Here is a 72,089-nt window from a genome sequence, read left to right as displayed (position 1 = left end):
TTGACAATAGTATCGGGTAGAATTCCACGGTGTCCCAAACTTTTAGCATATATAAAGTTGAGAAAGCCTCATTTGAAGGTTTTTCCACTCTCTACTTTCTTTCTCTACTCTCTCTCTAAAATCCAATTTTTAAGCCAAAAACACCCAAATCAAGCTTCAAAACATCAAGGTAATTATCCTAGCTTCTAGTTTAGCATCTTTGGCCTTCAAATTCGAGATTTTTATGAGGATTAGGACCATTAGCATGAGTTTACGGTCCTAGAACATCCCTAGGCCGTGAACTCATGAAAATGGGGGTTTTGTGCCATAAAACCCTTCCAAAACACTTCTAGGGCTTAGATTCGACTTAGAAACTTGCATGCATGAACCAAGGACCCCAAAATCTTGACATTTGATGTATGAACATGATTTTACGGCCCAAGAACCTTCTTGGACTGTAAACCCCCATGCATGAACCATAAACTCCTTTTAAGGTGTTAAAAATGCCCTTAAACACCACCACAAGCTTCCAGACGTGTCTAGGACCCTCTACTCCATCACTTGAAGCACCAAATCATAAAAGAAGGGACCAAACATGATTTTACGCTCCAAGAACATGCTTGGACCGTAAACTCTCATTCTTAGACCTTAAACACCTTTGAGGATGTTAGTTTGCCCCTAAACACCTTCAATGAACTTCCATGAGTGCTTATAACCTTATAACCCTTCTAGAAATGCACCAAAACATTCATAAATGGGACAAACTAGAGTTTATGGTCCAAGAACATTATTAGACCGTAAAATCATCTTCTTAGACCATAAACTCTTCGAATGGGTATTTAAGTGCCCTTATCACCTTGAATGACTTGTATGTTGGACTAGAATCACATGTGATTAACCTACAAACACCAACACCCATGGATCTTGGACAAACATGAGTTTACGGTTGTAAAATCATATGTTTAAGGTAGTAAAATCCCCAAGAACACCTTCATAGACCATAAACTCCAATCCCAAGGCCATTTCAAGTCCCGATCACTTCCTAAGCCATGAAATGAACTCTAGAACTTTCCCGTGTGCATTGTAAGACTTTGTGGCATCCAAGAACACACCACCCATGAGTTTACGGCTGTAAACTCATGGGGAATGAGTCATTAGAATCGTAAACCATCTTATGAGTTTACTCATGAGGAGTAAACTCCATATCCGAGCCTTATACGTCCCTAGATGTCACCCGGGTCACTCCAAACACTTGATTTGAAGTGTTTTCGCGTCTTGAAGTGTATAATCATATCTAATTAGTGAGTTAAAGTCTAATTAGATGCATTTGTATATCATTTCATATTACATAGGAACCTCACGCGTTATCAAGCCCCAAACCGACACTTAGCATCCAATCCGACACTCTTCTCGATCGGTGAGTTCATACCCCTACCCATTTTCACTGTTTTCACTATTCTCACAGGGGAATACAAGCGAAAGTACAAGGAAATATTGTAATCAAAACTTATTGTTTTCAGTTAAAATGTTTATATTCTGTATGTTTTTAATATCAAGAACTTGTTAATCAAATAGTTCTAATTACGAAATTAGCTTTCAAACTAATCATAGATTTCTTAATAGCGTGTTACGAATCGAAATTATATTTCATATTCTACGAATCATTCATACTAATCATCAATTAGAACTATTACAAATATGAATACAAAAGTACAACTAGAAACAGAACGAATAAAAAAAGTACAATTAGGAATAAAACGAATACGAAAGTACAACTAGGAATAGAATGAATACAAAAGTATAACTAGGAATACGAATACGAATGCGAATACAAATGTGAATACGAATATGAATATGAATACGAATAGAATTAGGAATAGGACTAGGAATATGAATATGAATACGAATACGAATGCGAATACGAATACGAATACGAATAGAATTAGGAATAGGACTAGGAATACGAATACGAATGCAAATACGAATGTGAATAAGAATACGAATACGAATACGAATAGAATTAGGAATAGGACTAGGAATAAGAATACAAATGCGAATACGAATACGACTACGAATAGGATTAGGAATAGCAACAAGAATACGAATACGAATGCAAATATGAAAACGAATAGGAATACAAATATGAATACGAATACAAATATAAAATACGAATATGAATATGATTAAGAATAGAAATACGAATACGAAGGAATGAATCTAGGTACATTCAAGTATAACACAATTAGGATATCAGAATACCTAGCTAATATGACAAGTATGATAGATAATCGAACATTACATTGGGATTCAACAACTAAACTTACTTTTAGGAGAATATAGGATTTTCCTGGGACCACAGTCGAACATAACCAAAACTGTGTAACCTAACAGTTAACCAAACATTACATTTAAGAAAATATGTTATTTTCTTGGATAATAAACTTTTTCGGAAAACCAAAGGGATCTTGTACATTTTCATAAAAACAAACATCTTATGAACTCACCAACTTTATGTTGTTTTTTAAAAATCCTTGTATTCTCAGGTCCATATTAGACAGGTACGCGGCGATCCTTTTGGAGAAGACGGAGCGTACAGAAGACTCGTCTCTACTTTGTTCATATGATATATGTATAACACTTGTAACACTTTACTTTTGAACAAATATAAATTCTAATATGTAATGTAATGGTTGTTTACTTTGCTTGCTATGTACACTGGATTTGATACTCAACGTGGAGTCCGCCCCAGAAATGTTTCCACCTTGGTTTTTGGGGTGTGACAGATTGGTATCAGAGCCCTTGTTTATAGTGAACTAGTATACCAAACCTTACATGGTATAAGACTATAAACACAAAGGGGTCTAAGTGCTCTGAACTAAAAGTATACCTCAAAATATAAGTATTTTCAAAAGTATACAAGTATACCCAACCATCGAAATCCGTAACTACAAGTAGAACAAAACATAAGTAAACGGGTGTTGTATGTTGTGGTTAAACCTGGCAGTTATGTAGTCGTCTCTAGGATCAACATAGCCTGGCCAACTATATTCATTCGAGAAACGGCCAACATGTGCTTGGGAGTGACTGTGGTGTGCGGCATGCCTAAAACATACCTAATATACAAACAATGAGCCGTCGTTGCAGCGAGACAAGAAATAGTATAGGAGTATTTCTCAAGCCAAATCCGTTATAGAAATCCTCATTTCAACATTGCTCCTCAATCATTCCTTTAGTGATAATTTATATGCTTTGATAACTCTTACCCGCTATATCGCTTAGTAGAATTCTATGTTTGTCATAAAGAGATATCCCTTGTATCATATCTCTTGATTCAATTCAGAGGACTTACGATCCTCTCTTTCCTGATCTTTATAGATCAAGATGCCTCCAAGAAAAAGACCCAGTTCAAAGAATAACAACAGAAACCCTCCACCACCACCTTCTCCTCAAATCGATCTGGTAACACTTCAGGCAGCCATTACTGCCGCAGTGATAGCCACCATGTCACAAACGAACCCCGGTAGTTCAGGAGGTGGTCCCCAGCCTCAAAACCAGGAAGGTAGCCAGGGAAACTGAAAGGAGTGTTCCTATAAAGACTTTATGAACGCAAAATCCACATTCTTCGATGGCACAGGAGGTGTCATTGCTCTAACTCGGTGGTTAGAGAAGATCGAATCTATCTTCGAGATCTGTGCTTGTTCAGAATCCGACAAGGTGAAATTTGACGCCTGCACTCTCACAATAAAGCTTTGACTTGGTGGAACGGCCGAGTCAAATCCCTAACTCTAATTATAGCCAATTCTATGGGTTGGGAAGTTATGAAGGAACTTCTGCACGTAGTGTATTGCCCTCAGAGTGAAATTCAAAAGCTGGAGCATGAACTCTGGAACCTGAAGATGAAGGGTTCTGATATCGCTGCTTACACTTCAAGGTTTGACGACTTGGCACTTCTTTCTCTAGGAATGGTTACCCCGGAAAGCAAAAAGGTAGAGAGGTTCATCTGGGGGTTGACCCAGCCAACCAAAGGGAACATTTTAGCTGCGAGGCCGGATACATACGACAGCGCCAAATGCCTAGAGCAAATCTTGATCGACCATAGTGAGGATGTAGAGGAAGCAACCACCACTCCTGAACTGACAGATAGAAATGGTGAGAGAAGAAAGTTTTGGGAGGCGAGAGAGAAATGTCAGCCTTCACAGGAGTTCACGAAGAAACAACAAATACTGGCAGTCCACGCTGCCACTGTTTCTGTAATCGGTTCTTCAGCTCAAGCACTTGTCACCGTATATGTTGGTGTTCTTCTGTGGTGTAACAAGTGCAGTTACCACTACCGCATCCCCCGTCCCGATCGTGTGAAATTTTGCAAAAATTATGGCCAAGAGGGTCACCTTGCGCGAAGTTGCAGAATACCAAGAAATCAAGCCTCCGGAGTGAGCATCAGTCATGCCTGTTTTGGTTGCGGTAAATTCAGGCATTATAAGAGAAACTGCCCCAATACAGCAATAACTGGCAACACTGGAAGAGTCCTAGCTATAGGACAAGGTGAGACAGCCACCGATCCCACCGTTGCCTCAGGTATATTCCTCTTCGACAACCGTTCTGCTTGCAATCCTTTTCAATTCTAGTACTGAAAGATTAACTGTTAGCTATTCATTCGAACGTCTTCATAAACATAGTCCTCAACTAGTAACTGAAACGTTTACCATCGAGATAGTTAACGGTGAGAAAGAAGGCATGTCACATATTGAAACGCGCATCCCGAGGTACATAGAACATTTCGAAATCCCCATTAGGATTGATCCCATAACCTACGAACTCCAACTACCCTCAAGACTTAGTAGCATCCACCTAGTATTCCCCGTCTCTATCCTTAAGAAGTTCATACCTGATGAAACCATAGTACTCCCTTTGATGAGACTGAAATCAACAAAAGTCTAAGCCTCATAGATAGAGCCAATCGAAATCATAGAGCAAGAGATTAAATGTATGAAGCAATCCGTCTCCCGATAAGTGAAAGGTTCCACGAAATGCCATGCGAGAATCCGAATTCACTTAGAAGCGTGATGATCCGATAGAACAAAAGTATCCGTATCCTCTTTCCAATTCCGCGAGTCGCATCTAAAGTTTGAATTTCGGGACGAAATTCCCACTAACGGGGGGATAATGTGACAACCCGAAGTTTGTTCCGTCGTAACCCGATACGTCAATAAAAAATTCGTCGTCTTAAATCGTTTCCGTTCGTTTCTAAATTAATTCATTTATTTTAAGTTTGTTATTATGACTTAATAATTGTCCAAATACATTAGAAATCCTTGGAAACGCCTCAATTTATTATTTAAAAGAATAATAATTTTATTCCATCAAGTTATAAAAAAAGATTAAATCGGGTACGACCAAAAGCCTCACTTGACCACAGTATTGGGTAGAATTCCACCGTGTCCCAAACTTTTAGCATATATAAATTTGAGAGATCCTCATTTGAAGCTTTTTCCACTCTCTCTCTACTTTCTCTCTCTAAAATCCGATTTTTGAGCCAAAAATACCCAAATCAAGCTTCAAAACATCAAGGTAATTATCCTAGCTTCTAGTTTAGAATCTTTGGCCTTCAATTTCGAGATTTTTATGAAGATTAGGACCATTAGCATGATTTTACGGTCCTAGAACATCCCTAGGTCGTGAACTCATGAAAATGGGGTTTTTGTGCCATAAAACCCTTCCAAAACACTTCTAGGGCTTAGATTCGACTTAGAAACTTGCATGCATGAACCAAGGACCCCAAAATCTTGACATTTGATGTATGAAAATGAGTTTATGGCCCAAGAACCTTCTTGGACCATAAACCCCCATGCATGAACCATAAACTCATTTTAAGTTGTTAAAAATGCCCTTAAACACCACCAAAAGCTTCCAAACGTGTCTAGGACCCTCTACTCCATCACTTGAAGCACCAAATCATAAAAGAAGGGACCAAACATGATTTTACGGTCCAAGAACATGCTTGGACTGTAAACCCTCATTCTTAGAACTTAAACACCTTTTAGGATGTTAGTTTGCCCCTAAACACCTTCAATGAACTTCTATGAGTGTTTATAACCTTATAACCCTTCTAGAAATGAACCAAAACATTCATAAATGGGACAAGCTAGAGTTTATGGTCCAAGAACATTCTTAGACCGTAAACTCATCTTCTTAGACCATAAACTCTTCAAATGGGTGTTTAAGTGACCTTATCACCTTGAATGACTTGTATGTGGGACTAGAATCACATGTAATTAACCTACAGACACCAACACCCATGGATCTTGGACAAACATGAGTTTACGGTTGTAAACTCATATGTTTAAGGTAGTAAACTCCCCACGGACACCTTCATAGATCGTAAACTCCAATCCCAAGGCCATTTCAAGTCCCGATCACTTCCTAAGCCATGAAATGAACCCTAGAACTTTCCCGTGTGCATTGTAAGACTTTGTGGCATCCAAGAACACACCACCCATGATTTTATGGCTGTAAACTCATGGGGAATGAGTCATCAGAACTGTAAACCCTCTTATGAGTTTACTCTTGAGGAGTAAACTCCATATCTGAGCCTTATACGTCCCTAGATGTCACCCGGGTCACTCCAAACACTTGATTTGAAGTGTTTTCGCATCTTGAAGTGTATAATCATATCTAATTAGTGATTTGAAGTCTAATTTGAGACATTTGTATATCATCTCCTATTACATAGGAACCTCACGTGTTATCAAACCCCGAACCGACACTTAGCATCCAATCCGACACGCTTCGATTGGTGAGTTCATACCCCTACCCATTTTCACTGTTTTCACTGTTTTCAGGGGGAATACAATCAAAAGTACAAGGAAATATTGTACTTAAACTTATTGTTTTTAGTTCAAATGTCAATATTCTGTATGTTTTTAATATCAAAAACTGTGTTAGTCAAATAGTTCGAATTACAAAATTAGCTTTCAAACTGATTATAGATTTCTTTATAGAGTGTTACGAATCTAAATTATATTTCATATTCTATGAATAATTCATACTAATCATCAATTAGAACTATTATAAATACGAATACAAAAGTACAACTAGAAACAGAACGAATACAAAAGTACAACTAGGAACAGAACGAATATGAAAGTACCACTAGGAATAGAACTAATACGAAAGTATAACTAGGAATATGAATACGAATGCGAATACGAATGTGAATATGAATGCAAATATGAATATGAATACGAACACGAATAGAAATAGGAATTACAATAGGAATATGAATACAAATGCGAATACGAATGCGAATACGAATACGAATACGAATACGAATAGAATTAGGAATACGAATACGAATGTGAATAGGAATGCGAATGCGAATACAAGTACGAATTCGAATAGAATTAGGAAGAGGACTAGGAATACGAATATGAATGCGAATACGAATACGACTACGAATATGATTAGGAATAGGAACAAGAATACGAATACGAATGCGAATACGAATACGAATACGAATACAAATATGAATACGAATACAAATATAAAATATGAATATGAATATGATTAAGAATAGAAATACGAATACGAAGGCATGCATCTAGGTACATTCAAGTATAACACAATTAGGATATCAGAATACCTAGCAAATATGACAAGTATGATAGATAATCGAACATTACATTGGGATTCAATAACTAAACTTACTTTTAGGAAAATATAGGATTTTCCTGGGACCACAGTCGAACATAACCAGAACCGTGTAACCTAACAGTTAACCAAACATTACATTTAAGAAAATATGGGATTTTCTTGGGTAATAAACTTTTTCAGAAAACCAAAGGAATCTTGTACATTTTTAGAAAAACAAACATCTTATGAACTCACCAGCTTTATGCTGATTTTTAAAAATGCTTGTATTCTCAGATCCATATTAGACAGGTACCCAGCGATCCTTTTGGAGAAGACGGAGCGTACAGAAGACTCGTCTCTACTTTTGTTCATATGATATATGTATACCACTTGTAACACTTTACTGTTGAAGAAATGTAAATTCTAATATGTAATGTAATGGTTGTTTACTTTGCTTACTATGTACACTGGATTTGATACTCAACGTGGAATCCGCCCCGGAAATGTTTCTGCCTGGTTTTTGGGGTGTGACACACATGAACTTACATTGGATATTGGTAGTTACTTACAATGTTTCTAATGATAATAGCAAATTCAAAGTTGAGGCTAGGAGAGTAAAACATTGTTACTTACAAAATATTTTTTATCTACTCATCACACTTATCATTAAGCAACAGACATTCATATCAGAATGAACCATAAATTCTTAATACAAGAAATTTTTAAAAAAACATACCTTGATGGCTTCCAAGATTCTGTTGAACTCCATCTTATCTTCATTCTTAACTGTATTCAAGCATAGAGTTGTTGCATTTTCTAATGAACAATCTACCATAAATAGCAAATAACATAACAATAAAATTTTTAACTCGAGCAAAACAATCAATGGGGTCTATATCATGAGTGATGATCACCAATTTAAAAACATCCTACCAAATTCTATCAAAATCCCAGAAACATTGAAGGTTTTGATAGAGGAAACATTCAATGCTTTGGTGATTTGATTATTTATCACTAAAACTAAACCCTCGACAAGTATAGAGCTCGACGATGGAGAAGAGAAGAAATCAAAAATAAAACCGGATAATCATACATTGGATACTAAATCAACAAGAAAATTGATTTCACAGAGGTCGAAGTCAATCACAATTTTGGGGGAGGAAGTCATTGTAGTGGAGGCGATGGGTGTACGCGATGGAAAAGAAGAGGACTGAAAAAAAAAAGGAAAAGGGCAAGGGTGAGAATGTGATGATTCGTATTGGTTAGTTGTATTCTACTAATAGACCGAGTAAGGAGGTGCATGAGTAAGAACTGGTCGGGTATGACAAAAATCATATATATCAAACATGCTAACCGAACCAAGTTATCCAAAAGTATTGACCCTCACCCAGTCAGAAAGATATCAAACACCCCTAAGATGAATGTGGTGAGGTGTTTATTGGCTAGTTTTAATAGAGAAAAGTTTTGTTTCGGCCGATGTGTAACATCCCAAAGATCCAAGTTGAACTTTTCATATTTAAACTAATATAACATCCTTTTTAATAAAGTTAAATTTAGGATAAATCATGTGTTCATAGACCATTATTTAGAAATCAGAGTTATAATGAAGACAATGCAAAATCTCAAATCATAAAATTGTTTATGTGTGTACATTCACGCCCTCACCGCCCAATAAGTACATGCAAAATAGTTAATCCACAAATGTAAGCACAAAGCTTAGTAAGTTCATCAAAATATCTCATATAGCCCAATATAATAATCAACTATGGGTTAACAAAAACCCTGGGGACTATCTGCAGTCTTAGTGGGCTAACAGCACGCCTTGTGGATTAACAACACACCTTCTAGGTTATCAGCGACCCTGGGGACTATCAATAATCCCATGGACTTACAATGGTCCTAGAGTTATCAGCAACTCATTTCACACATAGCAATAATAAATAGATAAGACCCAGCTGGTCAACATATACTACCACACACGAAAGTATAATGAGAAGACTCACCCCGCAAGTAGCAGCTAAACACCATAACACTCACCAGCTAAGACTGATCCTACATGGCACCTAACAACAATAAAGAGTACCCACTGAGTCTACAATTCAAAACTATTAATTTGACCAAAAGTCAAGAGAAAACGAAAGTCAATGGTCAAAGTCAAAGTTAGCTCTCGCATTGACCAACCCCCATGTCGTGACTAGTCCTTGGTCACGTCATGAGAAAGTGAGTCCGACCCGATCAATAACTCATTCTCAATTCAACTCGATCAACCTCAAATCAACAGTCACGCCGTGATAGAGATTTTGTCATGTCATGAGAATCCTCAAAGAAAACAGTCTAGACACCCAGCCTACCCTCACGTTGTGAAGTTCAACCCTTCATATCGTGAGAACTGATCTAACTTCCATATTGAATTAAGTTTTTAATTGTTCTAGTCATTCATTCATACTTTCCCAGTGGCTTTCCTACTCCAAATACAACATAAAATCGGTGCTTTATGGATATGTATATCCAATGCATGTCCCTTTCACTCTAAGTCGTAATCATGGAAGAAATGGACCCAAACTTGCACTAGGGATCCAAAATCATCAAAAGGACATAGATCTAGAACATACAACCTAAAAGTGACAATGATCCAGAGAATTGTCAACTTTATGGAAACTTTTTACTCAGAACTTCACCAACATGGAGTAAAAGGGCAAAGGAACCAAGATCTAACAACTTATAAGCATAAAGGTAGAAACTTGAATCATACCCAAGATGCAAAAGACAGTTGGAAACTAAGATCTTCTTATACAAGGCTCCAAAACTCCATCTTGAAAAAGCTTCATACCAAAGTCCACCAAGAACTCCAAAAAATGGATGAGAGAGGAGAGAGAAGACTTAAAGTGGTGAAAAGGAGAATATTGTTTCTCTCAAAGGCTTTAGGTGTAAATGAAGGTGGAAATATGCCACAACATGTAACCACCCTTTAAATACATAGAAAACCCTAAAATTTGTGGGCTTTGGCAGCCCAGTTCTCACCTCGTGACATTCTGAATGTCATGTCATAAGAATATTTCCCTTACATCATGAGGATATGTTTCTTGCCTCGTGACAACGAGTTTTCACCCAATTACATTCCAACTTCAAACAGTCATAAGTTCTTCGTTTCAACTCCATTTTCGAAGATCTTTATATGCACGGAAAGGTATTGACAAACCCCACAACCCTATCTATTTGCTTTTGACTTAATACATGTCTAAATAAATCCATAATCAACGTAGAAGAGCAAAATATTCCTTTTCCCATTTTACCAATTTTCTTCAAAGCACAAATCAAAGGATATAATCACTTAACGAATAATTTCAACATTCGATAGCGTCTAAACTCTATTCCCTTGAAGCCCAAAACCTTTTCTTGATCCATTTCCTACCTGCTATCCCGATAATAAAAACATCTGAAAACTAGATGTTACACGATGGATGGATCTTGGACATGGGACCAACATTTCACCCTAAAAAGGTTTGATACAACTTAACTTTTCTAGTGAAGTGAACTAGTAAATTATTATGCCAAAAATGAAACCTTAATTAAACATAGATATAATAGGTGATGCCCATGCTAAAACAAGGACAGTTTGCATTATGGATAATGAGTTGCTTGCATAATTAAACGAAAGATATAAAAATTCATCAAGGATCATATTTCTATCATCCTTAATCAATAATATAAGAAACATGGATGAAAATAAGACAGATCTTGTAACATTTCGGCTTCTATTACATTATGAGACTCACCGAAACATGCCTTTTTTCACCGAAACATGCCTTTTTTCAGTATCCTAGTAGCCTTTCACACACACACTATGAGACATTGACTAAGCCAAATGAAACTATTTAATTGAATTTTTATCACATCTAAAAGGGTAGAATATGTAGAACACACAACTTAATTAGACAAAAATGACTTCTTACTTTTCATCTTATTCAAATGTTCCTCTCCTATTTAAAATAAACAATAACGATTGTTTTACTCGACATCACGTTATATTATTTTGCATTCTTTACGATGAAACAATATTTTTTTATTCATGATTTTCTACTTTACAATATGGTATTTTACATTCCATCGTTAATGTCATCATATATCTCTATAATTTATTATGGAAGAAGATTTCGTTAAATTAAAGGTAAAGTAGAGGAAAGAGGCTAGGTTTTCTTGGTTTGATTATATCAACGTTGTAAAAACGTTTTGCGGACGACTAGGTTTAAGGGATTAATCGATCTAGGTGGGGTTTAATCGGGGACCATAAACTAATAATAAAACGGTTTAGAGAGGATTCTTTACAATGCCACATTACACGATTTTAGCTTGTTTAAAAGGTTTATCATACAAAATGAGCTAGATAAGATAAATCCATGGTGTATGTCATGATATGCACAAGACCAGATGTATATTAATGCTTTGATCATGAGAACAAGATACCAACATGATACATGGAAAGGTCACTGGATGACTATAAATAACAATTTAAATGTACTTACAAAGAAATGAAGAATGTTCCTAAGTTACTCAGTTTAAAAGAAGATCTTTATGTAAGTTGTACACAACTTGTTACCTTTGAAACTGTTAGATGTGACTCGAGCATTTAGAGTATTCTCATGGAGAAATTGAGTTCAATGGAGCACTTGAGGTTCATGGAGCAGGTGACAAAGAAATGGATCATTTGAGAAAGGAATGGATCATCAGAAAAAGGAACATATCAAGTGATAAAGGAACAGATCTTCCAAATGGGGTTTAGAGCAACTTGGAGTGGCTTAGGGAAACTTGGAGTGGTTTGGAGCAACATGGAGCATCATTTTGTGCCATGTAGACGAAAGTAGTTCCATCCTATGACATCCCCAAATTTTACAGTTTGGAAAAGACATTTTTATTTATGCTTCTTTGAAAATAAAGTATTTATTGAGTTGCGGAATTTGTCCCATAAAAATACTTCCAAAGAAATGTTTTATTAATAAAATCTTGGGATGTCATAACCGATACAAAACAAACGCATAAACTTTACAGACCTTACAAAAAATATACTAATGGCCTAAAACTCCTTGAATCTCTCAGCATAATGTACCTTCAAACCATTACGTGCGATATAGATAAACGAGTGGGTCGGGTTGGGGAACATGGTGACCACATAGGGTTTCAACCAACAATAATATAGTTGTATATCTTAGTTTACATAATTTACCCAATTACCCATTCACATTATCTCTCATTCCCTGATCTTATGGTGATTATCATGTTGCACCTATCCTAAAGGATCTCTTTGAGTAGATAATATTACTATGGGGGTTCCGTAGCAATGTATATCAATAAGGAAACCCTGAGGGGGATAGAGTAACTAGATGAACATCTTTTCTTTTTCCTGAAAAGTATGATCACTAACACCCCCAACTGGTGTTCCACTGGACTACCTAGAATAGTTAGCTATTGTCATATATACTCTATTAGATGACTGGTCTTGGTAATACAATGTGTGACCTATCACCATTACTTCATTTTCCAAAAAACCCTTTACTACCCAACATAAATATAATAATGTAATTTAAATAAGAAAAATCATATTATATAACAAATATCAAATACACAATTAGCAAGCACATGTATCATTTAATAGATACTTCATACCCATGTGTAAGTTAAAAGTAACTATGCACTCACCTGACTTCAGTGGGTGATTGGTGATCTCGAAAGAGTTTCGCCTAACACCTTAGATATCTCGTAATGTGACCTAAGTATGATTCATATAGAGTTTTAGTCTATCGATCCATGTGACTAGTAGTAGTCTAGATTCATCACTAGTTCTAATGTCTAAATCAAGATATATCAAGTAAGGATCAGCTTTGCATGATAACTGGGCGGCAAGGTCATTTCGACATAATAACTTTTTTGAAATCCCACAACCAAGCTAACATGACCATTCTTGACACCTATCCCATAAGTAGATCAACCAGTATATTGACATGGAATTATTGATAAATCTTATTTATATGTTCATGATAATGACTTATGACCATAAATATAAGTTACACTGAAAAGACTAGAGTGTAGCTTAACTTATAGAGATTTCCTAGGAAAAAATATGGAAATTAAACTGGCAAAGCTTTTACTTACTAACTACTACTACTTCAAATATTGCAGGGCTTTGTCTCGGACCACAAACTAAGGGAAAATCGGGGAAAAGTTGATATAACTCGAGAGAGGAAAGTTGGAGTGTGGGGATCAAATGGATCTTGTTGATCTACTTATTGGGCGAACAACGGACGTGTGTGCCATACACAGACCAAGTGCACACTGTGCACTGGTCTGGTCGGCCCTCCTAGATTCTGAAACATGTTCGATTTTGGTTGGAGCAACCTGGAGGCTTCTAGAAGGTGCATGTCGCGCCTCTATTGCCTGAGGTTAACTCAGAAATCTTCAAAAATTCATAACTTCTTATGACAGACTCTGTTTTTGACTTTCTTTATACCCAAACATAGCTTTCGATAAGATATATAACTTTCATTTAGACTCCATCGGGTAATTTTGAATTTGTTTTTAAAGTTATATTTTTAACAGGCTTACATTGTTAAAGTCTGTTAAAAATTCATAACTCTCTCATACGTATCTGTTCTCGACTGTCTATATATCGACAGAATCATATGGATGAGATCTTCAACTCTCGTTTAGATTGTTTTTACTAATAATCAACTGATCTTTACTTGTGCTTTTGAGTTGTATATTGATGCGCTAAAACTTCAAAAATCATAACTTTCCTTTACGAACTCAGATTTGAACGTTATCTATATGTATGCTCTTAGTTTAATGACTACTACAACTTTCATTTAGTTCTCTTAGGCTAAAAAATAATTTATAAAAAATTCACATTTTACGATACATAGAGCTGTGTCGGTTTAATTGCAAAACTTTGATGAAGCATAACTTCTTCATATGAAGTCGAATTTTAGCATTCTTTATATGCATGGAATACTTGACATATATACTATGACTTTGGTTAAGATTATTTATCCTAACTAATTTTCTATTAAAAGTCATTTTAATGCTTATTATATCTAAATTGACTAAGCCCGAATATACGAGTTTTACAATTACCCCCCCCTTAGGATGATAACATTCTGGAATCATCAACAAAATCAGGCTCGTATGATGACTCCACACGTTACCTTTCCATCCTAGATATTAATTGTACCTCTTATGTCTGTCTTTTCTATTGAGTTTCTAACTCTTAAACTTTTTTTACTGTTGACGATGCTAAGTCTTGCACATTCTCTTCCATATAAATTGGATCTTTATTGGATACTACTGCTCTTCCTAGACTATACTTAACCTAAATTTAAGGTCCTTTCTTTGACTAATGTAACAGACTGATGGATCATCACATCGTATGATGCAAAGGTTACACTATGGTCTCTTTGAGTCAGACTCTAGCACAAAAGATACCTTCCTTCATGTTCTGATGTGAAATATTTGTTAGGTTTGACCATTCTAACACTCCTATGGTGTACATGCAACCATATAAACCTTGGATCTATGTTTTCTCTATTATACATGCAAATATGAACTTTCCAAGGTATTAACTATAACTAGCATACAATTATCATATATAACACAAGAATCTAGTTAGGATAACATACCTTATTGCAGAGCTTAAAGTCTTGATGTATCTAGCCTTAACAGCTTAGCCCCAATAGTGTGGAAGCCTTAAGTGGAATCTCAACACATCATGATAAAAGGATGAACTTGAGAGAGAATCTCCATGTACCCAAAAGCCACCATGAACTCCAAGAATCACTAGTAGCGATTTTGGACAATGAAGTATGTATTTATATGTGGGATTTCTAGGGTCATGGATATAGCCCAAATCCATATCCATGGGTTTAATGATCCATGGTTCATGTGGCCCAACTCTTTATGTATCCATACATAAGCTTGGTCCAACATGGATCATAAGCCCAATACATATAAATATAACTAATTAACATAATTAGTCCCCATAGATTTAATTAGTCTCTTTTGATCACTAAATTAATTCCAAAATAATTCTTGTTTAATACTAATTAAAACATATGATTTCAAATTAATATATTATAACTTATAATATATTAATAAATCATATACAACATCTTCTCTCAACAGTCCATCTTAACAAATTGCCGTGATGATATGCAACCCAAATGGACCATGGTACTCTCGGGTCAAGTACATACCAATAATAGTTATGGGCTTAGACATCTAATCCAACAGTCTTCCACTTGGATAAGTCTAAAACTATTATTGCAAGTACGAATTGATAACCCGACTAGCAATCATAGCTCTTAAAGCCGCTGTCGAACTCTGAACAAATCAAATGACACGTCCATTAGATAAGTGATCATATATTCCTCCATTCTAGATATCATATGGATTGAGACATGGACTATATATCATTCTCTCTATCCTTTTGTTGTTTCCCGATTTCCGATTTATAACGACTGACTGATTGAACATATCAAATCAGTCCTGGCTTGGACAAGCACTCACATGTGTCATCATTAAATCATCGAGGGGCCCACATATATCGCATTTATCCCGAAGGTAAAAGGAATGTATAAACTTCGACTCATATGGATTGTTATACTACTTGCTGAATCATACACAAATGTACGTTTTATAACATCGAGTAACCAAATGCATTTTCATGCAATCAATGTATACACAACTCATAGTAACAACCCATATCTCTAGGTTTGAAGAATATAAGATATTATCATCGCATGATTCACTTGTGATAAAATCCATGAAGTGATTCAAATGAGCGTGGATTCAATCCAATACTCGAATCTTATTCCAGGAGCACTCATGAATGTTGCAGCAACTATTGCAATGTCTAATGCACCTTAGATAAATCGTACAAGCCAAATTCATGACAGTATTGATTCATACCTACTTCCAATATATGACTAATTGTGGATGGTTTGAATAACTCAGTCATTCGGGAAGAATGATCCAATTATTTTCGAAGTTAAAACATGCAAAGTGAAACACAAGAATAATACTAATCTTATATGGCCCCAACACTTTGAGTGTAAAGAAAAACACCTTTTATCTAAGCACCATATGGATTACTCATTATTTATGTTTCGATTTATCAACTTTATACTTGAATTGAAAACAATAGTCATGTCATGCTCCAAGCATGCCCACTAAGTTTGTCCAAACAATAGTCATGCCATACACCAAGTATTCTTACTATTTTTGTCTATGATCTTCACTTTGTGAAATAGATCAATTGAACATAATTCTAATGATTCTATTTCACAATCCCAAATCCTTATAGTAAATGTAAGAATGCTAAACTCTTGCCATTTACTATAATCTGTAAGATTCTAAACTTATATGTCATGATCCCATTGCAATGACTATGCACAAAAGTCACAAAGACTTGGAATAGACATTTAAAAAGTATTCCAATGGAGAGCAATTCCATGGAAATGAAGTTTTAAATTCAAAGTACATTCCTTTGAACATCATTCTTTGCATTAAGTACTCTAATCTTACACAGATTCAAAGAATAATTTCCACCTATGGAAACATTTCCATATTCCCATTTAGATTATCACTTCTGAACAAGAGTTGCCTCTTTTCAGAATATGTCAACATGGTCCTAGCTCTATACTTCCAGTTGTCCCTTAGCAATCAATCTTTGGTAAACCGTAGATTGTCCTCGACAATTTCTTAATCATTTTAGTCATATCCAATACTAGACCTTTTCCCCTCTCAATGCCCCAGGCATTTGGAAAATTTAGAATGGATAAATATTATAACGTATGTAATCGATCCTATACCCGAAGCATATGGGATACGATTCATGCTATAAAATTTTAATTTGCCATGTTCTGAAAATTAGAACTATGAAGAGGGATGTCGTAGTCATAAACGAATTCTGAGAACGCAACATATATAGATTTTCCTCATGTTGAACCATTCCAACAGAACATTCATATATAACCTTGATGAAAATTTCAATCTAAACTTGTAGAATTGGAATGAAGTATAAAATCCACTCCCTTAATTATAGTAAAACAACGTTTCAAAGTGAATTGAACCTTTTGTTTTCTATATTAACATTGCTAACTTGAAATTCTTAACATAATAATCATGCTCCCACTAGCATAATGATTATTATCTTACTAGCATAACACTTATGCTCCCACTAGCTTTGACATGTACCCAGAAATCAACTGGACTTCTAGAAATCAATACTTTATTTACTTTCTTACCAAAGTTCAGATTTCTGATACAAGATGGTTTGATAAGACTTTATCAAAAACATACACCTTTCCTCAGATAGCTCACATGTGTGTCTAAACAATTATGAATAGAGATTCCGTAATCATAATGTTTAGACCTTTTTGGATTCTCACAATTGCTATCTACTCAAAATCTACTTAGTGAATGAGTTTATTACCATCATTTTCATAAATCAAAGAGAAACTTTATGACACTTAGATTTTATGGTGTAAGTGTTACTATCCATGTGAATTTGTCATAACCTTAATCACAAGACAAGACTAGTGATAAATCTAAACTGATATGGATTGAACTTATTCAATCTTAATTTCTTGCCATCTGGCAGCACAAGGGCCTACCATAGCTTCCAGGTTGTTATGCAAATAACTAAGAACTCTTAGAACTCACATGCATGGACAACTTTAACTGGAATGGTCACAGAAACAAGAATGTGTCAACACGATAGGTTACAGACCCCAAGTCGTGGGCTGGTGATTAACAATACTCTTGATTAGTTCTTGAAACTATCTCAAGTTCTTTTAAGACTCCCACTGTCCTCTTGACATATAAGATTATCTTTTTCAAGAACCATTCCTTGACAAACAAATATTCAAGAGTTGGTGAGAATTCTTATCAAGATTAACACTTCACACAATTGATCTTAGTTGGTCTTTGTCTTATGCAAAACATCACAACCTACCAATCCCAAATGTACTAGAGTAAGAAACATGTTATTCTATATTTGATAAGTGTTAGAAACCTTTCTTAAAATTATATCACTCAAGTGACAATCTTAGAATATGACTCTAAGACTTGATTTTGGAACGAAGTATGATTTATCTTTGGATTTAACTATTTCAACAATTCACGATTCCTCTCCTTAGCCAAACAAATGCACTAAGGTGTCCTTAGAGGATCAATTGTGATATGGTTGTTCTACCACTATTGGGTTTTGAGCATTCTAACACTCCTATGGTGTACATGCAACACTATAAACCTTGGATCTATGTTTTCTCTATTATACATGCAAATATGAACTTTCCAAGGATTACCTATAACTAGCATACAATTATCATATATAACACAAGAATCTAGTTAGGATAACATACCTTATTGCAGAGCTTGAAGTCTTGATGTATCTAGCCTTAAGAGCTTAGCCCTAATAGTGTGGAATCCTCAAGTGGAATCACAAGATATCATGAACAAAGGATGAACTTGAGAGAGAATCTCCATGTTCCCAAAAGCCACCATGAACTCCAAGAATCACTAGTAGTGGTTTTAGGCAATGAAGTATGTATTCATATGTGGGATTTATAGGGTCATGGATATAAACCAAATCCATACCCATGGGTTTAATAATCCATGGTGCATGTGGCCCAACTCTTTATGTATCCATACATAAACTTTGTCCAACATGGATCATAAGCCCAACACATATAAATTTAACTAATTAACATAATTAGTCTCCATAGATTTAATTAGTCTCTTTTGATCACTAAATTAATTCCAAATTAATTCTTGATCAATACTAATTAAAACATATGATTTCATATTAATATATTATAACTTATAATATATTAATAAATCATATACAACATCTTCTCTCAAAAGTCCATCCTAACAAATTTCCCTGATGATATGCAACCCAAATAGACCATGCTACTCTTGGGTAAAGTACATACCAATAATAGTTATGAGCTTAGGCATATAATCCAACAACAATCACATTCTGGCATGTAGCACTTCTAGCTACATGATGCTTAATTTTAGTGGGGATCACAATACTTTTATTGATCCATTCGATTATATTTTCGTTTGATATTTTAACTAAATTCAATTTACGCTGAACTTACTTTGTAGATTAGTCGGACTCGATTTGATATGACCAGTTGACCACTAAGGTTGGGATGATATTTATCTTCATAGTCATTACTGAAACAAAGGTAATGATGGAAATGAATAAAATAGCTAAACTACTTAGAGACTTGGTAACCTTGTGACTTTCCCTAATTGTGTAAGTCTTGTGCTTCTAGTAGTATAGGCTTCTACTACCTTTCACACCTACTCATACTCGTCCCAAGTATTGCCTCGCAGTCTACTAAGTTACTATTTCCTAAAATCACAAAAACAATTTAACACATACAAATGTGTCCAAAAAGTTTCGTAAACTCCACTAGGATTTCTTCCATGCGCATCTTCGACCACAATTCTATTTCCTAACATTTTGTAGAAATTTATTCTCATGTAGTGTCATGCCTGCAATATGGCAAACCTGAGGGGGATAAAGTACCATTTTGTAGAAATTTCTTCCATGAATATCTTTTCTTTTCCTTGAAAAATATAATCATTCACACCCTAACTGGTGTTCCACCGGACTACCTAGTATAGTAAGTGGTTGTCATCTATACTTTATTAGGTGACTGCTCCCGATAATTCAACGTGTGACCTCTCACCATTACTTCATTTTCTCTAAAACCCTTTACTACCTAATACAAATATAAAAATGTAATTCAAATAAGTATAATCATATTATAGGACAAATATCAAATACACAATTTGTGACAACCGTCAAATTTCGATCAAGTCAAAGTCAACTAAAGTCAGCAAGTCAAACCGTTTGACTCAATTTGCCCATGAGTACTAAAATTCACACTATGAAACTTCTACATAACTTCTATTCTAATGAGAAATCATAAAACAAAAAGTGCGAACATCTAGATCTCCTTAACCAAAAACTGTAGTACGTGGCGAGCCAAACCGATAAAACAATGATGCATACTCATCGGGAGTGTGTAAGATCCTTAAACAAGGCTTAACAGGGTTTACGAACCATGCATTGCGATGCCGGACACTCACAATTGTCACACATGGATCCTCTCTCAATCGTTTTCACTCTATCTCTCTCTCTCTATGTCAAATCTCTCCCAAATCTCTCCAAGTGTGTGAAATCTCTCTTAAATATCTCTCTGTATTAGAAATCTCTCCAAGAATGTCGAATCTCTCCCAAATCCCTCTAAGTATGTGAAATCTCTCTCAAATATCTCTCTGTATTAGAAATCTCTCCAAGAATGTCGAATCTCTCCCAAATCCCTCTAAGTATGTGAAATCTCTCTCAAATATCTCTTTGTATGAGAAATCTCTCCAAGAATGTCAAATCTCTCCCAAATCTCTCCAAGTATGTGAAATCTCCCTCAAATATCTCTCTGTATGAGAAATCTCTCCAAGAATGTCAAATCTCTCCTAAATCTCTCCAAGTATGTGAAAACTCTCGCAAATATCTCTGTGTATGAGAAATCTCTCCAAGAATGTCAAATCTCTCCAAGTGTGAGAAATCTCTCCCAAATCTCTCTCAAAAGTTTCCCGTAACTTTTTGGAATCATTCGGGTCATTCCGACCCTTAACCGGGTCAAAAACGGCTTAAAACGGGGTAAAAACGAGAAAACGGGACCTTAAGAACCGAAACCCTTCTTAAGGAGCCGAAGCTCCTTAAGGCCGAGATTAAACACCGAAGACCGAGCCTCTGTTGGCTAAGAAACCAGAAACCGAGCCTCTGTTGGCTAAGACACCGAACACCGAGCCTCTGTTGGCTAAGATGCGAGGACCGAGCCTCTGTTGGCTAAGACGTGCGAGGACCGAGCCTCTGTTGGCTGTGGCACGCGAGGACCGAGCCTCTGCCTCTGTCGCTTCTCGTTCTGTTTCTTTTCTCGCTCTGTCTCTACCCGCCTCTCTGTCTCTTCCCTACTCTCGGTCTCTGCCCGCCTCTCTGTCTCTTCTCTCCTCTCTGTCTCTACTTCGCGCCCCTCTGTTCTCCTCCCTCCTCTCGGTTCCTTCGCTTCTCTCTTCTTCCCTCTCGGTTCTGCCTCCCTCTCTCTCTCGGTTCAGCACCAGAAGGCCGAACCTCGGCCAGACTTCGGGAAATTGTCACTTTTAGCCCATTTTTGATATTTTTAACATTTTAAGCCCGTTTTTCATGATTTTAAAGCGGGATTTCCTCCAGAAATTATATTTTAACATAATAAACTCTAAATATTCATAATTTAAACATATTTTGATGAAAATCATTATTTAAATAATAAAAATCAAGTGGGTGAATTATTAAAGGTGGAGTGTTGACTTTGCCTTATCCAATGTCTCAAGCAACCACCCCACACCCACTCTTTGACTAACCACACCTCCCCACCTTATCTAAGTCACTTCAATGTCCCTCACACCCAATTTACACTTATTCCCACGTTTTTGAGCTGGAACAAACATCCTCTCTCCTCATTTCTCTCATTTTCTCCCATTTCACTAAGTATCAAACACCACTTTTCTCTCAAACTTTTTCTCCACCAAACTCGAGATTCAAGGCTGATTATCAAGTGTTCTTCCACTCTTAGTAAGTATAATTCATCCTCCTTATGATTATCTCACTTATTTCCACTCAAATCATGGATATCTTACACAAACTCCATCATATTAGCGTTAGAGCTTCGAATCTTCAAGTGATTCTTCAAGTGTTCTTGGGTTGAACACTTCTCTTCTTCAACACTTATCTACTAAAATCACTCAACGTGAGTTCATACCCCTACATTTTCATGTTTTCTCAAGTTTTCAGGAGGGGAATACAAGTTAAAACACTAAGAACATAACTAAAATTTTCTAACAGTCTTCATCAGAAAAGTTCAACTCCATTCACGGACTGTTTTGGGCATCTTAAACATTTTTGTTTTCAAAACTGTACAAGGTGAACATAGTTCAAGTTTTTAGCTTTAAAATGACTACTTGCACATCTCCATACGATTTTTCTACAATTTATGGTGATTTTTACAAAACTGCCTATCATTTCAAACAACAATCCGGACCAGTCTGTGATTGTGGACTTTTTCAGCCAAGTTGGAGGTCATTAAAAATCGTGATAAAAAGTATGAGTACACTAGACACATTTTGTGAACTCTCAGAATTTACAGATCTAGTTTTCGACTTCGTATGATTTTTCTATGATTTTTCCAAAACAGGGCAGAATTGCTAAATTTAGCCAACAGCATGTAAATATCATAACACTTTGTAATATGTTGAGCAAAGTGTATAATCATAAGCTCTAATTATTGAATGTGTTTCTTTGTTAGTTTATCATCATGAACTGAAACTAAGTCATTCATAATAAATATATTTTATTCATTTTAGAACACGTATATTAAACTATAAAAAGTATAGTTTGATAAATTCATAACACTAATACATTTTTATAAAAGAATTCATACATATTACATACATTTTAGATAAATTATAATAGGTATAGTTTATGATACATCACTCAACACACTCGTACAAAAAGGGTACATTCATACAAGAAAGATTTATATTCACACATATTTCACGTAAAGTTGTTTACCTATAGTTTGATAAATTCACAACACTAATACATTTCCATAAAAGAATTCATACATATTACATACATTTTAGATAAACTATAATAGGTATAGTTTATGATACATCACTCAACACACTCGTACAAAAAGGGTACATTCATACAAGAAAGATTTATATTCACACACATTTCACGTAAACTTGTTAACCTATATTGTGAGACTCTCTCTCTCTCTCTCTCTCCCCGTACGTCCGAGTGCGGGATATAATTCCTGGTAGTTATAATCAGAATCTCCTTGAGGGAGAACATGATACTTGTATATAGATCTATATTGGGTTTGACACCCCACACCTTGCTGCTAGCTACAGTTGGACCTGCAGGTCTACGGGTGACAAATGTCATTTTATTTTTCGCGACACTGAGAACGTCGTGGCAGGTTCACATAGTCATAGTATGATTATAGCGACTCACATAGGGATATAACAATCCATAAGTTTACGGGATTTTATTTTTAAAACCTAAATGAGTTTTATGTCGATTTAAAAATCACTTTTTATCTCTATGAGTACAGATATTACTGTACACTTTTGGTTTTGGTAGTTACGACTACACATCATTTGAAACCACATTTATACTTTTAAGTATGGTCAATACTTGTTATTTCTCGGTCCTCTAATTTAGGACTGCATATATATAAAGTATTAACGAACATGAGAACATACAGAAATTTCATTTAATTCAAACGCGTCCATGTCCATTTAAGTACATAACATTTTCTAATTAATAAGAAAGGTTACTTATACATTTTGGTTTTCAGTCATAAGACTACATTACGCAGATTTCAAAGAAAATATCGGATTTTCTGGATGCATATTGTAACGCTTTTACAAGGAAAACAATTTACTTTTCCAACGAAATTTCTTATGAACTCACCAACCTTTGTGTTGACACTTTTCAAAACTACTTGTATTCTCAGGAATTCAGTGAAAACAGGAAATCAACAACGTTTTGAGGATGGGACGATAAATCGTCAAACAGTTCATTTTGTATTATAATGTAATTGATGGGAATCATGTAAACATGTGCTTTGATGTAACGTTTTCAATTATATTTGTGTTGGTTGTATTTACTTTGAGCACTATTATACTCTTTGTTGTGATACTCTACATGAAGTCCTCCACCCCCGGACGTTTCCGCCATCCTTGGTTTGGGGGTGTGACAGATTGGTATCAGAGCATTGTTTATAGTGAACTCAGTATATCAAACCACATAAGATATACAAACTATAAATGCATTGGGACTAAGTCTCTGATTTAAAGTTTCAAAACAACTATACTTTTAGAAATAAATAGTTTCTTATTAAAGGTATACATGCATACATACATATTAAGGTCAGCACCACTCTAGAATAAAAGAAAACTAATGATTGTTGAATATCACCGGTAAGCTCGGGGATGTATGGTCAGTCTTGGGAGTGGCATAGCCTGATCAACTATGCTGGTCCGAGGAGTGATTAGCACATGCCCAAGAATAGTTGTGATATGGCAACAAGTCTAAAACTTACCAACACTACCACAATGAGAACATTAGAATAGAACATGAGTTTAAAATACTATAGGAGTATTTTGTAATATCATAACTTATATGAAAACTAATCAGATCCTTATTAATAGGTCTATAGTCCCTAAGTGGGTACTTAAGGTTATATATAACTTAGAAATTATAGACTTAGAATTGTGGTCATTACTTTACTTCCTTTTCCTTGTTTGGATGTGGACTTAGAGTGGGATCACTTATTCAAAGGTCTATCGTATCTTGTTATATGTAATTAGTATGCACTACGTCATTATAGAAGTAACTAATAAGGATCACCCTCTATAAGTAATTGATAATAGAGTTAGACGCATAGTACTTATCTCCTACCCTTCTATTCTCGCAAATACGGCATAGCAAAATCCTACTTACCGGACGACCCTTACTTTCCTAATCCGAACTCGAGGAATGGTGAACGATTATGAGAAGAATCATAAGCGGGACCGGAGGTAATCAATCCTCCATGCATAGCAAGGGTTCCGTGAACCGTTTCGACTATAACGAACCCATGAACCGTTGGGCAATCGTGATCGAGGGTTGAATGTCGACAACAATGAAAACAACCACCATGTGGAGACCAACGAGGGTGCTATGACCTCAACCACGGGGGACCGACGGACAGAGCCCTCCCGACAAAGACCCGGCGGATCGCGATCATCGGGGATTAAAACAAGAAGACTACAATCTGAGTTCAGAAAACTACGCACTACTATAGACCCCACCATCTCATGTACCGGTGACTCAGAATTATACTACTATTCCCGAGACCAACTCTCTTTTAGGACCTTATCACCACTCGTGAAGTGGAAAGAGAGTAACAGGGTAGGACACACATCATTCAAAGAAAGGATGATTGTAGCCAAGCGTTGATTGGCAAAGCTACAAAATTGCATCGACCTTGCCTCAGGCATCACAAGGGATGGATCATCGTAAGTAGAGTTCATGCCGCTCACCAGGCCTGGTAAATTAGCTTCATAAGTATGCGTTGGTGCTACTCTATTGTAAGTAAAAATCACGACACTACGAACTAAATGGTCATACTAATCGAGAAAGCTATCTACTATCAAAACCCGCCCATGCACAAATGTGAAGTAGACCTGCATCGAGATCAAAATTTTCACTAAAATCATGATTACTAAAGTCATATTAACAAGATGGGCTTAGGATGTACCTAACAGACTCGAAGGACTATCTAGCCTTAATTATATAACTAAACATACATCAACAGGTCGTGATGAGGACTTAGCTTGGGTCAAGCATAAGGTTTCACTTGAATATAGAGCTACTAAAATATATGAGTTTATTATACAAAGAATCTCGTTATAAATTGTTTTCAAAACACCCTAAACAACCGAACTTTGATACAAATCGATATGAGATAAACTTAGTTAGAAAACTCGCGACATATAGCCATCCTAGAAACTCATTATCGTCTCACCTTTAAGCATTTGTTGAGAAGTTTCTTCTTCATAGACCCATGGGTGCGATCATACCAGCACTAATGCACCGGATCCCCTCAAGATTCCTCAGCCAAGATTATTCGGACAAACATGATTCTAAGAGGAGTAAAACTTAACGTCCGTATGAAACCCACTCCTACCTACTGCCATAACTCCATCTCGGGAGCGTTAGTAGAAACACTAAGGATAGTACAGTAATGTGCAAAAATTTATATGCGTAAAATATAAATTGTAAGGATGCACTTAAGACAATCATTTCCACTAACGAAGTCATTTTTCGTCATGAAACAGAGCTATGTCTTCACCAAGAGGCAACAAACCAACTAGCAAGGCGCCAACACTTCGGATAGACGCTGCTACTTTTCAAGCTGCAGTCACGACAGCCGTGGCAGCCGTCATGGTGCATTTCAATACTAACAACATCAACAACGGTGGAAGCGATACTAACAATACAAATTATGGTAACAATCAGGGACACCAATGGGTACCTACCAACAAAAATACCTCAGGCCACGAACCTACAAACAAGAAGAGAAAGTTTTGGGACATGAAAGAGCGCCACCAATCTAAGGGATACACTAAAAGACAACAACCTAGGGTCGCCCCTACCATTACAACAGCAGTCATGACAAATGCCTCGACACTAGCCTCGGGGTCTGCCACCCAAATGTCTGCCAGACCATATGAGGGATCACTCCCAAAGTGCAACAAATGTGGCTTCACCATGGGGCTTGCCGGGAGATGCACTGTAAAAACTGCAACAGGAAAGGGCATACCGTTCGTTTCTGTAGGGCCTCGGCCCATCACCTCCCTTCAATCACCTGCACCAAGGTAGGCCCAGTATGCTACCTATGCGGTGAAACGGGACACTTCAAGAGAGAATGTCCAACTGAGAAGAACGACGAAGGAACAGGAGGAATGTAACGAACACACCAACAGGAGCAACAAGGGAACCATGTTAGGACTTTTGTAATGTTCCCAACGACAATACGTTTAAGTACTATACGTTTGTAATGAATTTGGTACGCTTACTAAAGTAAACTTCCTTCTAAAAAGTAGCTAAAATATTTTCTCTCTCATACAAATCAAACCAAAGACATTCATATGTGACCTTAGGAGCATTACCTGTAAGTTGTAATGACTTTGTCCATACATCGAGGATAATTTAAAATCAAAATACTTAAGTCTTGAAATAGATTATTCCATCCTGACTCCGATTCCATGTCTAGTATTAGGGGTTGAGTGGGGTCACCCACTCGACAAATTTCACGATGTCAATTTACATACGACAATCATATACCGCTCGATCGTAAGGAGACCTTTCAGGAGTCATGATATCAAGTATCATTACTGGCTATCGAAAACACACCCACTACCAGTGCTAGACACTGTGGTAGGAATCATCTACAATAATCATAACATCAAACAAAATGGAACACACAGAAAAGAAATACAGGACACTCTATCACTCTATTGATCTCTTCCTTTGTATACAACTTATCTCATGTTATCTAAAAAGATAGTGTTGTCGTATTCCAATTTTGATTGATATTGCCCTCGTCTTCCTGATTAAACAACTACAAAAGGGCTTTTCGCCTAACCCCTGAATATCAAAACTATCGTCTCTCATAAACACCCAGCACAGACCTTTGGGTAATCTCTTGCTGTGGAACTCCAAAACACGAACCAGAGGAGTGTCATACTTCCCGAAGCCTTATCACATGTATATACGGGAGACCTTCGGGATTGTCGTGCATGTAGCAGACAAGATTCAAGCATAGAAGCTTGGGACAGATAGAGTACGAGTCCTGCCATGAGCTTCGGGCTAAGGTTGCCCAGAAGGACGAGTGAATGTCCTACCATTCAAAAAGGCCTAGTCGCGTAAACCAAACCCACATACTTCCTACCGAGCTACAAGAGCTGTCAGGTCAAACCTATCGAACTACTCAACAATGAAATTGAAGAACCAAGTTTCTCACCCTGAAAACCTCTCATCTTATTCTTCAAATTAGAAAGACAAATTGCTCACAATTCCATCGATTTCAGAGGCCCCGAGAACATCTCTAATAGAAACCTTTACTATCTGCCTCGCATTGACGAATAGGTCGACCAACCTCAAGAAACGAGGTACCCTTCAGGAATTGTCACGAGTATGGAAGAAGGATATCCGAGAACAATCCTCCAATTTTGATGAAGATGTTGAAAGTTCGTTGTGATAACCCTCGGATAGGACCAGACCCACTCGTTGGATTCATGAACGTAATAAATAGGATATACCCTTCTTGCTAGGATCAGTTCATCATCGTCATTACAAATGACTTACTTATCTACCCTCGTAGTAAGAAGGAAACCAACGAGAGCAGCTACAACAAACCATGGAAGAAATACGATCAGAGAAGTATTACCCGAAGTTCTCTAGATACGAGTTTTGGAATTGAGGAGTTCAATTCTCAAGACACATCGTTACCAAGGTGGAAATTCATAAGGACCCTTTCAATTGATCAAAACCGTTGAGAAACAGTCAGCACCGAAGGTGTTAGCAGAAATATGCCAAGATTCTGGGTCTCGCTGACCTACCGTCTTAACTCCTTCGGAACCTCTCGAAAAATACGATCCCCCTCCCAACTTTGACCCTAAAGGGAGCAACCCTTGACAGGAAGAGAAACAAGAAGAAGAAACCTCTAGAACTCCGGTATGACCGACCGAATTCCTCTAGAAACACTCACTCTGGGAAGGCTTAGTACGCTTCGGAAAGCATGGAAAGCCAATACCCCAAATAATTGTGTCTTTCGAGATTCTTGTCAGAATCAGCCCTGTAACTCGCTACTTCAATCTACTCCCGCGAGCTTGGTAAAGTACACCCTACCCAACACGTCCCAAATTTACAAGAAGAATCTATCCGATGAGACTCTTCTAATTCCCCTCGACGAGATCGAGTTCCACAAGAGCCTCACCTTCTTAGAAAAACCATGGTGACTTGATCGAAGTCAAGCGGATGAAACAACGCCACTTCCCATTAGTGAAAGTTCGTTGGAATACTAACCAAGGACCTAGAGTCACATGGGAGCGTGTGAGTCAGTCGATTAGGAAGTATCCTCACTTCTCGGCTTGATTATTCATGCCTACTCCTCGCCTAAATTCAAATTTCGGGACGAAATTCCCTCTAACGGGGGGATGATGTGACAACCGTCAAATTTCGATCAAGTCAAAGTCAACTAAAGTCAGCAAGTCAAACCGTTTGACTCAATTTGCCCATGAGTACTAAAATTCACACTATGAAACTTCTACATAACTTCTATTCTAATGAGAAATCATAAAACAAAAAGTGCGAACAACTAGATCTCCTTAACCAAAAAACTGTAGTACGTGGCGAGCCAAACCGATAAAACAATGATGCATACTCATCGGGAGTGTGTAAGATCCTTAAACAAGGCTTAACAGGGTTTACGAACCATGCATTGCGATGCCGGACACTCACAATTGTCACACATGGATCCTCTCTCAATCGTTTTCACTCTATCTCTCTCTCTATGTCAAATCTCTCCCAAATCTCTCCAAGTGTGTGAAATCTCTCTCAAATATCTCTCTGTATTAGAAATCTCTCCAAGAATGTCGAATCTCTCCCAAATCCCTCTAAGTATGTGAAATCTCTCTCAAATATCTCTCTGTATTAGAAATCTCTCCAAGAACGTCGAATCTCTCCCAAATCCCTCTAAGTTTGTGAAATCTCTCTCAAATATCTCTCTGTATGAGAAATCTCTCCAAGAATGTCAAATCTCTCCCAAATCTCTCCAAGTATGTGAAATCTCTCTCAAATATCTCTCTATATGAGAAATCTCTCCAAGAATGTCAAATCTCTCCCAAATCTCTCCAAGTATGTGAAAACTCTCGCAAATATCTCTGTGTATGAGAAATCTCTCCAAGAATGTCAAATCTCTCCTAAATCTCTCCAAGTGTGTGAAATCTCTCTCAAATATCTCTCTGTATTAGAAATCTCTCTAAGAATGTCGAATCTCTCCCAAATCCCTCTAAGTATGTGAAATCTCTCTCAAATATCTCTCTGTATTAGAAATCTCTCCAAGAATGTCAAATCTCTCCCAAATCTCTCCAAGTATGTGAAATCTCTCTCAAATATCTCTCTGTATGAGAAATCTCTCCAAGAATGTCAAATCTCTCCCAAATCTCTCCAAGTATGTGAAAACTCTTGCAAATATCTCTGTGTATGAGAAATCTCTCCAAGAATGTCAAATCTCTCCCAAAGTTCTCCAAGTGTGAGAAATCTCTCCCAAATCTCTCTCAAAAGTTTCCCGTAACTTTTTGGAATCATTCGGGTCATTCCGACCCTTAACCAGGTCAAAAACGGCTTAAAACGGGGTAAAAACGAGAAAACGGGACCTTAAGAACCGAAACCCTTCTTAAGGAGCCGAAGCTCCTTAAGGCCGAGATTAAACACCGAAGACCGAGCCTCTGTTGGCTAAGAAACCGGAGACCGAGCCTCTGTTGGCTAAGACACCGAACACCGAGCCTCTGTTGGCTAAGACGCGAGGACCGAGCCTCTGTTGGCTAAGACGCGCGAGGACCGAGCCTCTGTTGGCTAAGACGTGCGAGGACCGAGCCTCTGTTGGCTGTGGCACGCGAGGACCGAGCCTCTGCCTCTGTCGCTTCTCGTTCTGCTTCTTTTCTTGCTCTGTCTCTACCCGCCTCTCTGTCTCTTCCCTACTCTCGGTCTCTGCCCGCCTCTCTGTCTCTTCTCTCCTCTCTGTCTCTACTTCGTGCCCCTCTGTTCTCCTCCCTCCTCTCGGTTCCTTCCCTTCTCTCTTCTTCTTTCTCGGTTCTGCCTCCCTCTCTCTCTCGGTTCAGCACCAGAAGGCCGAACCTCGGCCAGACTTCGGGAAATTGTCACTTTTAGCCTATTTTTGATATTTTTAACATTTTAAGCCCGCTTTTCATGATTTTAAAGCGGGATTTTCTCCAGAAATTATATTTTAACATAATAAACTCTAAATATTCATAATTTAAACATATTTTGATGAAAATCATTATTCAAATAATAAAAATCAAGTGGGTGAATTATTAAAGGTGGAGTGTTGACTTTGCCTTATCCAATGTCACAAGCAACCACCCCACACCCACTCTTTGACTAACCACACCTCACCACCTTATCTAGGTCACTTCAATGTCCCTCACACCCAATTTACACTCATTCCCACGTTTTTGAGCTGGAACAAACATCATCTCTCCTCATTTCTCTCATTTTCTCCCATTTCACTAAGTATCAAACACCACTTTTCTCTCAAACTTTTTCTCCACCAAACTCGAGATTCAAGGCTGATTATCAAGTGTTCTTCCACTCTTAGTAAGCATAATTCATCCTCTTTATGATTATCTCACTTATTTCCACTCAAATCATGGATATCTTACACAAACTCCATCATATTAGCGTTAGAGCTTCGAATCTTCAAGTGATTCTTCAAGTGTTCTTAGGTTGAACACTTCTCTTCTTCAACACTTATCTACTGAAATCACTCAAGGTGAGTTCATACCCCTACATTTTCATGTTTTCTCAAGTTTTCAGGGGGGGAATACAAGTTAAAACACTAAGAACATAACTAAATTTTTCTAACAGCCTTCATCAGAAAAGTTCAACTCCATTCACGGACTGTTTTGGGCATCTTAAACATTTTTGTTTTCAAAACTGTACAAGGTGCAAATAGTTCAAGTTTGTAGCTTTAAAATGACTACTTGCACATCTCCATACGATTTTTCTACAATTTATGGTGATTTTTACAAAACTGCCTATCATTTCAAACAACAATCTGGACCAGTCTGTTATTGTGGACTTTTTCACCCAAGTTGGAGGCCATTAAAAATCGTGATAAAAATTATGAGTAAACTAGACACATTTTGTGAACTCTCAGAATTTACGGATCTAGTTTTCGACTTCGTATGATTTTTCTATGATTTTTCCAAAACAGGGCAGAATTGCTAAATTTAGCCAATAGCATGTAAATATCATAACACTTTGTAATATGTTGAGCAAAGTGTATAATCATAAGCTCTAATTATTGAATGTGTTTCTTTGTTAGTTTATCATCATGAACTGAAACTAAGTCATTCATAATAAATATATTTCATTCATTTTAGAACACGTATATTAAACTATAAAAAGTATAGTTTGATAAATTTATAACACTAATACATTTCTATAAAAGAATTCATACATATTACATACATTTTAGATAAATTATAATAGGTATAGTTTATGATACATCACTCAACACACTCGTACAAAAAGGGTACATTCATACAAGAAAGATTTATATTCACACATATTTCACGTAAAGTTGTTTACCTATAGTTTGATAAATTCACAACACTAATACATTTCCATAAAAGAATTCATACATATTACATACATTTTAGATAAACTATAATAGGTATAGTTTATGATACATCACTCAACACACTCGTACAAAAAGGGTACATTCATACAAGAAAGATTTATATTCACACACATTTCACGTAAACTTGTTCACCTATATTGTGAGACTCTCTCTCTCTCTCTCCCCGTACGTCCGAGTGCGGGATATAATTCTTGGTAGTTATAATCAGAATCTCCTTGAGGGAGAACATGATACTTGTATATAGATCTATATTGGGTTTGACACCCCACACCTTGCTGCTAGCTACAGTTGGACCTGCAGGTCTACGGGTGACAAATGTCATTTTATTTTTCGCGACACTGAGAACGTCGTGGCAGGTTCACATAGTCATAGTATGATTATAGCGACTCACATAGGGATATAACAATCCATAAGTTTACGGGATTTTATTTTTAAAACCTAAATGAGTTTTATGTCGATTTAAAAATCACTTTTTATCTCTATGAGTACAGATATTACTGTACACTTTTGGTTTTGGTAGTTACGACTACACATCATTTGAAACCACATTTATACTTTTAAGTATGGTCAATACTTGTTATTTCTCGGTCCTCTAATTTAGGACTACATATATATAAAGTATTAACGAACATGAGAACATACAGAAATTTCATTTAATTCAAACGCGTCCATGTCCATTTAAGTACATAACATTTTCTAATTAATAAGAAAGGTTACTTATACATTTTGGTCTTCACTCATAAGACTACATTACGCAGATTTTAAAGAAAATATCGGATTTTCTGGATGCATATTGTAACGCTTTTACAAGGAAAACGATTTACTTTTCCAACGAAATTTCTTATGAACTCATCAACCTTTGTGTTGACACTTTTCAAAACTACTTGTATTCTCAAGAATTTAGTGAAAACAGGAAATCAACAACGTTTTGAGGATGGGACGATAAATCGTCAAACAGTTCATTTTGTATTATAATGTAATTGATGGGAATCATGTAAACATGTGCTTTGATGTAACGTTTTCAATTATATTTGTGTTGGTTGTATTTACTTTGAGCACTATTATACTCTTTGTTGTGATACTCTACATGAAGTCCTCCACCCCCGGACGTTTCCGCCATCCTTGGTTTGGGGGTGTGACACAATTAGCAAGCACATGTAGCATTTAATAGATACTTTATATCCATGTGCAAGTTGAAAATAACTATGCACTTACCTGACTTAGATGGGTGACTGCTGATCTAGGCAGAGTTTCGCCTAACACCTTAGATATTCCCTTAATGTGACCTAAGTATTATTAATACAGAGTTTTAGTCTAATGATCCACGTGACTAATAGTAGTCTAGATTCCTCACTAATCCTAATGTCTACATCAAGATCTATCAAGTAATGATCAGCCATGCAGGACAGGTGGCAGGAAGGATCATTTCAGAATAATTGCTTTTCTAAAATCCAATAACCAAACCAATGTGACCATTCTATACACATCTCCCGTAAGTATATCAATCAATATAATGACATGGAATTATTGATAAATCTTATTTATAGGTTCATAATAACCACTTATTATCATAAATATAAGCTACACTGAAAATAATAGAGTGTAGCTTAACTTACAGAGACTTCCTAGGAAAAAGTACGGAAATTTCACTGACAGAGCTTCTACTTGCTAGCTACTACTACTTCCGGGATCACATTGCTTCCCTACAGACTAGTAAACTAAGGGAATAGTTGGGTAAAAGTTGATATAACTCGAGAGATGAAATTTGGGGTGTGGGGATCAAATGGAGCTCGTTTATCTATTTGTAGGGAGAAAAATGGTCGTGCGCACCGCGCCCAGACTATGTGCGCGCCACGCACTAGTCTGGTTGGCCCTCCCAGATGCTAACAAATGCTTGATTTCGGCTGGAGAAGCGTGGAGGCTTCTAGAAGGTGTGCGCCATACCTCTATTGCACGGGGTGCACTAAAAAATATTCAAAAATTTGTAACTTGTTCATACAAACTCCATTTTTGACATCCTTATATCCACGCGCAGCTATCGACAAGATCTACAACTTTCATTTAGACTACGTCGGCTAATTTTGATTTTATTTTTAAAGTTATATTTTTTAACACACTTAGACTGTTAGAGTCTATTAAAAATTTGTAACTCTCTCACATGATATCTGTTCTCGACTGTCTTTATATCCACATAATCATATGGACGAGATCTGCAACTCTCGTTTAGATTGTTTTTCCTAAAAATCAACCAATCTCCACTTTGGTTTCTGAGTAGTATAGTGCTGCGCTGAAACTTCAGAAATCATGACTTCCCATTATGAAGTCAGATTTGGACGTTTTCTATATGCATGCTCTCACTTTTAACGACTACTACGTTATGTAGAGTTGTGTCGGTTTAATCACGAAACTTCGAAGAAGCATAACTTCTTCATCTGAAGTTATATTTTAGAGTTCTTTATATATATACAAAATCCTTGTCACATATACTTTTACTTTGGTTAAGATTATTTATCCTAAATAATCTTCTATTAAAATTGACTATCTCGAATTTGCGGGTGTTATACATCCTTAAGGATGTTGTGCCTTGAATGAAGGAGTTGTGAAATTTGGGTGCATGTTACGCCAAATGGTAAGAAGTTATGCCATATTAAAGAGATATTGCGCCAAGAAGATGATGGTGTGCCATCTTGTAGACATGTTGCACCATCATGAAGGGAAGTTGCAACATGGAGGAGAAGTTGCACCATGTAGATGAGATGTTGCGCCATCATGAGCCATCTTGATTCCTTTGATGTGCCATGATCACCCTATTGGTACGTATGCTATGAAGTTCTCAATAATGCTCAGAAGTTGGTGATGCTCAAAGAATACTCCATGTTGTGCCACCATGATGGATATTAGGCCACTAATAATCATTGTAACAATATGGCGCAAGGTGTTCCATCATGTGTGTTGATGCTCATGGGTTATATAACAATAGATGAATGTTTTAGAAGATGATGAATGGCAGAATATAATTGGTTGTCACCTTTCATGGGTCTATAGGAAAATAGGCTTGGCCCATTAGGGTTTTAGGTCTGATCCCTTAAGTATAAATAGGGACGCATGCTTGGTCATTTTGTATGTTGAATTCTAGTGTGTTAGGCGAATATCTGTAAAAATTATACTTGTAACCTCTGTTTGAGAACTCTTTGAATAAAGAATACTCCCCTCCTGCACATGGACGTAGGTCACCTTAACCAAACCACGTAAATACTATGTCTTTGTGTGCTTTTCATTTCGTGTGTTATTTGCATTCCTTCCTAACAATGGTCATAAGAACTTGGCAAGTGGCATCATATTTGTTTAGAGTCTTGAAAAGTATTGTCTGATTTTCTAACAAAAACATATTAAGATAATTGTGAATTATAATAAGGTTATGACATTATTATAAATGAAGGAGTTTTGCTAGAATGAGCTTCAAGTAAAATATGGTTTTACAATCTACTATAGGATAAAAAATATTATTTCTTTGGAAGCTACAACTGAATATGATTAAATGAAGGAGTTTATTAAAAAACTATAACGGATCCTTCAATTCAAGATCCCCTAGAAATTTTTTTTTCACATCAAAAAGTGAACTTACTCTAGTTAAGGACTCTAAGTCACATCAGAACACCAATCATTTTCTCTGAGGATTTAACTACATTTGGAATAAATTTAAATAAAGAGATAATTGTATTCGAAAAATTCACTCATGTCAAAAGTTAGTTGGACCCATTCAAAAAGCCCTTCTACAGGCTAAGGACGAAGGTAGCACCTGATCAACAACACTTCATTGTTCTAGTAATGGGATCTAATTGGGATTTAGATTTTGGATATTAGAACATTATAGCAACTATTATATTGTTTTGATATATTGGGAAATGATCTTAATTAATATTTGTTGTGTTCTTGATTAGCATTTTAATCCATGAATAATTAACATTTTAATCCATGAATAATAATGGATTTATTTGTTTACCAAACCCCTTTGGCCCCCATGGTTTATTATAATTTATACGTAATTGAAAAAATTATTCAAATATGTTATTAAGTCTAAATTATCTGAAAATCAGTTATGTTTGATTATTAGGCTCAATAAATCTGTTCAACCAGAAGCACAAAAATTTGTTGAAAACCTCAATAATGATTCTAATAAAATTAGAATACTAATTTTTAGGAAAGTGAAATTCTATAAAAAAAAACAAATAACAAATCAAACATTTAACTTATTATCTTATCAAGATCAATTATTGAGAAATACAAAAAGTATATTAAAAATCATCACTTTGCTTTTGTCGGATAACATACCCACCATCAGAGTGCTCATCTCAATCGACTTTCACAATGAAAAACATATCTATTGAATTATGAGTCTTCGAATGACTACCTCATTTGCTGACTTGTGTTTCTCTGACCAACCACCGCATTGCTAACTTCCGTGATTCCAAAAACATATCGTTGTAGTAGCCGCCACGGCCGGAGTGCTAGCCACTACATATATCCTTTCCTTTCCGACTTATGTGTCTCCGACCAGTGACAGATCAACCTCTGACCAACATAAGCGACTCTCTAATCTGCTCATATTGGTCAGATCTGTAAGCTTTTTGGTTCTCTTTCCTTCTGTGTTTGTCTTTCTGTCTCTATAATATGATTTATTTAAACTTAAAGAAATATATATACGAATATAGTTGTCAAAAATAAAAGGCTACACCTTAACTTGTATAATATTATGTAAGTATTATTTATTGTTTGTTGATCCCATAAAAGCTTCTAGAATAATTAAGCGGAGTCGATTAGTTTCTTAAAATATACATAGTTATAGGTTCTCTGTTATTTTTATATTATTAATATTCAATTGTTTGTTCATTAGTGTAAATCAAAATGAAAAAACAAACACTTTGATTTTAAAAAGAAAATATGAAAGGGAGCTTGCATAAAAGTGTATCTTAGAAACAATTGTGTAAGATTTTAAAGTAAGCAAAAAATCAATGAATTCCACATTAAGTGGTGATGTTAGAATATTTCTTATTAAATTTTTTGTTTGATTTTTATATGTTATGACGATTGAAAAGAATTAAACTTGTTCATATGGTTTTTAATGCTTTGGTTTTGGTTATGCGGTACAACTTCTCATGGTACGCTTCTATTTGTACTTTTAGACTTGAGATGCATATTTCAGACTTGAGTGTAGGGATTGTTATATTTTGATATGGAAAATGAAGTCCATTGACCAGCGAGTTATAAATAGAGATGAGCATGGCGGGGGGGGGGGGGGGGGGGGGACCGGCATTCTCACTTCAAGTGGCGGAAACACCGGATTCTGTTCTCCCGGCATTAAAACCGCAACCATGACTCTCAGCAAATTCGAAGCATCAATATCCATACACACACTAATTTCGGGTTTCCCTAAAGGTATCCCTACAACCTTAAAATACCCCAACAGATAGTTGTTTTCCACAACCTCCTCATCACCCTCATACACCACAATCAAGCCTCAGTCTGGTGGTCATGGGCGGTAGTAAAAACCACCTCCCTCCTGGCGGGCATAGTGGTGTTCCGAGCTATAATAGCTACAAAACTTTCACTATTGGCTCGAAGTCCAATGCTGTGTGCGTTCACTTGAATGGTTAGAAGATATAAACTCCCGAGAGGATCATTGACACCGACCGCCATTGCACCATCCAACGGGTTGATACCCGGGTAGATTTTGTTTTTTTTTTAAAGATACCCATCACCATGTTCTTCACTTTTTGGGATATTGGTACACCCGCCAGCAAGAATCACATCATCGATATGTTCTACGTTCATCTTTGAGTCCTGCAAACAACGTGTAACCAAAGAAGCACATGTTTCAAAAACCTCTTTGTTGGCTTCTTCAATCTCCTCCAAATCAATGACTTTGCATATTTTTATTCCGTTTCCAAGGTCAATATCTATTTGGACTTTGGATTGAGATGACAGCTTGTGGATTGCGTCCTGTGCTGGGACTCGAAGAACGCCCATTGATTTTATTTTATTCGGAAACAGATTCTCCATATCAGGTAAAAGATATATAGTGCATAGTATTTTGAAGGTCACATGATTTCATTAGTATTTGGTTTCTTGGATTCCTGATAAGCTCTACTTGAGAACCGTTCCAAACTTCAAGACTACATTGAGAGGTACCGATATCGATTCCAATTGCAATTTCCGGAAAAGGGGCTGATGATCTTTCGTCCCCAGTCGTATCGCTATCAGATGCCACAGTGTATACTTGTTCTTGACTCATTCTGGCAATTGATTTGAATCTTGGTTAGTGGAATAAGTTCACGGGTTAGGATCAAGCGATTGGGAAATGTTTCATTAAATTACTATCATACACAAGTATTGATATTTGAAGAATAGTAGATGCATAAACATTTATCATCATCATAGTCATAGTCAAGGGTTTCAGAAAAATAAATCAGACTTTTCAACAAACACCTGGCAGCTATACTAGTTATTATATGTATAAATGGAAGAGTAAATGGATACAACAAGTAAAGTGACAAAAAATCATGGAAGATTATAATTAAAAATAAAATATAAAAAAATAAAAATAAAATAAAAAATAGAATAAAGATTATATAGACAAAAACAATCCAACTCCAAAAATTTCAAATTTTGTGTCACATTCTGTTAAAGTTGTACATGCAAAAGAACAATAACAAGAAGAAAACTGTTGCAGGGAGCGACTTTCTGTCCTATGCGAGAGATTAATGATAGTAATCTGAAGTAGAATTATAGAAGAAAAATGCGAAAAAAGGTATATGATGTGGTAATAAAAAGGACTAGGTTTTTGTGCGGAAGATTTGAGAAGTTGATAGAAGGTTGGTTTCTACTTTCTAGAACTTCGTAGATAGGGTAAGTCAGGCGGGGCACCTAGAGATTTTCGTAAAGAACAAACAAGCAAATTAGTCGTTCGCTTTTACGTTGTAATGTTTATCTAATGTCTTATTTAGTCTTTTTCGATTTCGTTAATAAAATAAAAATATAAAACAAAATAAGGGAAAGAAAAAACGAGGAAAAAGAAGAAGGGAGACAACCGAGAGTTGTCGGAGCATCCCTCTCCAACATAGCAATCGCTTCTGTTTTTCTTCTTTTCTTTTCAGTCAAACCCATCACTGGAGGTACTCCCCCGAAATCGACGACTGCTACCTTGTTCCCTCCGTCTTGCTGTTGCCGGCAACGAACGATAAACCCACAAAAGAGGCTCGCCAGAGAGAGGTGGTTGCCCCTCCTCACACATCGCTTAACCATTATCGATCCACAACGATCCACCCGAATCCCAAAATTCCAGCAGCTTTTGATCGATTTCTTCAACGGGAAAGAGTTTGCCACTTTACTTCTTGCTGTGAAATCAGAAGTTACGATCATGAATGGGATTTAAAAGGAAGTTCTTACATTACAGGAGTTTCTTGCACAACCTGCTTTATATTCAAGAAGTTTGCTTTTGACTGTTCATATCCTGCTGATCGATCAAGTTGAGTGTTGGTTTGCTACGTAAAGCTCTCAAGTTAATAAGGGATATTTTACAATCCGAAGATGGGACATCACATCCTGCTTATCGATCAAGCTTGGCTGCTAGTTTTCTCTTTGAGTTTTTCTTTCCTTTAGTTTATGCTGATTCCTCAAATATAAATGGTTCAAGGATGACATTTGATCACGATGAAAAAAGACCATTATTGTCATTTGCAAATCAGGTGTTGGAATCTAGCCATGAACAATACCCTGTTGGTGAATCGATTTTTTTACGTTTAGGAGGGTCTCGTTTTTCAAATTCAAACTGACCCCTTCTGATGAAGAATTTGAGAAAGGGAAGGACGATTTGCATAGGACCCCTTCTCAGATGAAGTGTCTGATTCTATAGCTTGAAGTTGAGGAAAAAGAAGATCCATATGATGGATCACCCATTCGAGATGTAGCACGAACTGAAAAGAAGAAGTAGAACAACGAGTTTGCAGCTTCTGGAGAAGGAGAATGAAACGCACCCTTTGTAACCTTGAAGGAATTAAAAGCACATCATCCATTTAAACCTTTTTCAATCCAATTTAAAGCCATCTAAGCTATGTTACCGGTCGGTTAAGGATAACCGGTCACAAAGTACGAAAACAATCAAAGTGAGAAAAAATAATGGTTAATTAGTAAAAAAAATTATGTATCCGTTTTTTTTTAAGCATTGTGGTATAAAACATAGGGTTTTTTTTGAGGTTTTCCCCAAAAAAAGAAAGAAATAATCTTCTTTTCCTTTCTTGTCAAATTATTCCAAATTTGGGAAGACAATTTATAATGAAAATTTTATTTTTCCATTTTCCTTTCAATAAATAAATTCAAAAGCTTCCATTTTTTTCTCTTTTTGAATAAAACTATGGAACAATGTGTTAGAAAATTAAATAAAACTATGGAACAATGCGTTAGAAAATTAAACGACGAAATATCAATTTATAAAATACTTTTATAATATAGATTGATATATTTTATTTATTTATTATTAAAATAAACATTAAAACATTACATTATTTAAAAAAAGTAAGTAAACGTACCAGGTGTTTTTTTTTTTTTCCTTCAAAACTGCTATAACCTGTTTTAGTAGGTGGATACATAAAAAGCATTGGTAGTATAGCTTTGTTACATTACTACTACTTTATAATCCGTACAAATCATGGTTTTATTTTTATAATTATTGTATAGAAAAAAAAATTAAATAAATTATAAACAAAAAAATAACATACTTTGATCGTAAGAAATTTAAGAAAAATTAGTTTTTAAAATAAAGATATATTATAAAAAAATAAGGAATTATAAAAGAAAAATTAACAAAGTTTTATTAACAATAATAATAAAACATGTTATGAGAAATAATATTTTACAACTTATAAATTTCTAAAAACTTCTTTTAAAATAATATTAGAAGTTTTATGAGTAACTCTACCATTTTTTTATATTGTCTATTATCCAAATATAAATCCTTTATTTTCCGTTATTCTTTAGCTCAAATAGAATCTATAGTATATTCTATCATTTGTATATGAAAATAATAAATAATTAGTATTTAATATACAAAATTGTATGTTAAATAAAAAGTTATGTATAAAGTTACAATTATAAAAAAATGTTATAAAACAAATGTAAAATATGATTAATAGTTTAAAAGTATTTGTAAAAAAGATAATGATCGAATTTTACATTCAAGTTTTGAATTAATGAAAAAATGGATTTGAAAATACAATGCGAATGCAATGGCCACCAAGTATTGGTGTTGACTGTAAGTTTGAATGAATATCAACCGGGAACCAAAATAAAATATGTAACTTATTTTCAAAGGACAAATAAATAAAATTTTAAATTTGTTACTGTTTAACTAAAGAATTAAAAATAATAATGAAAGTATTAAAGGATTTAATAAACAATCTATATAAATCTTAATCTTAGTAAAAAAACAAACGTAAAGTTAGTGATGAGAGGATTTATTTGTTAACGTAAACCCCAATAAAATTGAATTTAGCCAACTTTTTCTTTAATTCCTCAAAAAAAAAATTATTTATATATCATCCGTATACTAATGTTTTTTGTTTTAAATCACATAAAAGCTACCCAAAAGCTCGGGAAAATGACATTTGAGGGTAATAAAGTGTTAGATAAGTAGTCATTTGGTCCCTTATCTGTTTTTTTTTTCTTTATTATACCACTGAACTTAATAATCATGCTCACCAAAACCCTCAATACTGGTTATCACCTGTTATGTCAGTTATCTCATTTAAGTAGAGATGACATGTCATATTACGTGGACCTAGACCACGTTGCAAACCCATTACTCTTTCACCCCCAATTCTCTTTACAGTTAGGGTTTAATCGAAGAATAAAGTTACGAAATTGAAGAGAATTGGTGAATGTGAGTGTTACAGTGAAGAAGATGGCCTCCGATTCCAAACTCCGTAAGTATTTGACAGTTTATGTATATTATAATGTTTTATTTGCACCAAAACCATTAGTGTACTTGAACGTTGTTGTTGTTTCAATCGCTGATGTTGATTTTGGTGCAATGGATCTCAAAGATTTTAAGTTGTTCATTGAAAAGTTTATTAAAGGCAGTTGTGATAATGTATATTATTGCACTAGAAATGAACCATTGGCAGAGGGTATTAGGAGAATTAGGAATGATGCTAACTACTATGAGTTTATTGAAACATGTTATAGTGATGAAGTTGGTCTTACAATGAATGTGTATATAAACCACGAAAGGAACCTGTACTTGATTGGGCTGATATGGAAGTAGTAGAAGATGATGAAAGGCATTATTCTGAGCCAGACGTGGATGATGATAAAGAGTCACAACGTTCTGATGATATTCCACATGAGCATGAAGCAGATGGTTACATTCCTTCTCTTGACAAGACTATTGGTGATGAATTCTTACACCGGGTGTCAGGTATTTCTATGGATAAAAATGATGAGCTTGAAACTGATGAGGTTGAAACCAACAATGGGGATGACAAACCAGTGTACCATGTCCATAATAAGAACCAAAAATGGGACAAAATGGTGCCAATTCTAGGTATAAGATTCTCTAACCCTATGGAATTGAAAAATTGCTTGACTAACTATGCAGTGAAGAATGGGTACAATCTTTATTATGAGAAAAAAGATAGTCAGAGGTTATTAGTGAGATGTTGTAAAGATAGCAAGAACCCCTCTTGTCCTTTTAGACCGTGGGCTTCCTGGATGAGTAGTGAAAGGTCTTTCCAGATTAAGTCCTTAGTTGATGACCATAACTGTTCAAGAGTCTTCAAACTTGGTTCCATTGTAACATATAAATGGATTGGAAAGCATTTTAATAATCAACTTTTGAAGAATCCCAAAATGAGCATAAGGAAAATGAAAGCTAAAGAGAGTACAAACTTTAACTTGATTGTTAGTGTGACTCAATGTAGAAATGCTAGGAGATATGCTTTGGATGAGATAGAGGGTAGCTTGATAGAACATTATGGTAAAGTATGGAGTTATGGTGAAGAAATAATGAGGAAAAATCATGGTTCAATAGTAAAGATAGATGTGGATGTCATGCTTGATTCCACCACTTACTTTTTTAAAATGTATGTTTGTTTTAAGGGTGTGAAGGATGGTTGGATTGCAGCATGTAGGAGGGTAATAGGGGTAGATGGTTGTTTTTAAAGGGTATATGTAGAGGCCAACTGTTAGCAGCTATGGGCAGGGATGCAAACAACCACATCTTCCCTATTGCATGAGTTGTGGTGGCAGTAGAAAATAAGGAAACATGGAAGTGGTTTCTTGACCTCCTACTATATGATATTGAAATGGGAATTGGTCATGGATTGACCCTCATATCAGACCAACACAAGGTATATTTTCTTTTATGTTTTGTTTGAGTTCAATGTTTTTTGTTATGTCATCCATTTCTTGTTTCTTTCAGGGATTGGTAGAGGTTGTCAAAGAAAGAGTTCCAGCAGTAGAGCATAGATAATGTGCTAGGCACATCTATGCTAACTTCAAGAAAAGATTCAAAGGTGAACAATATAGGAAGTTGTTTTGGGCAGCTGCTACAAGTATTACTCAACCTAAATTTGAGGCAGAAATGAACTCCATAAAAACAATTGACCCTTTAGCTTATGAACACCTCATGGAAAGGGACCCTAAAAGTTGGTGCAGGGCATTCTTTGAAGTGGACAGGGCTTGTGATGCTTATGAGAATGGCATATCAGAAAGTTTCAACTCTATTATTGATCTTGCTTGGAAAAGACCACTCCTCACCATGTTGGAAGAGATTCAGATTTAAGCAATGGAGAGGATGTATAGAATGCTGCTAGAGGGATAAAGTTGGGGTAATTAAAAAATATGCCCATCTACAAGATTAAAGATATCAAAGTTAAAGAAACAGTAAAGGTATGATATAACTTGTATTTTAGATGTATTAATATGTCATCTAGTAGATTAATAGAACTTGTTATTTTTGTGGACAGATTTTGGGGAGTTATACCTTCTGGGGTACAAAAATATGAGGTTAGGATTGGAAATGATGGATATGCTGTGGACCTTAACCATAACACATGTGGATGTAGATCTTGGCAAGTATCAGGTATCCCATGTGTGCATGCAGTGGCAGCCATTTCATACCTCAACAGGAATGCAGAGGATTATGTTGCACCATGGTTTCATACAACCATGTTCGTGACTTGTTACAACCATACCCTTAACCCACTTAATGGTAGTTCCATGTGGCTTGAAGCTCCCTACATGAAGCCATTGCTGTAACGCCCGCAGATCCGGGCTAGTCAATTTAGAGGCAATAGGGGTCAAAAATGACTTTTCGACAAAAGATTATTTAGAATAAATAATATTAACCAATTTGTAGAATATGTCACAAGGTTTCCGTACATATAAAGAACGCCGAAATCCGAGCTATAACGAAGAAGTTATGGCCCGCCGAAGTTTTACGGCAAAACCGGCACGGCACCGGAAGACGTAAATAGTGAATTCACGATAGAAGACTTTTTAGCCTTAGCAATCTAAAAACAAGTCGTAGAATATGTTAAACTAAGAATATCGATAAAAAGAACGCCCAAATCTGACTTCGTATGAAGAAGTTATGATTTTTCTAAGATTCGGCTTAGTAGTGCACGACCCGAAACTCGAATTTTAGTTCGAGCGGTTTTTGGCTTACGTGACTTAAATGAGAGTTGAAGATCTCATTAATAGGAACTCAACGGTAACAAGACAGACGAAAACGGAGTCCGTATGAAGGAGTTATGAACTCTTCGCGGTCATTTAACAGTCTAAACTCCTCCTACTGTTAAATTTGAGATCGGTCGAGAATTAGCCGACGGAGTCTAAACGAAAGTTTTAGATCTTGATTTTACCTACGCGTGGATATAAAGAACGTCGAAAACGGAGCTCGTATGCGAAAATTATGATTTTTCTAAGTTGGAGGGCTGATACGCGATAGGGGGTGACGTGGCACCACCAGAATTGCACACGTGGCACCACCAGAAGGCCACCACGTGGACCAACTCAGCGAGTAGGTCCCCCCTACTCGGCGAGTCCATCAGATTCCACCTCTTTAAATAGAGGTGCCGGTTTCCCTCATTTCCTCACCCCTCACCCCTCTTCTTTCTCTCTCTAAACTCTCTCTCTCTCTAAGCTCCCTAACCCCCTTAAAAGCCTAGGTAAACCCCCTAGCACCCGAAGGAAGCCCCGAGGCTCCCGGAGTCCCGAGAAAAGAGCCTTTCGGCTCGGGAACGCTGCTCCAGCGAAGCCCGATTTTCGAGAAAAACCCGCTGTAAGTGAGCTGTACCTATCCTATCTTTAGTTTAGCTTATGTTTTAATATAGGAATGCTATTAGGTCCTTAAAATAATTATTTGGGCTATTATTATGAGTTATATTGAGTGTTATTGACGCTTATATAATAATAATAATAGTCAGATAATTAATTTGTCGCGGTTATCATTAGACTAAACCCTAGTGGCATCGATACTAGGTTTTATCGAAGGAAAATCGTTGTGAGAGTATCGAAGCGCTGTCCGAGTGCTGAGTCACCACCTAATCAGGTGAGTGCATAGTTACTTTCAGCTTACACATAGATATGAAGTATTTTATATAAATTACGTGTTGTGTATGTATATTATCTGTATACTTGCTATCTATGCTGGATGAACGTTTTATACATGTTTTCAATGATTTAAACTGTATATGTATTTTATATCTACAAAATGTGTTGGGTAAAACATGGGTAGATGTATTAGTTGCTGTGTGATAAAATGAAATAATGAGATGCCTTGTTATAGATGTTCTTGATGATCTAGTCATCTAGCGGAGTATAGATGACAACCACGGACTATTCTAGACAGTCCAGTGGAACACTAGCAGGCTCGCAACCAGTAGGTGTTTATTCGAACTGTGTGTTTAACCGAACTGTGTGTTTGTTCGAACTGTGTGTTTATTCGAACTGTGTGAACTGTGTGCTCACCAAATATACTCCATCCCAATGATAGTCCTTTGACTAGGTCCCTTGTGTTAGATGTTTTAGGGACGTAATGTGAGGATAACGAGAATGGGTAATTGGGTTGATTGTTTGATGTTTAAAAATAATAATTATATTATTGTGGGTTGAAAACCCTATGTGCTCACCAGGTTTCCCAACCTGACCCACTCAGTTTATTTGTATCATAGGTGTCGATATGAAGTCACATTACACTGAGAGATTTAAAAGAGATGTAGATCACTAGTGTAAATAAATGTAAGTTCTGTTTATGCTTATGTTTCTGTATTGACGATGACATCCCAAATGTTTTTAAAAGTGAATAAAAATATATTTCTTTAGAAATGCTTTGACAACGCGATTATCATGTTTTTCAGGGAACAAATTCCGCAACATTTTTATTAAAAGAAGTACTCTGATTTTTATAAAGCATAAACAAAATCGATCTTTTCTGGCCGTGATTTTGGGGATGTCACAGTTGGTATCAGAGCATTAGTTTAAGCGAACTAGGAATATGGATTTATTTCTAGACTTAAACTTAGAATGCTAAGCGATGATTGTGAGGTGTGAGCACTAGATTATTTTAGGAATTGTGCCTAAAATGCTTTTATGTGCTAAATATTTGTGCATGATATGCTGTTATTTGTTCGGATCTATGGTCTGTTACTGACCGAATCTGGAAACCTTATGTGTTTAGGATTATAAGCATTTAACTACGATATTAGAACTAGCATATAAACGTTTCGGAGTGATAAGGATGATTTAACCGTCAATCCTAAGTAAAGGTCTAGATTCACCTTATTCGGTGTATAGATCAAGATGGCAAGAACCCGTAGCGGAAACATGAATGCAAATGGGAACTGAAACCAGCCCCCAGTGATTGAGCAAATACCGGTTGTGGTAGCTGCTGCTGAGCCAATAACGATGGCCGGAGTGCAACCAATGATCCAAGCGATGTTGGATCGTCAAATGGAGGAAACTAGACGTTTGCTCCAGCAAAATCGTGAGGAAGCCACTATTCAGATCGAACAGCCCGAGTTGAACGAAGGGCAGAGTGAGGAAGGAAACTACAGTGGGACTGTTGGTCAAGTCAACCCACCAATAGTTCGACAAAACAACCAAGATGACGAAGTCGAGAGGAATGGATGCAAGTACAAGGATTTTCTGACTTGCAAGCCATCGACTTTCACTGGAAAGGAGGATCCGATCGGGGTCATGGATTGGATCTCGGAGATGGAGTTAGCCTTCATGACATGCGGTTGCAGAGGGAAGCTATAGACCACATTTGCAGTGCGTCAGTTTCGAGGAAGTGTTGTACGTTGGTGGAATGCCTTGGGGAAGACTCTAAGCCCTAATGAGCCCCTGCAACTGACATGGGCGGAATTTCTGGTGCAATTCAAACGAAAGTACTGCTCAGCTCAAAACCTGCTTGAGCTAGAGAACCAGTTTCTAACCTTGAAGAAGGGAAGCATGTCAATCGATGAATACACGAACAACTTCACAGAAAAGATGGAGTTTGCCTTGTGTCTTGTTCCGGATGAGCTGACGAAAATCGACAAGTACGCAAAGGGACTTCCATGGGAGTACGCAGTGCCAGTGCGTCAGGCACCTACTCTGGAGGCAACTATCTGGGCTGCCAAGTCTGTGGAAGATATGATTAAGGGAAGAGCTGCCAACAAGATTGAGGTTGGCAAAAAGAAGAAGTTTGAGGAATCTACGAGGCCCAATAAGAAGATCAAGTCTGGTTCAAAGGAGTCTAGCGGAGGAGGAAACAAAGTGAAATGGTGCGAGAAGTGCAAAAAGAATCACTTTGGGAAATGTAGCGAAGAAGTGACTTGCTACAAGTGTGGGAAGACCGGACATTACGCCAACGAGTGCAAAAGGGTGTGTTATGAATGCCGTGAAGAAGGGCATGTTGCTAAGGATTGCCCGAAAAAGAAAGAGGCGGAAAAACCAAACATTCCGCCAAAACCGAAGGCAAGAGCATTCCATATGATCCTAGACGAAGTAGATGACAATGCGAGGATTCAGAAATGACAGCTTGACATCTAAGGATCGAGTTATAATGTAGCCATAGAATCATATGATGTAGCCTGTTAGAGGCATAGTCTAGGGTGAACTTGAACACCTATCGTTTTAAGAAATAATATGAAACCTTTGTTTTGTTATCTGATGTGTTAAGTTGTTTTTTTTCTTGTATGGTGACTTGGAGAGATTGCGGGACAATACTTGGGACGAGTATGAGTAGGTGTGAATGGTAGTAGAGGCCTATACTACTGGAAGCACATGACTCACACTTGGATCAGGGAAAGTTACAAGGTTACCAAGAAGCCAGTAATTGATTTCGTTTTATTCAAGTATGTTGTTACCATTGTTTCGGTAATGACTAAGAAGATTGTTGTTATCCCGACCCTAGTGGTCATATCACATTGAGTCCGACTACGATGAGTAGGTTACAAGTTTGATGTAGCGTCCGACTTAAACCAAACGATTGAAATCAAAGCGATCAATAAAAGTATCGCGCTCGTTGTTAAAGAAGTTGGTAGCTAGAAATGCTACATGTTAAAGTATGATTATATCACATTAGAACATGAAGGAAGGCTTAGTCTGTTTTAGAATTTAAGAGACCTGAGTCTAAACGTGCATCACATGATGATAGGTCATAATTTGGAATCTAATATGAGGTAGAGAGCAGGTGCACGATCAAGTACTGCTTACAGTCAATAAGTCTAAGAGATAGACTTGAAGGAATAAAGAAGTTATAATTATTACCTAGGATGAAGATATGACGTATGGAGTCATTATATGATCCTTGTTTCGTTGATGATTCCGGGACGTAACCATCCTAAGGGGGAGATAATTGTAACGCCCGCAGATCCGGGCTAGTAAATTTAGAGGCAATAGGGGTCAAAAATGACTTTTCGACAAAAGATTATTTATTCTAAATAATCTTAACCAAGTTGTAGAATATGTCACAAGGTTTCCGTACATATAAAGAACGCCGAAATCCGAGCTATAACGAAGAAGTTATGGCCCGCCGAAGTTTTACGGCAAAACCGGCACGGCACCGGCAGACGTAAATAGTGAATTCATGATAGAAGACTTTTTAGCCTTAGCAATCTAAACAAAAGTCGTAGAATATGTTAAACTAAGAACATCGATAAAAAGAACGCCCAAATCTGACTTCGTATGAAGAAGTTATGATTTTTCTAAGATTCGGCTTAGCAGTGCACGGCCCGAAAATCGAATTTTAGTTCGAGCGGTTTTTGGCTTACGTGACCTAAATGAAGTTGAATATCTCATTAATAGGAACTCAACGGTAAAAGGACAGACGAAAACAGAGTCCGTATGAAGGAGTTATGAACTCTTCGCGGTCATTTAACAGTCTAAACTCCTCCTACTGTTAAATTTGAGATCGGTCGAGAATTAGCCGACGGAGTCTAAACGAAAGTTTTAGATCTTGATTTTACCTACGCGTGGATATAAAGAACGTCGAAAACGGAGCTCGTATGCGAAAATTATGATTTTTCTAAGTTGGAGGGCTGATACGCGATAGGGGGTGACGTGGCACCACCAGAATTGCACACGTGGCACCACCAGAAGGCCACCACATGGACCAACTCGGCGAGTAGGTCCCCCCTACTCGGCGAGTCCATCAGATTCCACCCCTATAAATAGAGGTGCCGGTTTCCCTCATTTCCTCACCCCTCACCCCCCTTCTTTCTCTCTCTAAACTCTCTCTCTAAGCTCCCTAACCCCACTAAAAGCCTAGGTAAACCCCCTAGCACCCGAAGGAAGCCCTGAGGCTCCCAGAGTCCCAAGAAAAGAGCCTTTCGGCTCGGGAACGCTGCTCCAGTGAAGCCCGTTTTTCGAGAAAAACCCGCTGTAAGTGAGCTGTACCTATCCTATCTTTAGTTTAGCTTATGTTTTAATATAGGAATGTTATTAGGTCCTTAAAATAATTATTTGGGCTATTATTATGAGTTATATTGAGTGTTATTAACGCTTATATAATAATAATAATAGTCAGATAATTAATTTGTCGCGGTGATCATTAGACTAAACCCTAGTGGCATCGATACTAGGTTTTATCGAAGGAAAATCGTTGTGAGAGTATCGAAGCGTTGTCCGAGTGCTGAGTCACCACCTAATCAGGTGAGTGCATAGTTATTTTCAGCTTACACATAGATATGAAGTATTTTATATAAATTACGTGCTGTGTGTGTATATTATCTGTATACTTGCTATCTATGCTGGATGAACGTTTTATACATGTTTTCAATGATTTAAACTGTATATGTATTTTATATCTACAAAATGTGTTGGGTAAAACATGGGTAGATGTATTAGTTGCTATGTGATAAAATGAAATAATGAGATGCCTCGTTATAGATGTTCTTGATGATCTAGTCATCTAGCGGAGTATAGATGACAACCACGGACTATTCTAGACAGTCCAGTGGAACACTAGCAGGCTCGCAACCTGTAGGTGTTTATTCGAACTGTGTGTTTAACTGAACTGTGTGTTTGTTTGAACTGTGTGTTTATTAGAACTGTGTGAACTGTGTGCTCACCAGATATACTTCATCCCAATGATAGTCCTTTGACTAGGTCCCTTGTGTTAGATGTTTTAGGGACGTAATGTGAGGATAACGGGAATGGGTAATTGGGTTGATTGTTTGATGTTTAAAAATAATAATTATATTACTGTGGGTTGAAAACCCTATGTGCTCACCAGGTTTCCCAACCTGACCCACTCAGTTTATTTGTATCATAGGTGTCGATATGAAGTCACATTACACTGACAGATTTAAAAGAGATGTAGATCACTAGTGTAAATAAATGTAAGTTCTGTTTATGCTTATGTTTCTGTATTGACGATGACATCCCAAATGTTTTTAAAAGTGAATAAAAATATATTTCTTTAGAAATGCTTTGACAATGCGATTATCATGTTTTTCTGGGAACAAATTCCGCAACATTTTTATTAAAAGAAGTACTCTGATTTTTATAAAGCATAAACAAAATCGGTCTTTTCTGGCCGTGATTTTAGGGATGTCACAATTGCCTCCTCAAAAAAGAAGGTTACCAGGAAGACCAACCCTTAAAAGGAAAAAGGATCAATACGAGATGGAAAGCAAAGGGAAAACAAGGCATACTATCTCAAAAGCAGGTTCAGTTAATAGATGCACTATTTGTAGAGAAAGGGGCCACAATAGATCAACATGTCCTACTAGACTAGCATATGTGTCACACCCCAAAACCAAGAACGGCGGAAACGTTATGGGGCGGAGGACGTCATGTAAGTATCCCAACACAGTAAATGTAAATAAGCAAACAACATCATCCATTGCATTAAATATATAATTTTAATACAAGTGTGTTCTGTACATTATAGACACCAAAAATAACGTATATCAAAATAATAAGATGAGTCTTGAATGCGCTCCATCTTCTCAAAAGCTGACCTCGGTACCTGTCTACTCATGACCTGAGAATACAAGTTATTTTGAAAGAGTTTATCAGCATTAAGCTGGTGAGTTCATAAGTATTTTAGTGTCGGTATTTGTCATCCAAAAATGTTTGGACATGTATAAAGTATAAGTTTGTAAAATGTATGTAAAGATTTGCAATTGTTTGTAAAATTTTGAATCTCTCAGAAAAACCTATATTTTCTATTAAAGTAGCCTTCTACCAAGGCTTAACTGTTTTGTATGCTCGTTTGATGTAAAAGTTTGTAATTTCCCAAATGTAACTATCATTTAACAAAATATAGTTTGTACATAAACGTTTAAGTGAGGTTATCACTAAAAATATGTAATGGGTAAATTATTGTAGTACTGTAGCCTTATATTATAAGAACTACTGTTGTACTAACTACCTTAAACCGGATTTATATTAAGGCATTACGTGATAAATTGCACGATACTATCGACTAGTAACAACGACAAATGAATGGTCGTAATAACGGAATGACGTTTGGCACCCGCAGACCTGCAGGTCCGGCTGTAGCTAGCAGCAAGGTGTAGGATTGTCAATCCAGTATAGATCTATACGCAAACTCACGCTCTGCCTTCAAGAGAATTCTGGCTACAATTCGAGCCATGACAGTTAAGTCATGCTCCGATTTAAATCACAATAATAAAGTATTCATGTATATGTACTGTTTCTTGTTCTAGTATAGTTGTATATGTATTGTTTCTAGCATCATTGTATATGTATTGTTTCTAGCATCATTGTATATGTATTGTTTCTAGTATATGTATATGTATTGTTTCTAGCATCATTGTATATGTATTGTTTCTAGTATATGTATATGTATTGTTTCTAGCATCATTGTATATGTATTGTGTTACCCCGATGGTAACTAACTATTGATGTACTGATAATATGAATATGGAAGTACTTTTATGTCTATACATGTATATATGATATATAACTAATATTGAAACGACCTTCGGATGGTCACCCGAAATCCCACCAGACCACATCTCAGTGCGCGAAAAGGAATAGGGTGGATGGCCTTCCTAAGCCCTTTAAACATTACTTATATATATATATATATATATATATATATATATATATACATATATGGGCATGCAATTTATAAGAAGTAAAACAAAGTTTAATAAAAGCATTTGATAAGTAAAAAGAGTTTGTAAAACATTTGAAGTGAAACAGTTTGATAAACAGTTGAACAGTGATAAAATCATTGGTTTTCTAGTTATTAATCACATGTGATTAATGCAATCACATATGATTGATGTAATAACTATAAGTATTTGACTTGGATTCCCCCCCCCCCCATAAAGTATTTAAAACATTTAAAAGTATTTCAAAGGTTGATTAAAGGGGTATAAACTCACTTGTGGTGAGTAGATTGAATTGATGTATCGGGTACCGTGCTAAGTGTCAAACGGAGACTTGTTCACACGTTCGAGCCTAGTTATCATATAATAAGCATATAAATAACTAATTAGCCACATAATAACTTAACAAAGTAAGTTAACACAATTAGTAACATGTATACACTTTGTATAAGTGTTATAGGTCCTAATGGTTGCATCTAAGTTGATACGGGACAAGGCAAAAGGGTTTGAAACATGAAATGGCCTTGCATAAGAGTTCACCACCCAACAAACCCCACCCTTTGGAGTTTACGGTCGTAAACTCATGGGTTTATGGCCGTGAACTCCTCATATGGTAGTTTTGGGTGTTTTAAAGTGTTATCTTGATCCAAGAACACTCCTAGCTTTGTTGGAATAATACATGAAGTAGTTTAAGGCCCTAGAATGCTCCATAGGGGAGTTTACTGCCTATAGTCCATATACCCTAGAGTTTACGGCCGTAAACTCCTATGGGTGATGGCTTTTAATTCATTTGAGGCACTTGCACATCAAGGATGGCTTCCGTGATTTTATCTAAGGCTAATGGGGACAAGATGCACACATTTAGGTCATCACTTGGAGTTTACGGCCCAAGATATGTTCCTTGGCCGTAAAATCCTTTTAAGGAGTGATTATGAAGTCTTTTGATCCCCATTCAAGTCCCATGTGTTCAAGCTAAATTGTCTTAAGGCCATAGGGGTGTTTGTGGTGCATTTTACCCTTAGAAAAGAGGTTTACGGCCAAAGATCTTTCCTTGGCCGTAAAATCCAATAATTCTATCATTTTGAAGTGTTTTGAAGTCCAAAATAAGCACAAGCATTAGTGGTTAAGGTCCTTAGGCTTAAGGAGGTAAGTTAGGGCATTTTTGACCCTTAAAAAGGGGTTTACGGCCCAAGAAGTTCCTTGGCCGTAAACTCCTCTAACTTGTGTTTCTTGGTTGCTTTTTAGTCTCAAATGTCCATACCTTAACCCCTAAACAAGTTGTCTAACACGGAATCGGGACTAGGAAGCCTTTAGGCTCCGTTTTGGAGTTTACTCCCCAAGAACGTTCTTGGGCGGTAAACTCTCGGATCTTGTAGTTTAGACATATAATTGATGTTATAAAGCATATAAAAAGTATTAAAACACATTTAGGAAAGTAGACTCACAATCCGGGATGAAAACCCGAAGATCCGTCAGAGAGAATTGGCTTTTCTCTAGTTGGAATTGTAAGTAATGAATTAATTAAATTCAGAAATCTATTTATAGTCCTGGAATATTTTGACAGAAAATATTTTTATTCCAGAAGTCGGACTATAACATTATGAAACTTAAAATGTTCAAGTTTCACAATTACAGGAGCATCCACTCTCCTGATACGTCCAGAAAAGTAAACCCTAATGTACTCAAACTTGTTCGGATAAGTCTGAAATTTACAGAAACTGGACTAGCTTCTATTGAATAGATAATGTTCATACAAATGGAAATTTCGGGTTGTCACATCATCCCCCCGTTTGAAGGAATTTCGTCCCGAAATTAGAATTTAAGCAAATAAGAAGTTACAAATAACTAAGCGAAAAGATGAGGATAATTCAGTTTCATCTGATCCTCGCATTCCTAAGTGAATTCTGGTCCTCGTTTGGCGTTCCAGCGAAACTTCACGATAGGGATACGACTTTGCTTCGTCTGCTTGACCTCACGGTCCATGATCTCTACAGGTTCTTCCACGAAGTTGAGGCTCTCGTTGATCTAGATCTCGTTGAGTGGGATTACGAGAGTCTCGTCGGACGGACACTTTTTCAAGTTAGATACGTGGAATGTAGAATGTACGTTACGAAGTGTGTCGGGTAGATCAAGTTTGTAAGCTACGAGGCCGACTCTTGCTAGAATCTCGAAAGGCCCTATGTACCTAGGATTAAGCTTCCCACACTTACCGAAGCGTATCAAGCCCTTCCAGGGTGAGACTTTGAGAAGGACTCGGTCTCCCACCTGAAATTCCAAAGGTTTTCTGCGTTTATCAGCGTAGCTCTTTTGTCGGTCTCTAGAGGCTTTCAATCGTTCATGGATCTGAACGATCTTCTCTGTTGTTTCCCGAATGATTTCCGGACCAGTGAGGGTACTGTCGGAAGCTTGCCCTCTAGCTAATTGGGTATCACGCACCTCAGCCCAGCACAGAGGGGATCTGCACTTTCGGCCGTAGAGAGCTTCAAATGGTGCTGCTTTTATGCTCGTGTGATAACTGTTGTTGTAGGAAAATTCGACGAGGGGTAAATGAGTATCCCACGCTTTTCCAAAGTCAATTACATAAGCACGCAACATATCTTCTAAAGTCTGAATTGTCCTCTCACTCTGTCCGTCAGTCTGTGGATGGTAGGCTGTGCTCATGTCCAGCCTTGTTCCTAGGGACTGTTGCAGTGATTGCCAGAATCTTGAGGTGAACCTACTATCTCGATCGGAGATAATGGATATAGGCACACCATGTAGTCGTACGATTTCCCTAATGTATGTTCTCGTAAGTTTCTCCATCTTGTCGGTTTCTTTGATAGGCAGGAAGTGTGCAGACTTGGTCAATCTATCAACGATGACCCATATGGTATCAAGTCCACCCGTTGTCTTGGGCAACTTGGTTATGAAATCCATAGTGATCCGCTCCCACTTCCATTCTGTAATCTCTGGTTGTTGCAATAAACCAGAGGGCTTCTGGTACTCTACCTTTACCTTTGCGCAAGTAAGGCATTTACTCACGAAGGTAGCAATCTATGCTTTCATATTAGGTCACCAGTATAGCTTTTTAAGATCCAGATACATCTTATCTGAACCTGGGTGGACGGAATACCGAGTGTTGTGCGCCTCGGTCATGACCAAGTCTCGGAAACCACCGTGTTTCGGTGTCCAGATCCGATCCATGAAACATAAGGCTCCATCACCCTTGGCTTCTAAATTCTTGTCCATTCCTTTGAGGGATTCACTCGTCACATTTTCAGGTTTCATGGCTTCAAGTTGGGCCGTCTGAATTTGATTAGACAAGTGTGAATGGATGGTTATTGACAATGACTTGATTTTTCGACCAGAATATTCCTTCCGACTTAGGGCGTCTGCTACTACGTTGGCTTTACCCGGATGATACCGAATATCGCATTCGTAATCACTGAGTAGCTCGACCCACCGTCGTTGTCTCATGTTGAGCTCCTTCTGATCGAATATCTGTTGTAAACTCTTGTGGTCGGTAAAGATAGTGCTCTTCGTTCCATACAAGTAATGTCTCCAGATCTTCAGAGCAAACACCACTACTCCCAGTTCAAGATCGTGTGTCGTATAGTTAACTTCGTGTGTCTTCAACTGTTGGGAGGCGTAGGCGATGACCTTACCTCGTTGCATCAGAACACACCCGGCGGTAGTAACCAGCAAGGCCTAGAAATTGACGAATTTCTGTCGGCGTCTTGGGTGCTGAACAGTTCTCAATGGCTTTAATTTTGGATGGGTCCACGTGGATTCCCTCTTCGCTTACCATGTGTCCTAAGAATTCGACTCTTCGGATCCAAAATTCACATTTCGAGAACTTCACATAAAGTTTCTCCGTTCGGAAAGTTCCTAAAACTAGTCGTAGGTGATCTCCATGCTCTTCCATACTTCTGTAGTAGATCAGGATGTCGTCAATGAAAACGATGACGAAATGATCCAAATAAGGTCGGCATACTCTGTTCATCAGGTGCATGAAAACTGCTGGCGCATTGGTCAATCCGAATGGCATCACCACGAACTCGTAGTGTCCGTAACGAGTTCGGAAGGCTATCTTGGGAACATCCTCCTCTAGCACTCGTAACTGGTGATATCCGGATCTTAGATCAATTTTGGAAAAATAGTTCGCCCCTTGCAGTTGGTCAAATAGATCGTCTATGCGAGGCAGAGGGTAACGATTTTTGACCGTCAATTTGTTGAGTTCTCTGTAGTCGATACACATACGAAACGATTCGTCTTTCTTCTTAACGAATAAGACTGGTGCTCCCCAAGGTGAGAAGCTTGGTCTTATGAATCCCTTGCTGAGTAGTTCGTTAAGTTGACCAGATAATTCCTGCATCTCTGCTGGTGCTAATCGGTAGGGTGACTTGGCTACTGGGGTAGCTCCTGGGACTAAGTCGATTCGGAATTCGACCTGTCGTTGCGGAGGTAATCCAGGTAGTTCTTCTGGGAAAATGTCGGGAAAGTCGCTCACTACCGGAATGTTCTTGAGTTCTTTCGTTTCGAGGTTCGTGTCGACGACGTGAGCAAGGAATGCGTGGTATTCTTTGCACAGATATCTCTGTGCTGGAATACTTGATATAATTCGAAGACTCGCACCAGGTTTGTCGCCGTAGACTATAAGAGTTTCATTAGACAGAAGGTTTAGTCGGACTGCTTTCTCGAAGCACATGATGTCGGCGCGATGAAGACTCAACCAATCCATGCCGATGATAACGTCAAAGCTTTTTATTGAGACCGGCATGAGGTCGATTGGGAATGAATGGTTATCTAGGGTTAGGATACATCCTAAGTATATGCTAATGGTGTTTTCTGTTTTGCGGTTAGCCATTTCTACTGTGAATTGTTCTTTAAGTGCGTGTGGTTGTGGTTTAAGCATGCGAGCAAATTTGTGGTTTACGAAGCTTCGCTCCGCTCCACTATCAAACAGAATGCATGCATAGGAGTTATCGAGGAGGAACGTACCAGTCACCACTGTTGGGTCAGCGACTGCTTCCCCGTGGCCTATAGCTAGTACCCTCCCTGCTCCTCCAGCATTTCTCGCTTTGGGGCAGTCCCTCTTATAGTGGCCTGTTTGGCCACATCCATAGCAAGTTGGGCTCGCGCCAGAGCCAGGGACTTGCGTGATCTGTTGCACCAGGAATTTACAGAAACGGACGGTGTGTCCTTTCCTGTTGCAGTTAGAGCACTGCATTTCACAGCAGAGGCCGTTGTGGTGGAAGTTGCATTTGTTGCACTTCGGCAAACTTCCAGCATACTGCTTCGTCGGAGTAGTAGCAGCAGGGGTTACCGTGGCATGTACTGCCACAATTTGCTATTTCTTGGCAGCTCGCTGCCTCTTCTTGTCATCCCAGAACTTCCGCTTGGTGTCATCGGGTTTGGATGGTTCTGAGATGGCTAGGGTTGTTGTGGTTGCAGGGGCTTTGACACCATGGTCAATGAGTCGTTGTGCCAGTCGCTTGGCACTGTCGAAGGTAGCGGGGTTTGACGACAGGACATTCCCCTGATACGGAGGCACTAGCCCCCATATGTACCTTTCAATCTTCTTCCCTTCAGTGGGAACCATACTAGGGCAGAGGGCCACCAGTTCGCTAAATCGGGCAGTGTAAGCAATAATGTTGGTGCCCTTCATGGTCAGGCTCCAAAGCTCCTGCTCTAGTTTCTGGATCTCGCCCCTCGGGCAGTATTCCTCAATCATGAGGTCTTTCATCATATCCCAGCCTATGTCGTTGGCCACGACGAGAGTTAGAGATTTAGTGTGGCTGTTCCACCACGTCAGTGCCTTCTCTTCGAAGGTGCATGCGGCATATTTGACTTTGCTTGCAGCAGGGCAAGAACAAATTTTGAAGACCGATTCAGTCTTCTCGAACCATTACGAGAGAGCAATGACTCCGCTGGTCCCATGGAAGGGTTTCGGCTTACAGTTGGTGAAATCCTTGTAAGAGCACTCTCTCGAGCGCACACGAGTTTCAATCGGAATGGAGTTAACCGGGGTTCCACCTCTGCTGGCATCAGTGTCACACCCCAAAACCAAGAATGGCGGAAAAGTTCTGGGGCGGAGGACGTCATGTAAAGTATCACAACACAGTAAATGTAAATAAGCAAACAACATCATCCATTGCATTAAATATAAAATTTTAATACAAGCGTGTTCCGTACAGTTTTAGACACCAAAGATATAATTTAAATCAAAATAATATGATGAGTCTTGAATGCGCTCCATCTTCTCAAAAGCTAGCATCGGTACCTGACTACTGATGACCTGAGAATACAAGTTATTTTGAAAGAGTTTATCAGCATTAAGCTGGTGAATTCATAAGTATTTTAGTGTCGAGGTTCGTTATCAAAACGTTTGAACCTGTCGCAAGTATGAGTTGTAAATGTATGTAAGTGTTTGTAAAAGTTTAAATCTCTCAGATAAACCTATATTTTCTGTTAAAGTAGCCCTCTACCAAGGCTTAACTATTTTGTATGCTCGTTTGATGTAAAAGTGTGTAATTTCCCAAGTGTAACTATCATTTAACAAAATATAGTTTGTACATTAAAGTTTAAGTGAGGTTATCACCAAAATGTAATGGGTAAATTATTGTAGTACGGTAGTTTTGTTTTATATGAACTACTGCTGTACTAACTACCTTAAACCGGGTTTATATTAAGGTATCGTGTGATAAATTGCACCATACTATCGACTGGTAACATCGACAACGTATAGTCGAAAAATAAGGTATGACGTTTGGCACCCGCAGATCTATCGGTCCCACTGTAGCTAGCAGCGAGGTGTAGGATAGTCAATCCAGTATAGATCTATACGCAAACTAACGCTCTCCCTCCAAGAGACTCTGGCTACAACTCGGGTCATGTCAATTAAGACATGCTCCCATACAGTGGATCACAATTGTTAACGTATTCGTGTATATGCAATATAATGTTACTTGTTCTAGTATCATTGTATATGTTCTCTTAGTAATAAGTATTGACTCCTGAATGAACTGACTCGTTGATCTAGAAATTGTAGTAGTATGATCCCGTGTTACCCCGATGGTAACTTACTAACGAGGTGCTGATAAGTATGAATATGGAAGTACTTTTATGTCAATACATGTATATATGATATATAACTAATATTGAAACGAACCTCGGATGGTCACCCGAAATTCCACCAGACCACATCCAAATCGAGGAAAAGGAAATAGGACAGGTGGCTTTCCTAAGCCCTTTAAACATTATTTATACATTTATACATATATGGGCATGCAAATTTTTAAGTAGTAAACCAAAGTTTAACCATTTGATAAGTAAAAGAGTTTGTAAAACATTTTGAAGTAAAACAGTTTGAACAGTGATAAAATCATTGGTTTCCTAGTTATTAATCACACGTGATTAATTCAATCACATGTGATCGAAGCAATAACTATAAGTGTTTAACTTGTATCCCCCCCATAAAGTATTTAAAACATTTAAAAGCATTTCAAAGGTTGAATAAAGGGGTATGAACTCACTTGGGAGTTTGAAGATAGCGAGATCGAAAACCGGGCAGAGTTTCATCTCGGGAAACGGATTTTTCTTGGAATTCTCGGGAATCTCGGGAGTAAAATCGACTCTCGGGACTTGAGCAAAAAGACCAGAGCTTCGGGTTTGAACGGGCACAGAAATCAAGGCAAGATCGTGAGAGAAAGAGAGAAAATGAACAACTTTTTCGGAAAGGCTCGCATCCCTTTTATAGGGGTGCTGAACCGCCTCCGAACGCAGGGCGTACGGGCGTACGCAGCGCGTACCCATACGTCATCGCTTACGTATTTCGGATGGAGCGGGTCGGATGGGACGACGGGTCGGATAGCTTCGCATAGGGCGACGTGGACGATCCGAGGCCGTGCCCTCGAGTACGCGGGGCGTACGAGGGTACGCGGCGCGTACCTCGGCCCTAGGCTGACTCCTCTTCGGATAATACTGAATTTTTAATAAAAATTATATATAAATTATTTATCAAACTTCAAAAATTCATATCTCCTTCATACGAACTCCGTTTTCGACGTTCTTTATATCCCCGCGAAGGTGAGACTACGATGTACAACTTTCGAAATTATTTTTATTATTTATTTATTAAAATGACGTGATTAAGGAATTTCTTTAAAAATTCATAACTTCTTTATCTGATGTCGGTTTTTGTCAGACTTTTTACCGTTGAAATACTATTGTCGAGACCTTCGATTCTCGTTTAGGTCATCCTGGCCAAATGTCGCTCGATCTCCGTTTCGAGTTTTTAGTTGTCTGTTGCTAAGCTGAACTTGGAAAAATCATGACTTCAATATACGAAGTCGGATTTGGGTGTTCTTTTTACGTACGATCATGGTTTAATGAGATTTAAACATAGAAGAATTTAAATAGAAACTTTTTGGACATTTTATTATCAAAGTTAATTTTATTAACTCAAAAATGTTTACAATACTTGACCTATTAGGCCATTACAAAGAGTTGAAATATCGGGTTGTCACATCATCCCCCCGTTAGAGGGAATTTCGTCCCGAAATTCAAAGTAAGAGAACACTCGTGGATTAGGGAAATAGATGTGGGTACTTGTGTTGCATCTGATCTTCGCGTTCCCATGTGAATTCAGGTCCCCACTTAGCGTTCCAGCGAACCTTCACGATGGGTATGCGACTTTGTTTTGTTTGCTTGACCTCTCGGTCCATGATTTCTACTGGTTCTTCTACAAAATTGAGGCTCTCGTTGATCTTGATCTCGTCGAGTGGGATTACGAGAGTCTCGTCGGATAGACACTCTTTCAAGTTAGATACGTGGAGTGTAGAATGTACGTTACAAAGTGCGCCTGGTAGATCGAGTTTGTAAGCTACGGGGCCGACTCTTGCAAGAATTTTGAAAGGCCCTATGTACCTCGGATTAAGCTTCCCACGCTTGCCGAAGCGTATCAAGCCCTTCCAGGGTGAGACTTTGAGAAGGGCTCAGTCTCCTACCTGAAATTCCAAAGGTTTCCTTCGTTTATCTGCGTAGCTTTTCTGTCGGTCTCTAGAGTCTTTCAATCGTTCACGGATCTGAACGATCTTCTCTTTCGTTTCCTGGATGATTTCCGGACCGGTAACAGTAATGTCGGAAGCTTGCCCCTTGCTAGTTGGGTATCACCCACCTCAGCCCAGCACAGAAGGGATCTGCACTTTCGGCCGTAGAGGGCTTCAAATGGAGCAGCCTTGATGCTCGTGTGATAACTATTATTATAGGAAAACTCGACAAGGGGTAAATGCGTATCCCATGCCTTCCCAAAGTCAATCACGCAGGCTCGCAACATATCTTCCAGTGTTTGGATGGTCCTCTCACTCTGTCCGTCGGTCTGCGGATGGTAGGCTGTGCTCATGTCCAGCCTTGTTCCTAGGGAATGTTGTAGTGATTGCCAGAATCTTGAGGTGAACCTATTATCTCTATCGGAGATTATAGATATAGGCACACCATGTAGCCGTACGATTTCCCTAATGTATGTCCTAGTCAGTTTCTCTATCTTGTCGGTTTCTTTGATAGGTAGGAAGTGTGCAGACTTGGTCAATCTATCGACGATGACCCATATGGTATCAAGTCCACCCGCTGTCTTGGGAAACTTGGTTATGAAATCCATAGTGATCCGCTCCCACTTCCATTCTGGGATCTCTGGTTGTTGCAATAAACCAGAGGGCTTCTGGTACTCGACCTTAACCTTTGCGCAAGTAAGGCATTTACTCACAAAGGTAGCAATATCTGCTTTCATATTAGGCCACCAGTATAGCTTTTTAAGATCCAGATACATCTTATCTGAACCTGGGTGGACGGAATACCGAGTGTTGTGCGCCTCGGTCATGACCAAGTCTCGGAAACCACCGTGTTTCGGTGTCTAGATCCGATCCATGAAACATAAGGCTCCGTCACCCTTGGCTTCTAAATTCTTGTCCATTCCTCTGAGGGATTCACTCGTCACATTTTCAGGTTTCATGGCTTCAAGTTGGGCCGTATGAATTTGATTAGACAAGTGTGAATGGATGGTTATTGACAATGACCTGATTTTTCGACCAGAATATTCCTTCCGACTTAGGGCGTCTGCTACTACGTTGGCTTTACCCGGATGATAATGAATATCGCATTCGTAATCACTGAGTAGCTCGACCCACCGTCGTTGTCTCATGTTGAGCTCCTTTTGATCGAAAATGTGTTGTAAACTCTTGTGGTCGGTAAAGATAGTGCTTTTCGTTCCATACAAGTAATGTCTCCAGATCTTCAGAGCAAACACCACTGCTCCTAGTTCAAGATCGTGGGTCGTGTAGTTAACCTCGTGTGTCTTCAACTATCTCGAGGCGTAGGCGATGACCTTACCTCGCTGCATCAGAACACACCCGGGCCCTTGGTTCGATGCATCGCAATAGACTACGAAGTCTTCTATCCCTTCGGGGAGAGATAGTATTGGCGCGGTGCACAAGGCTCGCTTGAGCATTTGGAATGCTCTCTCTTGTTTCTCTTCCCAGTCAAAGGCCATGCCTTTCTGGGTCAGGGTTGTAAGAGGTTTCGCTATTCGGGAGAAGTTCTGAATGAATCTGCGGTAGTAGCCAGCAAGACCTAGAAATTGACGAATTTCTGTCGGCGTCTTGGGTGCTGACCAGTTCTCAATGGCTTTAATTTTGGTTGGGTCCACGTGGATTCCCTCTTCGCTTACCACGTGTCCTAAGAATTCGACTCTTCGGATCCAGAATTCACATTTCGAGAACTTCGCATAAAGTTTCTCTTTTCGTAACATCTCTAGAATTTGTCGCAGGTGATCGCCATGCTCTTTCTTACTTCGGGAGTAGATCAGGATGTCGTTAATGAAAACGATGACGAACTGATCCAAATAAGGTTGGCATACTCTATTCATCAGATCCATGAAGACTGCTGGCGCATTGGTCAATCCGAATGGCATCACCACGAACTCGTAATGTCCGTAACGAGTTCGGAAGGCTGTCTTCGGCACATCCTCCTCTAGCACTCGTAACTGGTGATATCCGGATCTCAGATCAATCTTAGAAAAATAGTTCGCCCCTTGCAGTTGGTCGAATAGATCATCTATGCGAGGCAGAGGGTAACGATTTTTGACCGTTAGTTTGTTGAGTTCTCTGTAGTCAATACACATACGGAATGATCCGTCTTTCTTCTTAACGAACAAGACCGGTGCTCCCCAAGGTGAGAAACTCGGTCTTATAAAGCCCTTGCTGAGTAGTTCGTTAAGTTGACCAGAGAGTTCCTGCATCTCAGCTGGTGCTAAACGGTAGGGCGACTTGGCTACTGGGGTAGCTCCTGGGACTAAGTCGATTCTGAACTCGACCTGTCGTTGCGGAGGTAACCCGGGTAGTTCTTCTGGGAAAATGTCGGGGAAGTTGCTCACTACAGGAATGTTCTTTAGTCCTTTCGTTTCGAGGCTCGTGTCGACGACGTGAGCAAGGAATGCATGGTATTCCTTACGCAGATACTTCTGTGCTTGAATACTTGATATGATGCGAAGACTTGCACCGGGTTTGTTGCCATAGACTATAAGAGTTTCGTTAGACGGAAGGTTTAGACGGACTGTTTTCTCGTAGCACATGATGTCAGCGCGGTGAAGGCTTAACCAATCCATGCCAATGATAACGTCGAAACTTTTTATTGAGACTGGCATGAGGTCGATTGGGAATGAATGGTTATCTAGAGTTAGGGTACAACCTAAGTATATGCTACTTGTACTTTCAGTTTTTCCATTAGCCATTTCTACTATGAATAGTTCCTTGAGTGCGTGCGGTGGTTGATTAAGCATGCGAGTAAATTTATGGTTTACGAAGCTTCGCTCCACTCCACTATCGAATAGAATGCATGCATAGGAGTCATCGAGGAGGAACGTACCAGTCACCACTGTCGGGTCAGCAACTGCCTCCCTGTGGCCTATCGCTAGTACCCTCCCTGCTCCGCCAGCATTTTTCGCCTTGGGGCAGTCCCTCTTATAGTGGCCTGTTTCGCCACATCCATAGCAGGTCGGGCTCGCGCCAGATCCGGGGACTTGGGCGATCGGTCTCGCCGGAGATTTACAGAAACGGACTGTGTGTCCTCTCCTGTGGTAGTTAGAGCACTGCATTTCATGGCAGGGGCCATTGTGGTGGTAGTTGCATTTGTTGCACTTGGGCGAACTTCCAGCATACCGACCCACTGGAGTAGTAGTAGCAGCAGCAGGGGTTATTGCGGCATGTATTGCCACAATTTGCTGCTTTTTGGCAGCTTGTTGCTTCTTCTTTTCATCCCAGAATTTCCGCTTAGTATCAGCGGGTTTGGAGAGTTCCGGGATGGCTAGCGTGGTTGTGGTTGCAGGGGTTTTGACTCCATGGTCAATGAGTCGTTGTGCCAATCGTTTGGCACTGTCGAAGGTAGCGGGGTTTGATGCTAGAACATTCCCCTGATACGGAGGCACAAGCCCCCATATGTACCTTTCGATCTTTTTCCCTTCAGTGGGAACCATATTAGGGCAGAGGGCCACCAGTTCGCTGAATCTGGCGGTGTAAGCGACAATGTTGGTGCCCTTCATGGTCAGGCTCCAAAGCTCCTGCTCTAGTTTCTGGATCTCGCCCCTCGGGCAGTATTCCTCAATCATGAGGTCTTTCATCGTTTCCCAGCCTATGTCGTTGGCTAGGACGAGAGTTAGAGATTTAACGTGGCTGTTCCACCACGTCAGGGCCTTTCCTTCAAAGGTGCATGCGACATATTTTACTTTGCTCGCAGCAGGGCATGAACATATTTCGAAGACCGCTTCAGTCTTCTCGAACCATTGAGAGAGGGCAATGACTCCGCCGGTCCCATGAAAGGACTTCGGCTTGCAGTTGGTGAAATCCTTGTAAGAGCACTCTCTCGAGCGCACAGGGGTTTCAACCGGGATTGATTCCACAGGGGTTCCACCTCTACTGGCATCAGAAGAGTGATACTGAGCCATGGCAGTTGCCACTGCTGCAGCTACGGCAGCATTTAGGGCTGCATTATCGATGACCGGAGGCGGAGGAGGTGGTGGTGCAGGATTATTCCTGGGAGATTTGCGAGGAGGCATCTTTCAGCTATAAGTTTATAAAGGTAAGAAAAATGGTAAGAATCATTTTGTAAGCAACGTGAGAGTGATACATGGACTAACTAACCATAGCCCAACAGTTGAATGAGTGTTTGAAATCACAACAAGAAATATTAGTAGGAAAACACAAGTGTATAGATTTTTCCCACAATTTAGATAGATTTCAATAATACTGGTATTACTGATGTAATAAGTTCAAGGAAAAATCGACCTAACAGTAGGTCTTACATCATACCATATAGAAAAGTTTGACAGTTCTTAGATTCCTAATTAGGGTACTGAAAGTTAGGAATATTTTACAGACAAGTGCTACTTAGAGCACAGATGTTAAAGGCTAATCCTTAACCCAAAAGATAATGATGTACTAGACATCATCTAACGACGATGAATATTTCCCGGGAGAACCCTAAGGTCTCTCATTTGACGGACCACCTCTTGAAGGTGTTGCTCATGAGCACTTTGACGAGCTCGGAGTTCCATGACTTCAGCTTGAGAGGCAACCAGTTGTTGCTGTAGGGTTTCATTGGTTCTCCGGGTCCATTCCATGTCTTCTTTAACACGGCGGATGCGGACTGTGTTGACACCTGAGTTGGCATCAATCTCCATGACCCGGTCGATGGCTGCTCTACCTTGCTCGACATTACGAGCTATTCTGCGGATAATGACAGGCAGAACTCGGTCAGCAGAGCCACCATTGCTGACGTTGTAAAAGCTTCGGTCCCCAAAGTATGGTAAGGGTTGACCCTGTTCATCACTCCAACGATTCAAGTTGTTTTCCCATAAGGGAGTAGGACCTGGAAAAGCGGGTCGAGGGTTGTTGTTCGGGGGTTGACCTACGAGCGGTAGGTTGTTGACTTCAGGCTCAGAGTCTGATCCATCTGAGACGCCTTCAGCTTGATGATCATCCAACGGAATTTGGTGTTCATCGTCAGACTCTGCTTTGAGCATTCCTATGTTGCCTTCATTTGGAAAGTACGGGTCGTTGTGATGGAATCCAGCTATTTAAATCTACGCGAGAAGAGAGGTATAAAGATATAGTATGTATGTAGTTAATAGCACAAAATACACCTATAGTATTTTAAGTTTAAGTTCCACTGATCTTTTTGTGGCATTGTTGGTAAGTTTTTAGACTTGTTAACACATCACAACTATTCTAGGGCATATGCTAATCACTCCTCGGACCAGCATAGTTGATCAGGCTATGCCATTCCCAGGACTGACCATACATCCCCTAGCTTACCTTTGATATTTAACAATCGTAATACTCTTGTTCTTGTCGTTGTGACACTGGTTTTAGTATGAATGCAGACTAGTATACTTAATTAACTATTTTAGTATTTAAAGTATAGACTCTTGGTCAGAGTGTTTTAATCACAAATGGGTTTATAGTTTAGTATATCTTTTATGGGTTGATATACTTGCTTCACTATAAACAATGCTCTGATACCAATCTGTCACACCCCAAAACCAAGAATGGCGGAAACGTTCTGGGGCGGAGGACGTCATGTAAAGTATCACAACACAGTAAATGTAAATAAGCAAACAACATCATCCATTGCATTAAATATAAAATTTTAATACAAGCGTGTTCCGTACAGTTTTAGACACCAAAGATATAATTTAAATCAAAATAATATGATGAGTCTTGAATGCGCTCCATCTTCTCAAAAGCTAGCATTGGTACCTGTCTACTGATGACCTGAGAATACAAGTTATTTTGAAAGAGTTTATCAGCATTAAGCTGGTGAATTCATAAGTATTTTAGTGTCGAGGTTCGTTATCAAAACGTTTGAACCTGTCGCAAGTATGAGTTGTAAATGTATGTAAGTGTTCGTAAAAGTTTAAATCTCTCAGATAAACCTATATTTTCTGTTAAAGTAGCCCTCTACCAAGGCTTAACTGTTTTGTATGCTCGTTTGATGTAAAAGTGTGTAATTTCCCAAGTGTAACTATCATTTAACAAAATATAGTTTGTACATTAAAGTTTAAGTGAGGTTATCACCAAAATGTAATGGGTAAATTATTGTAGTACGGTAGTTTTGTTTTATATGAACTACTGCTGTACTAACTACCTTAAACCGGGTTTATATTAAGGTATCGTGTGATAAATTGCAACATACTATCGACTGGTAACATCGACAACGTATAGTCGAAAAATAAGGTATGACGTTTGGCACCCGCAGACCTGTCGGTCCCACTGTAGCTAGCAGCGAGGTGTAGGATAGTCAATCCAGTATAGATCTATACGCAAACTCATGCTCTCCCTCCAAGAGACTCTGGCTACAACTCGGTTCATGTCAATTAAGACATGCTCCCATACAGTGGATCACAATTGTTAATGTATTCGTGTATATGCAATATAATGTTACTTGTTCTAGTATCGTTGTATATGTTCTCTTAGTAATAAGTATTAACTCCTGAATGAACTGACTCGTTGATCTAGAAATTGTAGTAGTATGATCCCGTGTTACCCCGATGGTAACTTACTAACGAGGTGCTGATAAGTATGAATATGGAAGTACTTTTATGTCAATACATGCATATATGATATATAACTAATATTGAAACGACCCTCGGATGGTCACCCGAAATTCCACCAGACCACATCCAAATCGAGGAAAAGGAAATAGGACAGGTGGCTTTCCTAAGCCCTTTAAACATTATTTATACATTTATACATATATGGGCATGCAAATTTTTAAGTAGTAAAACAAAGTTTAACCATTTGATAAGTAAAAGAGTTTGTAAAACATTTTGAAGTAAAACAGTTTGAACAGTGATAAAATCATTGGTTTCCTAGTTATTAATCACATGTGATTAATGCAATCACATGTGATCGAAGCAATAACTATAAGTGTTTAACTTGTATTCCCCCCATAAAGTATTTAAAACATTTAAAAGCATTTGAAAGGTTGAATAAAGGGGTATGAACTCACTTGGGAGTTTGAAGATAGCGAGATCGAAAACCGGGCAGAGTTTCATCTCGGGAAATGGATTTTTCTCGGGATTCTCGGGAATCTCGGGAGTAAAATCGACTCTCGGGACTTGAGCAAAAAGACCAGAGCTTCGGGTTTGAACGGGCACGAAAATCAAGGCAAGATCGTGAGAGAAAGAGAGAAAATGAACAAGTTTTTCGGAAAGGCTCGCATCCCTTTTATAGGGGTGCTGAACCGCCTCCGAACGCGGGGCGTACGGGCGTACGCAGCGCGTACCCGTACGTCATCGCTTACGTATTTCGGATGGAGCGGGTCGGATGGGACGGCGGGTCGGGTAGCTTCGCATAGGGCGACGTTGACGATTCGAGGCCGTGCCCTCGAGTACGCGGGGCGTATGAGGGTACGCGGCGCGTACCTCGGCCCTAGGCTGACTCCTCTTCGGATAATACCGAATTTTTAATAAAAATTATATATAAATTATTTATCAAACTTCAAAAATTCATATCTCCTTCATACGAACTCCGTTTTTGACGTTCTTTATATCCCCGCGAAGGTGAGACTACGATCTACAACTTTCGTTTAGATTCCGTTGGCAAATTCCGAAATTATTTTATTATTTATTTATTAAAATGACGTGATTAAGGAATTTCTTTAAAAATTCATAACTTCTTTATCTGACATCGGTTTTTGCCAGACTTTTTACCGTTGAAATACTATTGTCGAGACCTTCGATTCTCGTTTAGGTCATCCTGGCCAAATGTCGCTCGATCTCCGTTTCGAGTTTTTAGTTGTCTGTTGCTAAGCTGAACTTGGAAAAATCATAACTTCAATATACGAAGTCGGATTTGGGCGTTCTTTTTACGTACGATCATGGTTTAATGAGATTTAAACATAGAAGAATTTGAATAGAAACTTTTTGTACATTTTATTATCAAAGTTAATTTTATTAACTCAAAAATGTTTACAATACTTGACCTATTAGGCCATTACAAAGAGTTGAAATATCGGGTTGTCACAATCAGTAGAGTGATACTGTGCCATGGCAGTTGCCACTGCTGCAGCTACGGCAGCATTTAGGGCTGCTGTATCAATGACCGGAGGTGGTGGAGGTGTAGGGTTATTCCGGGTAGATTTGCGAGGAGGCATCTTTCAACTATAAGTTTATAAAGATGAGAAAAGAGTAAGAATCAATTTGGAAGTAATGTGCGAATGACACATGGACTAACTAACCATAGCCCAACAATTGAATGAGTGTTTGTGTTCATAACCTGAAAGATGCGTAGGAAAACCCAAATGTAAAGATTCTTCCCAAAGAGTAAGTAGTTGTCAATGATACTGGTATTATTGATGTAACGAGTTCAATGAATATTGACCTAACAGTAGGTCTTACATCATACCATACAGAAAGTTTGACAGTTCTTAGATTCCTAATTAGAGTACTAAAAGTTAGGAATATTTTACAGATAAGTGCTACTTAGAGCACAGATGATAAAGGCTAATCCTTAACCCAAAAGATAATGATGCACTAGACATCATCTAACGGCGATGAGTATTCCTCGGGAGAACCCTGAGGTCTCTCATTTGACGTACCACCTCTTGAAGGTGTCGTTCATGAGCCCTTTGACGAGCTCGAAGTTCCATGACTTCTGCTTGAGAGGCAACCAGATGTTGCTGTAGGGTTTCATTGGTTCTCCGGGTCCGTTCCATATCTTCTTCGAGATGGTGAATGCGGACTGTGTTGACAACAGAGTTGGCATCAATCTCCACGACCCGGTCGATGGCTGCTTGACCTTGCTCGACATTACGAGCTATTCTACGGATAATGACAGGTAGAGCTCGATCAGCAGAGCCACCATCGCTGACGTTGTAAAAGGTTCGGTCCTCAAAGTATGGTAAGGGTTGACCTTGTTCGTCACTCCAGCGATTTAAGTTATTTACCCACAAGGGAGTGGGACCTAGAAAAACTGGTTGAGGGTTGTTGTTCGGGGCTTGACCTACTGGAGGTAGGTTGTTGACTTCAGGCTCAGAGTCTGATCCATCTGAGAAGCCTTCAGCTTGATGATCATCCAACGGGATTGGGTGTTCATCGTCAGACTCTGCTTCGAGCCATCCTACGTTGCCTTCATTTGGAAAGTACGGGTCGCCGTGATGGAATCCAGCCATTTAAATCTACGCGAGAAGAGAGGTATAAAGATATAGTATACAAGTAGTTGGTAGTACAAAATACACCTATAGTATTTTAAGTTTAGGTTCTATTGAATCTTCTTGTGGTATTGTTGGTAAGTTTTTAGACTTGTTAACACATCACAACCATTCTAGGGCATATGCTAATCACTCCTCGGACCAGCATAGTTGATCAGGCTATGCCATTCCCAGGACTGACCATATATCCCCGAGCTTACCTGTGATATTTAACAATCGTAATACTTTTGTTCTTGTCGTTGTGACACTGGTTTTAGTATGAATGTAGCCTAGTATACTTAATTAAATATTTTAGTATTTTAAGTATAGACTCTTGGTCAGAGTGTTTTAATCCTAAATGGGTTTATAGTTTAGTATATCTTTTATGGGTTGATACACTTGATTCACTATAAACAATGCTCTGATACCAATCTGTCACACCCTAAAACCAATAACGGCGGAAACGTTCTGGGGCGGAGGACGTCATGTAAGTATCACAACACAGTAAATGTAAATAAGCAAACAA

At 38.1% G+C, this 72,089-nt stretch overlaps 1 pseudogene; it reads right to left on the bottom strand.

Annotated features, from left to right (window-relative positions):
- Window positions 1-36,846: 36,846 nt before the first annotated feature.
- On the bottom strand, window positions 36,847-39,197 carry LOC145016656 (heat shock 70 kDa protein 8-like; annotated as a pseudogene).
- Between the last annotated feature and the right edge of the window lie 32,892 nt (window positions 39,198-72,089).

The sequence above is a fragment of the Lactuca saligna genome, chromosome 9 (assembly GCF_052625555.1).
Source record: "Lactuca saligna cultivar CGN05327 chromosome 9, ASM5262555v1, whole genome shotgun sequence".
In the NCBI taxonomy this organism is placed as follows: Eukaryota; Viridiplantae; Streptophyta; class Magnoliopsida; order Asterales; family Asteraceae; genus Lactuca; species Lactuca saligna.
This window is presented reverse-complemented; position numbering and strand designations above follow the sequence as displayed.